Source organism: Sinohyriopsis cumingii, chromosome 18 (assembly GCF_028554795.1).
Source record: "Sinohyriopsis cumingii isolate HCF-2022 chromosome 18, ASM2855479v2, whole genome shotgun sequence".
Lineage (NCBI taxonomy): Eukaryota > Metazoa > Mollusca > Bivalvia > Unionida > Unionidae > Sinohyriopsis > Sinohyriopsis cumingii.
The window spans coordinates 85,241,047-85,301,994 of NC_142978.1; the positions used below are offsets into that span (position 1 = coordinate 85,241,047).

Here is a 60,948-nt window from a genome sequence, read left to right on the forward strand (position 1 = left end):
TCAGTAAAGTAATAAATAACGCCGTGGAAGAAAAACTAGAGTCGTTGGCGGCTCAGTCATCCACCAACGCGCCCATGAACGCAATAGCGGGAGAGTGGTCTTAAACAGAATTCAAAGAATTTACGACGAAAAAATCGCAATTGAAAACATCAACATGATAAATAATAAAATGTTTACGCGAACCGCTGATCCCGCGTTTGATATGGACGCCCCAGTGCGCAGGGATGATTCTGTCCGTGATTATCAATATTATTCTTATTATGCAGCGCAACCTGACCTACGATCGCGAATTGAACTTCAAGTCCAAGATACCAGTAAATACTTTCTGCCGTGTGAAGCGTTTATCGAAATTGAGGGAGAACTTGTGACAAATGCCGCCGATAATGCACCATACGCAGATGACGATCATGTTCGAGTTGGTTTCGTCAACAACGGTATCATGGCGTTATTTGAGAGCGCCAGATATCTTATTGACGGGCGAGAAATTGAATCAATAGAACGCGAGGTTGATGTTGCAACGACGATAATTGGGTTGGCGAGATACTCGGATGATTATACAAGATCGGCGGGCCCATCTATAATGTTCGCAAAGGACACCACTAATAACGCTGATCATTTTCAGTACATCAACGTGCTAATAAAAGAAAATACCACAATTGACCAGGATGAAGCAACCAATCCAGATCGCAGAACAAAACCAGGCACTAATTTCACTGTTATAAAAAGTCTTAACGATAATTACAATATGGGATTCGCAGCACGAATGTTGATGCTAAAAAGACCACGCCGACAGTTTTCATGCGCGATTCCACTCCATCACATATTTGGATTCTGCAGAAATGTTAGGAAGGTTATCTATGGGGCCAAGCATACAATCGCGCTGACGCGAAGGGGCGATGATAACAATGCAATATGGCATGCTGTTGGCGTCGCTGCCGGTAAGGTTGTTTTAACTAAAATGGCATTGTGGATGCCGGTGCTGACTCCATCAGTTACCACGGAGGCACGATTGTTAGCATTTATGGAACAGGGAGGGAAATCGTTGTTGAGTTGGCTAGCGGTAACAACTGATGCTAAAGAAGATAACGTCGCCGATACGTTTACATGGCACCTAGCATCAAAACAGGGTGTTTCAGCCCCGCGTCATATATTCATAGCGCTACAGAATAGGGAACGATTGGGCAGTCAAGAACACAGCCATATGATATTTGATCAATTAGGAGTCAGGGATGTTTCGCTGAGAATAAACGGACAACAGGAACCATCCGAGGATATACAGCTTAATTACGGCGACAACCATATCGCACGTGTATATCATCGATTGCTGTCGTATATGGGTCGTGATCAAAACGTCGACACTGGTTTGCAAATATCACAACTTGATTTTAAAAAACTGTATCCGATTTATTATTTTTCGCTGGAACATCTTGATTTAACGAGACAATCCGTCGTTGATATACACTTCCGAGCTCGTATAGCCCCAGCTGGTGTTAATTACAGAGCGGTCGCTGTCATTCTCAGCGATAAATCAATGCTGCTAGAAGGCGTTGGTGGACGAATGAGAATCGTTGATGCGCCAGTGGAAAACATGTAATTGAAAGCACAAAACGCGTTTACAATAAAATGTCGTATAGTGTCGTCAGTGTAGAGTTGACTGATGGTCAAGTCAAGAAATTACGATCAAAGTCGGCTAAACAATGCGGAACCACAATAACGCTGAAGCCGTCACAGATGGCAGGTGGTAATCATAAGATATCGTTGACGGCGCGTCAAATAAAACATTTCAATGATGCGATGAAGAATAAAAAGGGTGTTCAAATAGATTTTTCAGCCGCAGCAATTAAAAACATGGAAAAGACCGGTGGGATATTTCCGCTGTTAGCTGCGATTCCAGCGTTGATTGCCGCGGCCGCACCAGCAGTGGCTAAGGCGGCGGCGTTAGGAGCCGTTGGTACCGCGGCGGGAATGGCATTAAAGAAGGCAACCGGGAAAGGCTACAAAAAAAAACGACCCGTGGCCGGAAAGGGTCTAAGACTACCGGGAACCCCGTATTCATGGTACTCGGGAAAGGGTCTAAGACTACCGGGAACCGTTTATTAACTCGGGAGTCAATGACTCCTGAGTCTATGACTCCAATGTCTAATTTTGATTTAATAGACGCCGCAAACGCGCTAGCGATAAAAAACTTCAGAGGTGTTTTTATGAGGGATCAATTACCGGCGGCACCAAGGAATATTGAAACCGGTATAATTAACCTCGATGGGTCCTCCGGAGCGGGAACTCATTGGGTTGCATACGCGATTGATCCGCGTGCGATCGTCTATTTTGATTCATACGGGTTAGCTCCGCCGAAAGAGTTCATGCGGTATGTCCGGGCGTGTTCAGCCCGGGCGTGTTCAGCCCGGGTTTTTTATTCCACGCTGCCAACACAGCAATTAAGTGACCCACCGATATGTGGCCGCGAGGTATTGAACGTACTCGCGGCGATTTCATCATCGCGGAAACCACCTCATGTGGTTGTAAACGAATACACTAGTGGGGTCGTAGAAGCCCGGCGGGTTAATTAGAAACGCCGTTTTTTTCTACAATAACGATGATTGATATTTGGGGACGACCGGTTTCGGCGCTGAAAAAGCCCACGGAAACGCCCGCCACCGATGACATAAAAAAACTAATTGAGGATGAAATCGCTGATACGTTGAACTTAACCAGTGTTGACCCAGATGAAATAGTTGTATTTCAAGACCGCCAGGGTAAATTGAAATCCAGTAATGTGTCGCTGAATGACGTTTTAATACGACAGCGTGATGCCGCCGAGGACACTATCGCGTTGTATACCGGCGACGGACGACTCAAACCGGGTGAATCCATCTTGACAATAAATGGAAAAATAAGTACACTTGGCGACAATTATATAACCATGTCAAATTCGTTAAAGGGTTTACGTGGTGAATTTAACTTTCATGGAGAACAGTTCAGGTCGATGATAACGCACGTCAGCGAAATGCGAGACATTGTCAATAGTTTTTTTCGGGGACCCCCGACGGCAGACGAACCAAATCTTGTAATAATAAAAAATGCTATTTCGGATCTTATGGAGATGTCGGCCAATTTACCCCCGTTGCGAAAAAATGTTAACAGGATCGATGACAACTTTGATAAATTCTTTGGTAAAAAAAATACCAAGCCGGATGAGATTACAATAACTATAAATGATATCACTGCGTATGGACAGGAAATAAAAACAATCAAAACTGATGTTGCAACAAACAAAAGGAGTGTAGACGCGCATGAACGGGAAATAGAAATAATCGGCGCTAATGTTGCAACGATCATAAATAATGTAGACTCGCATGGACGGAAAATAGAAACAATCAAAACTGATGTTACAACGATCATAAATAATATGGACACGCATACACAAGAAATAGGAACAATCAAAACTGATATTGAAGCGAGCAAAAAGAGTGTGGACGCGCATACACAGGAAATAGGAACAATCAAACTTGATGTTGCAGCGAACAAAAAAAGTATAACCGAGAATACACGGGAAATAGAAACAATCAAAACTAATGTTGCAGCGAACAAGAATAATATAGACGCGAGTTGGCGGGGAGTAGGAATAGTTATAACTGATGTTGAAGCGATTAAAGAAAAACTACCGAGAATAACAGAGCAACTCGAAAAAATAAAAAACCCTCATGAGAACATCATCAACACAGTATACACAATTCGGCATGGATCATTCGATTGGACTCCTACACAGAATACAGTAAATATCACCGCAACTGTTAAGGGCATTTATCGACTGACACTGGTTTCAATGATGCAGTTTAATATATTATCGTCGAGTTCATCCGGGTTTAACAATACAATATCAACAATTATAGACAAGAACGCAACTGAACAGTTTACAATTTATGCCGTTGATGGAAATTTAACCAGGGCAAACATTACATGGTATGTGGAATTTGCAGCGAATCTAAGTAATTAAAAACACTAGCTCTTTTAAAATAAAAATGACCACCAAGGAAATTGAATCAGAGGTATCACCGACGTCACATCAATATCGATTCGATACCGCAAAAGAATTCTCCGCGAACTTAAAAACGCTTTCCGAACAATACCGTGCAAAAATAAAAAAATACCGCAGAAAAATAACCGCCATCGACGCGGTCGTGTACTCGGTATCGGGTATAGTAGCTGGCGCCGGTGTTATTTTATCCACGGTGACCACGATAACCCCGATCGCTGTTCCAATCGCTATCTCCGCGATGACAACAGTTGCTGGAGTTGCCAACGCAATCACTAGGAAGATATCATCGTGTTTTCAGAAAAAACTCAACGAGTATACAGTAAAACATCAAATAGTATCCGACGCATACTCGAAATTATCCGGGTTGATCTCGTTATCGATTGATAATTTGTTCGTATCCGATGTTGAATTCTCCACGATGGTCCAGTTGTATAGCTCCGCGATGTCAAAAATCGAGGATTTTCAACTGGAAGCCGAAACCACCTGGTTGTTAAAATTAGACACTAAAGACAACGAATAATAATAATGTCGCTGAACCCCGAAGGGTCTCAATTACTTCAGCGGATCGCGGAGAATACCACTCCGGTACAAACAAATATGATATCGATAACATCAACGAAACCCGAATTCAGTGTAAACTTTCCATCACCGGTTCCAGTAAAGGAAATAGCGCTGGCAAAATTGCGAGTATATCACAGTTGGCCTAATATCCGAGCGGACGCATTTAACGGACAACAACCTAATAACTCGCTGGTTTTTGCACGGAAAAATAAACCCGATGGGACCCCAGACTGGGAGGAGGTTACAATACCAACTGGGTCATACCAAATAGAGCAAATCAATAAAGAATTTCAACGCAGAATAAAATCGATCACAGGAAAGGAATCAAAAATCGCTATTACGGTTCATGAACCGACGTTATCGTCGACGATTGAAATAAGCACACCGGGGTATATGGTTGATATTTATAACAGTTCAATAAGAACCATACTAGGATGGCCTGAGAATCCACCCGCGGACACCCCCCCATCAACTATCCTCAGACACGATAACGGAGATGGTGGTAGGCATATTGCTCCATACAACGTAAATATCGCATCAGTGATAGCGATCAATCTAGTGTGTGATGTTATCGAAGGGAGTTATCAGGTGGATACCAAGCAATCAAATCAAGCTCAACAGGGGTATATCCTTTATTCGTTTTCACCAACAGCCCCTCCGGGATTTTTGATCATTGAGAGTCCGATTAATCCGGTCTATATGCGATGCCATGATCGGTTTTTAACGAGAATTAATTTCAGACTTACCGATCAGTCAAATAACCTAATTGATCTGCAAGAGGAGGAGTTAGTGATCACTCTGTTTGTAAGATCATAGCAGCAGAGGGGGCGATGACATCGACGCGGTCGTCGATATGTTTACCGGACGCTGACGACGCTGGGGATCGACGCGCAGAAGGTATTAATTAAACCAAATGACGACGCGACGATCCCCCAACGACGTCGTCGTTTTTTTTTTACCAGGCGCTGACGACACTAGATCGTTGAGTGCAGAAAGTAATAATTAAGCAAAATAACGATTGGACAAAATGTCCGATTCGCCCCCTCTGCTGCTAATGGCGCCTGGGGCGAATATGAAAGCCCAAAGGGGTTTTTGCACCCCAAGACCTCTCCTGTCCCTGGTTTTGGCGCCCCAAGATCTCTTGCGCCCGGGGCAGGTACCCTCCTTTGCTACGCTACTATCACCTTATGAGGTTATGGTCTCAGAATATGAAGATACAAATAAAGAAATTAAATAGAAAATAAATCTGACTAACTGAGCTCTCATAACAGCATAGTCCTGTCAAAAGACTACTCTCTTTTCTTCTTCTGTCCTGCTTACTTAACACAATCATTAATGCGTGCATACGTGCATGCATGTATCCATCCATCTATCAATCAATCAATAAATCAACCAATCAATCAATCAATCAACTCCCCCAATTCATCCATGCAACTTTCAAACCTCCTATGGAAGTGTGCGGGTGGATTGTCTACAGTTCTAGTTTCCCATGCTTCTCTACACGCCTGTATCCCTTCGTTGTGCGGTATGTTATTATACAAAGATGTGACGTCTAAGGAAACAAGAATATCTGGCTGTAATGGTTCGCTTGATTTGCTTTTTATTAGGTAATCTGTCATGTCCTGAAGAAATGATTGTAATTTGTGGTCTCATAAAATGATCCAAATATTCTATTTTTTTCTGTGGGATGCGCGTTACCAGATATTATAGGTAAGATATTTAGCATTCAGTATGTCGGAGAAACTGAAAAGCCACACAAAAGGATCAACGTTCATAGATACGATTGGATGAAAAAGAAGATGTACAGAAGCCCGGTTGCAGAACACTTCTTCTACCCTGGCCACACTTTCAGTAATATAACACTTATTGCAATCGCTCACAACCCCAAATGGAGTCCCCAAACCAGGTAAGAAAAGGAATCTTACTGGATACACCGCCTAAGAACATTGAAACCAAGCGGTTTAAACCATGAAGACGAGAAAAAGACAACCATGCACAAATAAATATAATTTGCGCTTACATAAATTTACATAAAATAACAGATGCCATTACGGCTCATCGATTTTTAGGTCAAAACAAATATTTTCCAGTATCAGCAACAATTTGAAATAAACTAATTGAAACATAATAAAGTTAATAGGTTGAATTCCTGTAGATGGAGCCATGTAAAGTTTCGCAAACATAACCGTTTTTCTGTTTTATTTGTTTGTCTTGTCTATGTTTTGTATTTGCTTTTGCAAAAGACTCATTAAAGCGTCGAAAGCGCTCAGGATAACTAGATACTAGTTTCGCACTGTTCGTTGTCAGTTTATTGCATTTATCTTAATTAATCCCAGACCCACGTGATCTCTTGCTGGATCCAGTGCACTTGAAAGGATTGTTATTAGCTATATGATTTTTATTCCATGCAGTTTGAAAATTCGCCATGTCCAAAACAATTTCCATATCCTTTACGGTACTAACTATTGTTGTTGATATAATGGGATTCCAGGTTGAGGTTTGCATCCACAAACAAACTATTATGACATAAAAATGGGATCATCTTGAATGTTCAGACTTCTCTGTGGTCATGATTCTATTTTCACATGTTTCTCTCAGGTACCCTATATGACAATAGGCCACATAATCTATTTGATATCGTATTGATGTCCACAGTATGCAAACACTGTTTGATGCAGGCATAGAATTTAAAAATAATTTTCGGACAGGTATTGAAAAATATCTACTTTTGGAATTTGTATATGGCGTAGAAATACATCGGTGCTGATAATAATGAGTATTATCTCCAACCGATGTTTAAAAAAATCATTTACATGTTTTAAGAATTACCATGCATATATAACTAAATCTAACTCTTGTATCACCAGAAAAATGAAATGAAAAAAAAAGTGTCTAAAAGGAGGCTAGGGCTACATTCGTGGGTATTGAACCGGAAGAAATAATTGTGACCCGAGTCCATGATGTGTAGAGATCGCATAAGTTGAGCAAGGGAAATAACTCTCAAATATATATAATTGTTTCCATAATTGTTATCTCCCATGGCTAATCCGATGGTTACATTGTAACAATATTTATCTTGCGTGAATATTTCAGATTATTTTGTGTTTTTGTATGCTCGAGTGATTGGTATAAAACAAAAATTGGTTAGATCCATTAAAATTTTCATATTTTATGCCACTTAATCTTTAATAAAGTTCATTACTCTTACCATTAAATAGGCATTTGTGGGTTAGCGTTTCTCGCTGGTCGTGGCCTTTCGTATAATCGAAATATTCTAGTGCATGTTCAACTCATTTCTAAATGCAGAAGCAAGTTAAGGCGATATTCGGTTCGTGATATAAATAATTCAAGAAAGACAAGGAAACAGTTTGTCCATTTTTCCTCGTTGAATATAATACCGTGCAGTTTTCATACAACCCTCATTTGCGTTTTGAAAATAAATCTCTTCGTGGTTTCCATATGTCCTTGGAATCTCTCAAGTCTCTCACAGAAAATCATCAGGACCTTTTAACGTTTATGCCATGACAAGAAGATATGTTAAACTTAAATTGTAATGAGACTAAACTTTTGAAAAAAAAAATATGCCTCAGACGAAAAGCTACCTACTTAAATAAGCTTTCTTTCTTTTTTGTTCACACTGGAAGAAAGTGAAAGTCTAATACTGGGTTTGCATTTTGAATTCCGTTCTCGTTAAAAATGTTTAGCAACCTACAAGTCTGGATGTTTGGTAATATGCTTTTGTGTGACTGCAATATTGTACATACCGTGAATTAGCATTGGCTCAAGGTCATTCTATAATACAACTGGCCCACATTTTCCGTATAGAATTCAGCCATCATATGTTTACAATAGGAACATCAGCCTTCATATGTTTACACTAGGAACATCAGCCTTCATATGTTTACACTAGGAACATTCTCAGCCAGACGCCATGTAGAACAGGTGCCCTTTGAAGAAACGAAAAGTCACATGACGATTGAAATGTAAAATCTGTGAATAGTGAGAAGACACTTCAATTTTAGTTCAGACGGTTTGTGTAACAGAGACATATTTAGCTGGGGGTTTTGTTAGTTGTTTCTTTGTTATTGTTCTTTTAAAAAAAAAATATTAATACAGTTTTTGCAGCATTATTATACTTTGTTAATTCTCAAAGGTATATTAAACTTTCCTCACAGCATTGAAGATCATACCTAAAACTCGCAAATGGCTTCGGATACGGACGCCTTCGTATCCCTTAGTGATCATTTGGAGTCAAACTCTTCTTGTCTTTAACCGGATTCAGTAGATAAACGTACTAATCCCAATAGGTCCGCATTCTCTGCCTATTTGAAATACAGTAAATGGAGTTGGTTCTAAGTCTAAGAGGGGTAACTCCACCAATTTGGTTCCTGAATCAGACTCGTCTGGCAGTGCGACTATTCCGTGCATTGAATCAGTCCTTATTCTTCTGTTAATTTTATTGACCAAGATAAACTTTCCAATGAATCTAGTTTGAAACATAAGGAAACACTGGGTGTGGTGATGACATCATACAATTTTAATGAAAATTATACCAACGGTGGATGCTATCACCATACGTGTGCATGAGTCTCTACAGATGCATTAAGTCAATACCATTGCAGGTTCTGGTGGTTTTCGCAAATCTGAAAACCACACTCTGGTTGATTTGGCCAAACATCTATGTGGAGTTTTATCTGGACAAGAAATTTATCTAAGTCACCTTGTTCAAATGTTAGATGAAAACTGGTTGTTGCCTAGACTCCAACCCCATCAAACTTGTGTGGGACAGTCGTCGGTCAATCTGATCAATACAGACAGATAATAGTGTCTCAGTGTACATGGCAGAAACCTCCGCGTATATGACAAATAATGCTATATTTATATAAGTGACAAATATCAGTATTTCTACAAACGAAATTCCACAAAAATATGACAAGATGGGACCCCCCAGAAGATTAGCATGAGATATGGGAAGAAACAAATAAAAGGGCTCATACAAAGGGCTCATAAAAAGGGCTCATACAAATAACCAACGGTTCAGAAATGAAGTGGCAACAAAAGCCATCAACTTTGCTGAATGAACAGTTAACAGGGAATCATGAATCGAAGAATCTTGCTTCAGATGCAATCACATAGCTGGATCAGGTACACTCTAACGTTTCTAGAGATTAAAAAGTGTGACACTGTTATTATTCTTAGATGAGACAATTGTGAATCTTATACTTTTGATAAAGGTCGGGGAACAAATAAATGACAAGGTTTGTATGGCACATACGAGTATTCGTTTCCATGGGGGACGAAATACTGAATTCAGTTTCTACTCGCAACAGTATTGCTTCTGTCCCCCCCCCCCCCCACACACACACCAGCTTGTGAGGTTTCAACCCCGGTCCTCAGGACAAAGAGCAAGTAGGTCGAAGTCAAATACTATTTTCCAAAGCAAATCCAAACTAAACCTAAGGCAAGTAGTAAACTCTTGTTTCGATTGCCTCTTCTTCTGAATGGACGCTTCAGATAGGGACTCTTGAATTCTTCACACAATGTACGGATTAAATAGAATTTAAAGTTACCCCTTTACAAACTTATATTCACAATGAAATTTCTTTCCCAGTCAAACATAAAAGCTAATTGTGGATTGTGAAATCATATGTTTATTTAGATATAGGTTATATTGTGCATTCACACTTTGAAATTAAACAATTTGTTTCAAGCATTTGATAGTTCCAAAACCATGCGGGATGATCAGAGCTGAAACAAATTATAAGGAATTTAATTAATTATTGTATTCTGGACATTTCAACATAGAGACTTATTATTTTACCTTGGATTTAATTTAGAAACTATTTATTTGTTTAGATCTGTCGAATGGATATTTAAGCGTACATGTCATTCTGACTATAATGATTATTTAAAATTTGCATTTCGGGATATTTTATTTTATTTTTTCTCCCATTTGGGTGTTGTCGTCACGAAGATTTTCATACAGATTAAAAACCAAGCTCACACATGATTCATGCATCGGGGACTCAGGACAACAAATAACATTTCTGCAGATTGTTCATCTTGGACGTTTTCAGATTCCATGTTCAAAATATTTATTTATAAAATGATATGCACTTTTCTGACCTAATATTGACTTTTTTAATCCAAGGTAAAATTTTCAGATAGACAAATTTATTAGCTGGATGCCCAAGCCAGACGTTGTTATATAGATCACTTTTTGCTTTGTCAGATTTAAAACCTTACATTTTCCCGTCTTTGAAACTTGTAGGTCAGGTTATCAACAAGATTATAGAGGATACATTTCATAAAGATATACTAACTGTTTCCCAATCACCTTTACAAGTCAGGTCTTCCCTTCTAATGCCACGTTTTATTTCCTTTCAAATTATATTTCCCAGACTCAAAAATATAGCAACCCTTCCACACAACAGGCAGTTGCATAATTTGGTGGAAAGTCTGAAACTAGCCGCGCTGCTCGTATCATGAAAGCCCTCCAGGGACAGAAGGAATAGGACAACAATCTGATTTTGCGTGGAAGAAGTGGACAATTTTAGTGGGGGTTTTTTGTGGAATACCAATCCCTGTGATACATCTGAAACTTCATTTACTTCATACATGATTTATCTGAACAACTTGGGCATAGGATGTCTCATGTGTTTGTATGTCTTCGTCTGCATCGTGTCCTTACAACCACGAATTTCAAGATGTTGTCCTTAAAGATGGAAGTTTTAATGGCCTAGAGCACACATTTTAAAGTCATGGAACCTAAACAATATGACTGTCATAAATAATATAATTGTTTCCACTGTTTCTAAATTGATAAAATACTCATAGTAGAAGCAATATTTCATTTTAGATATTTTATATGACAACCGTAAGAAACATTCTGCGAGGTATACATTAATGTCTTACGTCAGGAAGACAAAGGGCATTGGAAAAATGGGTCATGTGATAATGTCATTTTCTGCTTGCCATGCTTTCACATATATATTTTAGGCTAGAGACAGCGTTATGTTTATATGGTATTGATGTTTAAAACTCATTCTATTGGCGCTCTATACGAGTCTGATCCTCTTAATGACGATGTTCTATGCAAAATATTATAATAACACACGAACGGATTCCAGCGACAAATTTTAGGATATTTTACTTAAGAGAAGTTGAACTTCCATAGAAAGGTTTTACTGCTGTGGTCAAGAGTTTTGCCACCTGCGACTAGTCGATATAAAAACATGTACATTATGTCTTCAGGTGATTCATTTGAACAGTGTTTACCTGTTATGTTTATATAGTGATTGTGTTGTTCTTCTTTGAATATACTAATGTAAACATGGATCCCTCATCCATTTTGTTCGAGTTGAATGAGGGTCATCGTAAGAGCAAAGCCGGAGGCTAAGCGTATACACACTCTTTCTTGTTACTTGGTGTGGGTTGGGGTGTCCCCTTTGCATGGTGATTGTATACCATGAGTTCGAATTCGTCGAACCATGCGATGGCTAATTAATCATATATATAGTAACAAAATCAGTTTTTCTTCTTGTGCTTTAAAATCAGTTAGGTTTCTTTTCACTTTGAGCTAACTTTACTTTCAAGTGACTTTTTCTTTTATTCAAAGAATAGTCTATCTTACAAATTGTCCCGGTAACACTGCGAATGTACACGTGCTCAACTACCGTCTTACTCTAATAAAACTACTCATCCATCGCAAAACACTTACTTGAGAGGTTCGTTTTCCTGGTATTGTTTTCCCAATATTCTAATCTATTGCAGGTTGTCATTCACTTTTTAGTCTTTAAATAAACTCTGACAGAGTTTTCGCATTATATCAACCATTAAACCCATATGCAAATTTTTCCCTTCTCATCCTTCTCAGCTTCGTTTGTCCTAGCCTCATTTGTGCTTATCATTTGTTATGTGTCTGTGTCAGTGAAATTTTGATTGGTTCGTACAGACGATTTTCATCCTTTACAATTTCGACCGAACTGTTTCTTAATCTAGTAAAGGCAGATTCTAAATATTTTCTCCGCGTCTCTTTTCGCCCATTTCTCTTCCCGAATGGTTTATTGGTAACGTCTCCTATATATTTGTACCTCATCATCTTTTAAACAGAGGGTTCAGATCACAATCAAAAGTGAAGTCAATAGGATTAATATGACAGACAAGCTCACGCAGTCTGATTTGGGTGGTTTAATATTTTAGCGGCTTGTTTAGAACGTATTGTAGACTCGCACACACACACACACACAGATTGGGAGTAAAACTCCAAACTGTAATTGTTCCAAGATGATAGTGAGAACCTTACTTCAAAACGGCACGCGTCGGAACGGTATGAACAATGTTCCTGAGTTCTAATGACCCTGAAAGTGGTTCCAGTTGACAAGGAAAAAAAGAGGGCATTATTATTATTATTATTAGTAGTAGTATTTTTAATATTTTTGTTGTTGTTATTGTTATCGTTGATGTTATTACTATTATTGTTATTGTTGATATTACTATTATCATTATTATTATTATTGTTGTTTTTGTTGTCGTTGATGTTATTATTATTATTGTTATTGTTGATATTATTATTATTATTGTTATTGTTGTCGTTGATGTTATTATTATTGTTATTGTTGATATTATTATTATTGTTGTTGTTGTTATTATTATTATTATTATTATTGTCGTTGATGTTATTATTATTGTTATTGTTGATATTGTTATTATTATTTTTGTTGTTGGTTTTGTTGTCATTGATGTTATTATTATTGTTATTTTTGATATTATTATTATTATTATTATCATTATTATCATTATTATTATTATTTAAAGGACATCGAGAATGCTGATATGAATACACTTTGAAACGAGCATGTATACTGACAAACGATAACCAGAAACAAATAGTTTACTGAGGAGATCACATGGGAAAATGAACGCCTTACTGCTTCTTGTACAATGTTTTTAATTATTTCCAGAAAATTAATGTCAAGTGAAATAAAATAATGCAATGAAAGTGACAACGTTTCATAAAAATCCTGTGATTTAAAAAAAATAACTTTAAGAATGATAGCTTCTCTACAACTCACTCATAAGAGGAAAGAAAGAGATAAATATATATCTGTCCTGAAAATTTAAGTTTCCATTTGAAAGTTGTACTTCTGCAATCAGTTACTTAAAAAAAAGAAGAAATAAAAAGGCACAAGTGCAGAATTAGCAATGCAGGAGAGAATCATACATGAAGGGAATACATGCATTTTTGAACAGCTAGTAAAAACACCTTCATCTTTATGCATGTCTGCCCTGATTAATAACGTGTGAAAGATATTCTTGAAGTGTGAATGACAAAAATATAGTCTTAGATGATGGATTGTCGGTATCGCCAAATAATAGGTACATTGTGGCCTGGAGACACGGGCCAACACTAAGCATGCCAAATAAGCCTGTAAAATAACCAGAATAATAGGTGAGTAAAGTAGGAAAGTCATTCCAGCACTCAATGGAAGAGGTATCGTCACAAAAATTATCCCAACTGTCATAAAATTACATGTAAATACGCGTATCGTGCTATCACTGTCTGAGAAATACTTGAAAAGCATTAAGTAAGACCCTGTTAACCGGGCCAAAATTTTCAAGTTTAAACCCTCAGTCGGTGCACGTGTCTGCATCTGGTTGTAACTTGGTTACATCCCTTATAACAAACATGTGATCCAATATTCGGCATGGAGTTAATACATGTATTTTGCACGTATATCGTATATACCACTATCAACACTAAATGGATTATACCAGTCTTAAGCTATGCCATCATTTAACATTTTAAAAAATAAAATATAAATATTTATTTCTCTCCCCTTCCTGTCCGAATCGAGAAGAGCATATATATATCAAAGTAACTTTAAGGTAACGTTAAAGTCAGAAATACCCAAACTTGACATCACAGAATTCTGATGTGATACCTGTGACCCATACCAAAAATCATTCAGTGGTAGCAGGCATATCCACACGTTGGAAAAGCGTCAGCATTTTACTATCTTTAGCTAGATCATAAATACCTACATTTTAATTTGATTTACAATGCATCTGCAGGACATGCAAATAAATAATTAAAACGCAATTTAGATTTTTTCTCGCACTGAAATTAGTTTATAATTAAGATAATTTACGGAGAGCACGTGACTGTCCACTGACATCCTGGCAACATACATTACATCAATTGAAGCAGAAGGAAGAGGAGATGGATGGCTCAGAAGACAGGACTAAATTTTCACACACAGCAAACATATCAATCTTTTGTGTTTATAAAGATGGATAAAGAATCATGGACATGTTGTAATAAATAAACACTTTGTGAATAAATGCAGTTTATCAACACAAAAAAACAACACCTGGAAAATCGCCATAACGCTGCAAGGTTGAAAATATTTTGCAGCGAGCACGGAATAATTTGTAAAGTGCCATAATCATGAAGACAACCATAAAATTATAAGCAATAATTCCAAGTAGCATTTGCTGCAGTTGCTATCCTGTGCTCCAACTCCTACAGGTTGGGTCGTCATTCGTTGGTTTCACTAAATTAATTTGGACGTTTAGAACAAAACGTGAAGTGATTTTTGACATGTCGTGCCACCTGTATCTATCAGAGTATACCAACACACATGACACCAATTTTTCACTGATTTTAAATTATGGCCTAATTAGGATTCTGACGTAAAGTCGACGTATGACACTACCGCCATAATTGGAGATTAACAACTTGGAAACCAACCCACGTGTGACCAATATTGATTTGAATGAAAAATAGCTAATATATTTTTTTGAGGAGAAGATTAAAGAATATATTTAGTTATTGTTGGGACTTGAAAGTTTTGTTGATTGGCATGCTAGTGAGGATATCCACATTATAAACAATCAAAATGGCACGATTTGCAGTAAACAGAGAGAAACCACACACGATATCCGTGAAATATTAACATATATGTCATTAATGTACTCGGTATTTTGAAGATTATATCTGAGTGTAAATGAAACTTTACCCAGCAAATCGACTTACTTCTAAAGAACTATCTTTCCAGTCTAGATATGTGAAACGTTAGCCAGTAAATTGACTTACATGTTCTAAGGCATTATTTCAAGGGAGGTAAATTAAAGGCAAGCCAGTAGATTGGCTTAAAATGTGCAATTTTTAGAAATATATTTGGCAGTGTTTCAATTTGAACCACTTGAAAACGGTACAGTTTGTTTGGATTCGCGTGTATATCCAAACCCAGTAAAATCAATACATTCATATTTCAGTCCAATTTAAACATAAACTTAGGAAACGTTATACATACATACATACATACATATATATATATATATATATATATATATATATATATATATATATATATATATATATATATATATATATATATATATATGAATCACGTATTTTGATCCTTCATACACTTTACAAACCATATAATACACAAATAGGAGAAAGAAAAACTATAAATGTTTCAATCAACAAATTAATAAATCAATCGATTCATCGGTCTATCCATCCATCCATCAAACAATTGATCACAGTCCATATTACCCAGCCAGTCATCACTTAACTTATCTTACGAATGCAGTGGCATGGCACATTATAAAAAATAAATGTAAGACAGGAAGTAATAAGTACTTAGATGGGCTACGATAGGAACACCTCGTCTGGAAACACTGGTCAACAGTGAAATCATTACTGACTTGAAAAGGCCCTAATCTGTAGTATTTTGGTGTGCCGAACACGAATATAACCGTGAAAAATTTGTATTGGCTCTCGTTTTGAAGATATTCATATACCTCATTTTCTATGTTTCACTGTGTAAATTTCTCCAGTAGGACTGCAGCAACATCCGGAATAATGATGTAACATTGCATAATACCATCATGCTCACATCATCCACAGTTGATTGCATCATTTTCTGATGCAATGCAATACTAATGCCATGCGGCTGCTGAAGTAAGTTGACGTCAGCAGTGTACTATACATGTGTAGGCCTATTATACTAATGCCAGGCGGCTGCTGAAGCTGACGTAAGCAGTGTACTATATAAAGCCCAATCAGATAGGTTCAGCATTTAAAATATTTTAGACGTTGTGCGAGACAGTTCAAGCTACTGTTACATAAAACTTATTATTTTATCCATTTACGTACAATAAAGAACAGTAATGCCTCGAAAGTGTGTTAATACCGCGGACAATTTTTGCTATATTTGTGGGGTAGTGACATTTGCCAACCAGAAGAAAAGTATCAATTCTCAAGTGAAGAAGGCATATCATCTTTACTTCGGATGCAAGGTTGGTGACCAAGACAAGCCTTGGGCTCCGCATATATGCTGTGCTACATGTACAACACAGCTTTCACAGTCGTTGAATTGCAAAAGGTCATCAATGCCGTTTGCAGTCCCAATGGTGTGGAGAGAGCCAAGCAACCACCTAAATGACTGTTACTTCTGCTTGGTTCCTCCTCTTTCCGGCGGAATAACGAAGCGAAAGAAGTCGAGAATAGTCTACCCAAACATTCCGTCTGCATTGAGACCAGTTCCACATGGTGAGGGACTTCCTATTCCAGAACCTCCAGCAGAATATTCTCTTGATTCATCTGACGAAGACAAAGGTGAGTCGACCTGTTCTTCTCCTGGTCCATCAGCATGCAGTGATCCAGATTTTCACTGTGGTGCATCATCAACCCCACACAGAATAACACAGGAAGAACTAAATGACCTGATTCGTGATTTGGACTTATCAAAGAACAAGGCAGAATTGCTAGGATCAAGACTCCAACAATGGAATCTTCTAGAAGAAGATGTCACAATTACTGCATATCGAAAGCGCCACCAGCAATTGGAGCCTTTCTTCAGAAAGGAAAGTAATCTGATATTCTGTTCCGATATTGAGGGCCTCATGAATGCTTTAAAAATCACTCATGACCCACAAGAATGGAGACTATTTGTGGACTCTTCGAAACTGAGTCTCAAGGCTGTGCTTTTGCACAATGGAAACATTCTTCCATCTATTCCAGTAGCGTATGCTGTCCACATGAAAGAGACATACGATAACTTAAGGCAGCTACTGAATTCCATTGAGTATAACAAGTACAGCTGGCACCTCTGTGGTGATTTGAAGGTAGTTGCCCTTTTAATGGGACTGCAGCAAGGATATACAAAATACATGTGTTTCTTATGCGAGTGGGATAGCCGAGCAAGGGAAATGCACTACATGAGGAAGGAATGGACTCACAGGCAGAATGTAGCCATTGGAGAGAAGAATATCCAACACCCAGCTCTGGTTGAGGCTCAGAAAATCTTGCTACCACCCCTTCACATCAAACTAGGTTTGATGAAGAACTTCGTGAAAGCCATTGACCGGACTTTGCCAGCATTCCGATACCTGCATGAAAAATTCCCTCGACTCAGCGAAGCAAAGATTAAAGAGGGAGTTTTTGTGGGTCCTCAGATTCGAGAGCTTTTCAAAGATGACCGGTTCAACAACTTGCTGGAAGGTGACGCGAAACAAGCATGGAATGCTTTTCGCCTAGTTTCTACAAACTTCCTCGGAAATGTTAGGGCAGAAAACTATAAGGAACTAGTAGAAGACATGTTGATGAAGTATAAGAAACTTGGCTGCAATATGTCTCTAAAGATTCACTTCCTTCATTCCCATTTGGATTTCTTTCCTAGCAACTGTGGTATTGTTAGTGATGAACACGGCGAACGTTTTCATCAAGATATCGCAACAATGGAACAAAGATACCAGGGAAAATGGTCCACTACAATGCTGGCTGACTACTGCTGGACACTCCTCAGAGATGCTCCCGAACAGCTGTACAAGAGACAGGCGAAGAAATCTAAGATGTAGTCAATGACTTGATTTTTTATAGGTAGGCTATTACAGTTGACCTTTTACTATTGGAATGCATTTCGTTATGTAAACATTAATTTCTTGCAGATTACAAAAAAACTAGAGCCAATTTTGCAATTTGACTGTCATATTCGTGTTCAGCACATAAAAATTGATAAGAATTGACTAATTTTATTTCAGTAACATGACTTTTGTAAAAATTTGTTGTCCAGTGAAATTGATGCTTAAGTCGGTATTCATATACAAAGTGTGCAAACGTTTCCAAATGTTCGTCCTTCCTGTTCGAATATGTTTGTGACATAGTTCACTGATTTGGTTTATGTCAGGATTGGTATTAAACATCCCAGATACGCTAATCTGGGATGAGAAAATCTTTTTATATAATGGCTTTCTGTTCAGAAAATCAAGATCGCCAATGATTTCGACATTTTGTCTTGACAAATCATAAATATAAGGCGTGGCGAATTATAAATATACGGCGTGGCACATTATAAATATATGGCATGGTACATTATAAATATATAGCATGGTACATTATAAATATATGGCATGGTACATTATAAATATATGGCATGGTACATTATAAATATATGGCATGGTACATTATAAATACAAGGCGTGGCGAATTATAAATATACGGTATAGAATTTGGACATGAGATCTACCAATTTACATTTATATTTTATTGATACTTTGATAAATACATGCAATAAGAATACTTTCAATAAATTAAACGAGAACAAAAAGTCCACATTAATATGACATATTTGAATGTTGTACCATTGTTAGAAAATAAGAGACACATTTTAATATCGTATCATTGTTAGAAAATAATAAAGACAAATTGTAATGTCGTACCGTGGTTAGAAAAAAAAATAAAGACACATTTTAATGTCGTAGGCCTACCCATGTTAGAAAATAATAAAGACACATTTTAATGTCGTAGGCCTACCATTGTTAGAAAATAATAAAGACACATTTTAATGTCGTAGGCCTACCATTGTCAGAAAATAATAAAGACACATTTTAATGTCGTAGGCCTACCATTGTCAGAAAATAATAAAGACACATTTTAATGTCGTAGGCCTACCATTGTCAGAAAATAATAAAGACACATTTTAATGTCGTAGGCCTACCATTGTCAGAAAATAATAAAGACACATTTTAATGTCGTAGGCCTACCATTGTCAGAAAATAATGAAGACACATTTTAATGTCGTAGGCCTACCATTGTTAGAAAATAACAAAGCGCAAGAGTAAAAAATATAAAGAATATATACATTGTACTGAATTTATTTTCTTTGGTCAAGATTTTTTCGTTGGGGTGCGATCAATAATATCTTGAATCAATAGGCAACCAAAAATGTCTACAAAAACGAAATGTCATGCAAAAATTGTATTAGGATATGAATCGAGACTTACAAAAAAAGAAAACTTATCTATCCAGGACAAAATTGATATGTACATGTAGAGACGTCGAACACTGGTTTATTTAATTAGTTGTTAAATGAAATAATAGAATTGAATCCATATTTATTTATTGTAAATATATGCACAATCATACTTAATCATTCTACGATTAAGATAGCTATTTGGCGAGTTGTTTTTCGGTATTTTTCTTTGTAAGAAATTCTCACAGGATCTATCCAATACTAAATGATCATAGCCAAATTTCAGCATATTACACTGAAAGGAAATCACTGGCAAATTTCTTCTCTATCTGTTCCACATTTAAAAAAAAAAATACTTTGTCAACATAACCAGGGCAACGTAACCACGGCAACATAACCAGGGCAACGTAACCACGGACACAACGAAAGTACATACACAAGTAAACAGTAAAGCTTATACTTGTGGTTAGCTTGTGGTTTACTGTGTCATGCGAAATAAAACTTTATTAATTGTATGAATGATAGATAGATGTTTTCAACAATTTTGACACATACTGGGGAGATTTTAAGAGCATACTCTATTGACTTGCTGAAATTTAGGGAAGACGAAGCCGACTGTATTTTCTATTATATGTCATATTCTTAATTTAACAGATCAATGACATATCACCTTTGTCCGCGCAGGTTCTTGCCTCGGGGTCGGCCGGCTTTCCGTGGGTCTGTGGTTCTTCTCGGGGGTTGGGGTGGTGGTGGTGGTGGTTGGTTGGTTCCCGAACTCTTCCTCCAGGAAATAAACTGACTATCATGCATATCATATCATGTGCTAAAAAAATGTCGTTAAAAACATAACATCCAACCAACCAAGCTGTTAGGTTCATTAGGTCAGCTACATCGGAGGTTCATCAATCAGACCTTCCGTACCTGGCACTATCCAAAGTAGCCTACGTGCACAGTTTGTATACCGCTAACAAATGCTTTTCGTGTAACTCCAAATTTCGCTCGAACAGTTTTCATTTCATTGGAATGTATTCAGTGTCTTCTGAGTAAAAGGAAGTTCTACTGTATAGTGTGTGGTCGTCTCATTTGTCTATTTATTCACAAACATTTTACCCATGACGTATTTCGCTGGAATAAACAAGTGTTAGCATGCGATATACAACATGAATACTGCATCGATTAAATATATTCGTGAAGTAAATGTCAAGATGCAAATACACAACTGATATTGCTTCCAAAGGTTTAACTTAAAGATATTCGCGGACATCATTTTATAAACGGAAATGCTGAAATCACTCAATGCAGTTTCGCTTACTGTGTGAAATTAGTTGAAGCGTTCAAGTCTGCATTTATTACTTATCCAATTTGATAGACAATACCAACAACAAAAATATCTTGATACTTTTTGAAAGAAACGTTCTGTACCAGATTACTGTACGTGTGATGATAGGGTGGGCATGTACACATAGACACACTAACACACACCAAACTTAACTATCCTTTGTATTCCATTACAGTTATTTTAACACAGTACTGAACCTGATTGACATGTCAGCACCCTCTCTCTCTCTCTAGCTAATGTGAGTTCAGAGATGGAAGGATAACGAATACAATTTAGCTGTGTTGGAAAATCGTTTATTTCTTTTCACTCTGGTGTCTGTGTGTGTGTGTGTGTGATTTGGATTTTTAACGTAGCTTTAAAAATAAATCAGTCATATCGCTACGATGTATGCATTGTGGTATAGTGTTGTCTAGAACTAGGGCATCATGCCGCATACATGTTGCATCAGGTCCCACCCAGTTACATTATCCTAACACCAGGCCAACCAGTCCTAATACTAACGTATTAATGCTGAGCGCCTAGCGAGGCATCTGTTAGTACCATTTGTATAAGTCTTTGGTATGACTCGGTCGGGGATCAATCCCACGACCTCCCGCATCCGATGCGGACGCTCTTACCGCTAGGCCACCGGAGCGGTTGTGTTCACTCTGTATACCATTCTGCTATTATCAAGTAATCTAACATCGTCCCCACGTTGATGGGAAAAGAAAGATTCTTTACTAAATATATAGGTTCTTATCTGAACAAAATGGTTTACAGATGTGATAATAATTATAATATTTCTTTAAATAGACGCGGTGAAGTCACTAAGTGCTAAAACTGTCTGTATAATCTTTCCGAGTATCTCAGCAACTCATGGGAAAATACATATAAAATCACTTGGTACTCAATAAATTATTTGCTAAATTAGTCCCCACGATTTTACTGGTCTTTTAAAATGTATTACATTGGCGATATCACCTATGGAACTACTTTCTTTACCTTCTTAAGAAATACATTTGATCTTACGTATGTTTTTCCAACCTCTCTCTCAGGATGAATGTATCTTAAAATGTAAGAAGACAGTAGACAATCTAGAATACATTTATGTAATTAATGAGGATGCGGCATCAAGAAATGACTAAAAGCGAACTCCGAACAACAAATAACGTAGCTTCAAGTATTAACTTTGTCATAATTAGTTCCACACGCAACACGCAAATTGTCCGTGACTGAACTAACATGTCCTATTTCTATTCGTCTGTGTGGTATACTCGTTACACTACGATAAACAGTACAAATTTTTAGGGAAAACAAACTCTTGGTTCACTATAGTAACAAGATTGTTTAAGTAGTGACTTTAACTCTCAACACCGTCATGCCATGTTTTGAAAAGAAAAACGACGGAACAATTGGATATTACTGTGTGATGGTTGCAAACTAAAATTAAGTGACAACTGAAATTCGGTGTAGCTTCTGTTACTTAACTAAACTTGCTAAGGCCAAGCAAAAGGTCACGTTTTAATGAAGAAATTCACCAAACTAAGAACCAAAGTCCTTACAAGTAAACTCACAGTCATTGAAATATTTCTTTAATGATGTTACGCTCTGAAGCCTGTCAGATACCATCACTGTAATATTTCTACAGGGACCTCACGCCAAGCGAGTTCACTGCATCAATCAGCGAAAGAAATCTGCTAACGAAAATAAAAACCTCTTCATTTTCGTATGAAAACAAAAATTAATTTGACAAAACACATAATCTGAAGCATTATATGTACCATCTAAATTTGTAAAACGTTCGCGTTCAACATTTTTTGAAAACTTTCGGAACTTCTTGATATCAATGGTTTATTGCAACCTTTAATATCACTGGCGCAGAATGCAGAAACAAATTAATGCAAATCAAGGGCTTTTGCCTTAAAATATATAATAAAAAGAAAAGAAAATATTTTTTTTAGTGATTTGCAAGATATTTCACGAGTGAAGAGAAAATATTTTGCATTGTCAATTCACTAAGACTATCTTACTTATATCATGTACTAAGCGGGACAGTATATATCAACTGGCCATCACAAGCTGGACAGTTTATATCAAATGGTCATCACAAGCTGGAAAGCATATATCAAATGATCATCACAAGCTGGACAGTATATATCAAATGACCATCACAAGCTGGACAATATATATGAAATAATCATCACAAGCTGGACAGTATATATCAAATGATCATCACACACTGGACAGTATATATCAAATGATCATCACAAACTGGACAGTGTATATCAAATGATCATCACTAGCTGGAGAGTATATATCAAATGACCATCACATGCTGGACAGTATATATCAAATAATCATCACAAGCTGGACAGTATATATCATCACTAGCTAGACAGTATATATCAAATGATCATCACAAGCTGGACAGTATATATCAAATGATCATCACAAGCTGGACAGCGTATATTAAATGATCATCACAAGCTGGACAGTATATATGAAATGACCATCACAAGCTGGACAGTATATATCAAATAATCATCACAAGCTGGACAGTATATATCAAATGATCATCACAAGCTGGACAGTATATATCAAATGATCATCACAAGCTGGAAAGTATATATCAAATGATCATCACTAGCTGGACAATATGAAATGATCATCAAAAGCTGGACAGTATCTATCAAATGATCATCACAAGCTGGACAGTGTATATCAAATGATCATCACAAGCTGGACAGTATATATCAAATGGTCATCACAAGCTGGACAGCGTATATTAAATGATCATCACTAGCTGGACAGTATATATGAAATGACCATCACAAGCTGGACAGTATATATCAAATAATCATCACAAGCTGGACAGTATATATCAAATGATCATCACAAGCTGGAAAGTATATATCAAATGATCATCACAAGCTGGAAAGTATATATCAAATGATCATCACTAGCTGGACAATATGAAATGATCATCAAAAGCTGGACAGTATATATCAAATGATCATCACAAGCTGGACAGTGTATATCAAATGATCATCACTAGCTGGACAGTATATATCAAATGATCATCACTAGCTGAACAGTATATATCAAATGACCATCACAAACTGGACAGTATACATCAAATGATCATCACAAGCTGGACAGTATATATCAAATGATCATCACAAGCTGGACAGTATATATCAAATGACCATCACAAGCTGGATAGTATATATCAAATGATCATCACAAGCTGGACAGTGTATATTAAATGATCATCACTAGCTGGACAGTATATATCAAATGACCATCACAAGCTGGACAGTATATATCAAATGACCATCACAAGCTGGACAATATATATGAAATGATCATCAAAAGCTGGACAGTATATATCAAATGATCATCACTAGCTAGACAGTATATATCAAATAATCATCAGAAGCTGGACAGTATATATCAATTAATCGTCATAGGTTATTCTGCATTCTTTAAATATATTTGCCTTTGAATGAAATTATTGGATATTCCTGTGCACTGACCTTTACTGAACAGGCCGAATTACACCGGTTTGCTTTCGTCATTCTACACAAAAGTCAAGAGGCTGAGCTCAATAAACTTTTTATTTTGTATTTAGGGTTTAACGCTGCTTTCTATTTGATGCAAATAACATTCTTCACAGGTTAGCAAGTCCTCAAAAAAGATCAGCGAAAAGATATTAATGATTTTCTTTGGGACTAATTACTGCTACGTGGCCTAATTAATTTTATTATGACTTTATAAAGATAACCGAACTAAACTCGTGGGATGAAATAAAAATATTATAGGATGCAATGCATGTTATGGTCAACTTAATATGCTAAAAATCCTTGCTCTTTTATCTCGAGTGAATAAAGTAATATGGGACTGTAATTATGTATAATAAACAGCAGACATTGAAAAACAAAAAATTATTAGCTCTTTCAAACGTTATAAAATATAATCTACACAAATATATAAACGTGAAGGATTTCTCTTTTGGAGTGATTCAAACTCATAAGTACAGATATTACAGACAATCTCATCCATTATATATATAATCCATTACAAAGTACTTAAGCAATAAGGTAATATTACCTGAGAATCAGGTACAATCAATTCTACTTGACGTAAAAGTAAAGGTACTAGTGCCAGGACGTAAAAGTAAAGGAACTCGTACTAAGACGTAAATATAAATTTACTCGTACTTAGGGGTCATTCATTAGCACAGTATCGCAAAGTACAAATGTGAAAAAAATGAAGAAAGCGTTTCTAGAGTTGCGTACAAATAAAAATATGAAAATATGACACATCTCATACCAGGAGCAATGTATATATGCTATTTTATGTATCCAAAGAACATATTAAACTAACCAGGAGCAATGTATATATGCTATTTTATGTATTCAAAGAACATTTTAAACTATTCTTCACTCGGCACGTTAAAAATCCCGATTGCTCTACAAGAAAACCAAGTTAAAGCTGATCGGTCTTTCTATATTAATTCTGATTTTGCCTTTTGCATATTTCTTAGCACATTGCTGAGATAAGAATAATTTATGACAAATGCTTCATTTTCATTCAGGGAAGGGGTACGTTGTTGTCCTGCGCTTCTTGCCTGTTTTGATCCATAAGTCCTTTTCAATTGCAAGTGTGCGTTTGTGTCCTCTATGTGCTTTTGGTGTATTTCCAGGTTAAAGTTACTGAAGATGCATATACCGTATTAGGCGCATTTGAATATTGAGCTTCCATCATGCCTTCCATCGTGTTGTCTCGGGCCAGTTTAGAGATTTCAAACATTTACCACAACATTGCATGTGAGCATTGCCTATCTGCCAAATGAGTGTAAAAAGAAAAATAAGCAAGCGACACAATCACACGGAATGACATTTCTGATATTTGCATTATGTGGGGGATTTAAAAATCGTCTACAGAGAACAAAGTTGCAATATAGAATGTCAGCAATTTCTAAAAAGCAGCAGTAACTTCTGATTTTTCGTCAGAGTTTGTTTTTAAAGTCAAATGTCGTACTATAATATTTTTAAGAGATGATGACTCCATGCATATTCCGCATTGTGGTCGACAATGACAGGTTAGCGCGTTAGTGCGTGACGTAAGAAACCGAAATGTACCTTTTGGACAGGGAATCGTGACATTCTTACTAAAGGCGATGTTGGGGAGATAGTATAGACACATTCGTTTCAAATAAATCAATCAAAGCTTTCGCGGCGCCAAATCAAATGTGTCAAGACAGCAAAATACTTTCCCATTTCAAAATTAATTTAAGTAAACATATGAAGCAAATCGAAACTTCCTGATCATTCTGGATGCGTCTTTTCTTTCGTTTTAAAAATCCTACGTATTAACGTTTTTACGTTGCACTGACTATCGCAACTTTCGCATAATATCTTCATAAATCTTACGAATTCTGGAGAAACTGTATTCGATAAATACATGTCTAACTCTGATTTCCTCCTCACTTTGCACGAATGTTATGATATTAGGATAGTCATAGTGAATTGCTGTCCCCCAATAGAGCCCCACTCGTGTGCATAAATCAAGATATATATCACTGCGCACCGAACGACTGGACTAATTTAAGAGACTTCTCAATATATCTTTGTCGTTTGTTTACTTGAGGTGATTCAAAAGCTGATCGTCGTTACCGTTCACCGTCACGGATTTATTATTTCGCGGTAAGTAGCACGATTTACTTTTCGTTTTGTGTCCCGATTTTACCATACATAATCGAAACGGAATATTTGTCTGTGGTTGGTGAGGAGCGGAGTATACCAAATTGAAGACTACAATCTTGAATTTTATTTCAAACTGGGATTCATGAAGAGGGAAATATTATCTTTGTTTAAAGAATTATAATTATATTTGAAACTAGAAACACCACATTTAAATTAAAATCAGTCAATCATCCCCTTGTAAATAAATATAAATTTGTTTCAAGCATACTAAAGCATGTTCAGAAATCATTAATATTTTCGTCCGTTTGTGTAATTTTGTAATGAAGGCGGTAAGTTTAAAAGATCAATGTTTACTATTTGCTTGTTATTTTGTTTTTTGTTGTTATTTTTGTTGTGGTGTCTGTGTCTTTAGTTTGTTTCTATTTTTGCTTGAATTTGATATAAGAGTCAATGGTTATTTCAGAAAATGGCGTTCAAGGTGCAAGCACCACACAAATCCTACCCATCCGATAGCAGTCTATATTTATCTGAATGACATTGCCCATGTACAACCTTTGCTGAGGAATATAATAAGAATAGCGCCTTGGAGAGACTAAAGATGAAGTGTTAACATTTGTAAAAAAATAAAAGTATAGTCTCTCTCTGTTCTTCTTTGACATCGAATCGCTGGTGGGTGGAGTGTCGCAATTGTAACGAATCTTAATTAATAACATATACTACTTTATTTATCGCAGGCATGACTCAAAGTTTCATAAATGTTGGGACGCCATTTTCTGTCTTTTTAAAGAATTGTTGACACTTTCATAAAGTCTAATTTAACATATGCACAACATGATTAACATGTTAAGCATCAAGACGACACGAGGCTCGTACATACGAATGACATAAATAAAATGCTTATTCATTATGTTCCATGTGAAAATAACTAATTGTTCCTTGATTCGTCTTGTCCACTTTGCCTGCACTGTCATAGGTCATTTATCTAGTTTTTTTTCTTCTAACCAGTAGGAAAAGAAAGGAAGAGAATTTAACAAATCCTCTCAGACTAGATGCTAATAAAGGGCAGTATTGCTGAAATTACACACAATACAATCGTTAAAGTTACACAGAGAGTAATAGGTGCGTGTTTTTGAACAATGTTTATTTATATACAATTAACAGATATACGCTTATTTGGAAAATCCTATCTGTCACACTCCCAGTCAGAGAATGATGATATAAAGTACAGATAACAGGAGAACCTTCTTACTTTTCGAAGTTTCTCGGCAAAGAGACTAAAAAGACACACAAAAGTGTTATGGTAATGGGCAAATAACGGGGCAAAGTGGCTGTGTGTTTGTTTTGCCTATTCTTTGACGAAGTTCTTATGTACTTTCTGTGTCCTGATTTCGCAAATCGTTGTTTTCTTTCTTATTTCCGGATCACAGTGTTCTACGATTGATTTATTTTCTTCATGTCGAAAAAGAATTAACTTCTATAACGCGAAATTGATAGGAGTATAAATTTTCGTGACGCCTATGAAAAGGAATCGGAAAGCTTTTTGCGCTTTCTTGTTGCGAAACAACTTAAAATGGAGCATGGCATTCAATTTCATGAAATTCTGTATCTGAAGTAGATAATAAAATGTGCGAAATCATAGTTGTACACAAAGGGACGAGATCCTCTTAAACCATATCATCATGTTTTGTATATTTCCTGATCCTCTTAAGATATGTCATCATTTCTTGTATACCAATAGATCCTCTTAAGCTATGTCATGTGTTGTATACCAATAGATCCTCTTAAGCCATGTCATGTGTTGTATATCGATAGATCCTCTTAAGCCAATCAATAAATCCTCTTAAGCCATGTCATGTGTTGTATACCAATAGATCCTTTTAAGCCATGTCATGTGTTGTATACCAATAGATCCTCTTAAGCCATGTCATGTGTTGTATATCGATAGATCCTCTTAAGCCAATCAATAAATCCTCTTAAGCCATGTCATGTGTTGTATACCAATAGATCCTCTTAAGCTATGTCATGTGTTGTATACCAATAGATCCTCTTAAGCCATGTCATGTGTTGTATATCGATAGATCCTCTTAAGCCAATCAATAAATCCTCTTAAGCCATGTCATGTGTTGTATACCAATAGATCCTCTTAGGCCATGTTATAATTTCTTGTATACCTCAAGATCGACTGGCCATTCAGAATGTTTTATATCTTAAAAGTGTCTTCTGATTGAAAACGTCCCGTTATATGTCAATCAACGAATGAATTAATTCATCGATCATTAGTTTCGAAGCACTTTGATGATATATTTGAAATTTATATTTGAGCAAAAACTTCTTCAAATTAAATGAATTAACTGAGTGTGCCAGTCAAATAAAAAATCATACTGTTCATCAGATAATTAAGTGATCAAATTATTCGTTCTCTCAGTCGAACAATACTTCCAATTGTAAAATCACTCAGAGAAACGATAGTAAAAACACTAAATGTGTCAATATCATAAAGGCATTTCAAACACACATTCTTTGTAACCTGGCCTATGTTATTCTTTTAAACACAAGCTGTGTTACATGGTTTAAGTTATGCTTTCAAACACAAGCTGTGTTACATGATTTATGTTATGCTTTCAAACACAAGCTGTGTTACATGGTTTATGTTATGGTTTCAAACATAATCTGTGTTATATTGTTTAAGTTATTCTTTCAAACACTAGCTGTTTTACATGGTTTAAGTTATGCAGAGAATAATTTTTATTTCGACGTAAAATGGGTTACTTTCATCCCTATTTAGTTGGATCAAACTTTCTGTCAAAGGCACATTTTAACCTGCTAGATAGACAACCACGAATTAGCTGTTCCATGTCGTCAACAACTCCATTTTGGATGACTTACGTATTATAAATAATTTAATGTGTTTGTTCTAATTTAATATAGTGTTGCAAAACGGTGGTTGTTTCGTACCGGAAATGAGAGAAAATGGACCGCAACGTAGCAATAAGTGTCGTTCATAATACAATCAGTGAATGTTAAATATCTGCTAAAACAACATGTGCCTTTATAAGCTAAGTGACATCGAATTACTTTGCATGAAACAGCACCAAATCGTGATCTTCCTAATTTATTTAAGACTTGTGGTGATTCATAATTGTCAAGGTATTATTAGGGAAGGTGAAATTATTTATTCATACTGTCTGGTAGAAGTGAGTTATATATGTATCGTGGAATGTCCATAAGTTAGTCTTTACAATTATGGCCTAGACGGAATGTATCGTGGAATGTCCATAAGTTAGTCTTTACAATTACGGTCAGGACAGATTGTATCTTGGAATGTCCACAAGTTGGTCTTTGCAATTATTACCAAGACGGAAAACAATATATGTTGACGACTACCTTATTCAAAAGAACACCCATTATTTCACGGTTTTTATTTTACTTTATGTAATTAGTGGCATCAGCAGATGGAAACACGGCGAAATTAAGAGATAAATGGCCAGATTATGCTAACCGATGCAAAACAATTATTCATCTATAGTCATTGTTTTTACGTAAAAATCTGCACACTTAGTGAAAGTTTCTGTACAAAATGATTGGGTCCGGTCATAAAAAGAGATTATCTGCACACGTCCCTTTATTATCCTCATATGCTTTACAAAGTTTCATTCTTATCTATAAACCGAACTTTTAATTACAGAAGCAACTAATCTATAGGTGCAAAATTAACTTACTTTTCTAACTCTTGGTAAGAGTTCTGTAGTATTAGACAAACGCCAGTTTCAAATGAACTTGTAAATAAGTAATGTTTACTAGCGAGTGTTGCAAGTAAAATTAATTATATTAATTAAATTGATTCTGGATAAAATTTGGAGCAGCAAAAATAGTATATTTTCGTCCTCGATATTGCTAAACCTTCTGGTTATATTAGTCAGCGAGGAAATATGACCCATATTGTCTTGACCCACTGGACTATCGGGTTCATCTATCAATTTGATCAAAGACAAGAGTTATTTTTACACTCACATGCTACTCTTTATCTCAGTATCATATCCTAGTCTGTTTCCAGTATGCTTTACGTGTATATTTTTGACCGCGATCTGTTTCGAACATGCTTTACCTGTGTATTTTTGACCTTAATCTGTTTCTAATGTTTTACGTGTGTATTGTTGGCCGTAGCTCTCTTTTTATATACCTGTGCTTTTAAGCTTCTACTTGACGATTTTATCGATGGTATGACCAATGACCCACATAAATATGTCAAACAATATGGAATACGATGTCAGTGTCATGGATACTAATGAAAGTTGTCATCTTGTCACCACGACGTATCTGCCCTTCCTGTATTTTATCTTTCCGCTGTCTGTGTCTCCTTTGCCATCAAATTTCATCACATTTAGGTTACAATATGCTAACGGGTACTGGATGAGGTGGATCGCTGTAATATTTACTGGTTGTTTTTAAATCTGGTAGATAAAACATTTAGATCTCTCTGAAAGAAATGTTTTTCATGCATCTGACAGCGTGTCTTTGATGAATTTCGTTAATTTTTAAGTGTCAACTTATTACCGAATAAAGACAGTATTCTACGTTTAAAAATTATATATTATAAAAAGCATACTTGATCACTTTAAGTGAGTTCTTTAATATATTAATGTCAAATTACTGGTTATAGTTAGCAAGTAAATAAAACTGTCCTCTGATGATTCTGATTTAACACGTAAACTTAAAATTGGTTTTATTACTATTTCTAGCTTAATTTTGCATATATTCTCGTATCAAAACTAAGGAAACAAACACTTTGTCCTTCTCTGTATTTTTCTTTCTCTTTCATTTTCCTGACTTACCACAAAGCATATAACCATGCTGCAGTAAAACGTCAATTATCCTGACGTCAATTATCCAAATTATTTACTCCTACAGACTGCTACCGTGTGCCACAAAATTGTACTTTTTATAACGTACAGGCATCTGTCAATTAAACTAATTTGCAAATCGCGAATCTAAGAAATAAAGAGTAACATAAATCTCGTTATGAATAATTAAATTATCATTTTAAAATGGAAATAATTGAAAATAGGAGAGATAGAGGGAGAACTTATTTATTCTTACACCTAACTGTCACTAAGCAATTGCTGCTACGACAATATGTAATGTATCATACATAAAACTAAGCTAATTAACCGTCATTAAGTACTGATCAAAGACATTATGTAGTCGAAGAAAACGTCGTTAAATGAGGATCAACGATCAGTGGTGACAAGTCGGGATACAAGTCAACCTCCTTCCGGCGCTGGTGTGAATGTAATCCATGTCAACGAGTTTGCTTTGATCAAAGTCCTTTGACACTTGTGTTCGCAAGATAACACACATAAAATGACCATCTATCACATCTGTCTCATAATTCTCACACTGATATTCCGAGTAGATCTTCGACTGGTGTGAAATAGTTTTCTTTTTTGTAGACATTATTATGATTTGTCAGTCAAAGATCTAATCAACTGTTGCCGTGAGATGACTCGAGTATACCAATATGCTTCAAAATGTCTACCAATATAATTCAAATATCTACCAATATACTTCAAATGTCTTCCAATATGCAAAGAAATGTTTACCAATATACATCAAACTATCTTCCAATATCCTTCAAAATGTCTACCACTATCCCACTATCCTTCCAAATGTCTAGCAGTATACCTCAATGTTTACCAACAAAATTTTTACCAATATCCTTCAAAATGTCAACCAGAATTCTTCAAAATGTCTACCAATATACTTCAAAATGTCTATAAATATACTACAAAATGTCTACCAATATACTTCAAAATTTCTAAAAAAATACTACAAAATGTCTAGCAGTATACCTCAATGTCTACCAATATCTTTCAAAATGTTTACCAATATCTTTCAAAATGTCTACCAGAATCCTTCCAAATGTCTCCAAGTATACTTCAATGTCTACCAATATGCAACAAAATGTTTACCAATATCCTTCAAAATATCTACCAGTATCCTTCAAAAAGTCTACCAGTTTTCTTCAAAATGTCTACCAATATACTTCAAAATATCTACAAATATTCTTCAAAATTTCTATCAAAATACTACAAAACGTACATCACTATACTTCAAAATGTCTACCAATATACTACAAAATGTCTACCAATATACTTCAAAATTTAAAGCGACCATCAGAAATCGCCTAAAGTGGGCTTTATGATGTAACTACTCACCTCATTCCACAAGAAAGCCATCTTCACCTACACTATTGCTTCTTCCTTCGAGATTTTTGCAATTTTAAACACATCGCTCTATAAATATTTAATCACAGTTTCTCCTTTCATCTTTTTCTCTCATTATTTCCATGGTTTAATAACTCCTTCGTTGTTTATATTTATGCTTTATATTTCCTTGATTAAATTTAATTTTCAATTAGAAAATTCTTGATTCTGATTTTTCAACAACTTCAAACTTTTGTCATCAAAATCATCTGCCCAGCTTTCATGTAATCATATATATATTTGTTTAATATCTTCCAAAAGAGGACCATCAAAAGAAAACTTTCTTTTATTCATCTCCTTTACCTTCGATGTGTTTTATCCTGATAAATTTGTTCAAAATTTGTAAAATATAAATATGTCAAATGAAAGGTGATAATTTTTCCGATTTTCCTCATTGTTTGTTAGTGAATATTCATGTCTATATCCAGCTGTGGAGTGTCGAAGATTAGCACGTGATTTATTTTCCAACAAAGAAAACAGAAGACAAGCTATAGAACGTGCACAATGTGGCAGTTCATGGTCTGTGATCGTTTTTAGATGCAGAAGATTCTTTGAATATAAATTTTAGATGATCCAACAGCCATGGGATTTGTCATCATAAGCATAAAACTTTCATCTACTTAACCTTTTAATATAACAACGGAAATATCAACGATTATCATCCCTATCATACCATATAGTAATTGTCAAATAAATGGGAATCACACATCTCTCTCAGATAGACTAACCTAGTAAAAAAAAACACGGTTTCAGTCTATCGCCCGTGCACCTGCAGGGACATGGCAATCGTTTACTACTCGAATGTATGTTTTGAACGTGATACACAATCGACTTGTCTTCTGAAATGTATGTGCTGTGACGCGTAAAAAGTCGAGGCAACGGCAAAATTATTTATTGCATTTAATTTTGATTCCTCTTTTCTAAAATATATGTAGAAAGGAACAAGTTTAAATCATTTTCTATGGAACAAAAACACTGGTATGGACATGTTCTGAATCGACAGAAAGTGATGGGAGTTTCAATATTAGAGCACGATATATTTTGTTTAGATGGGTCGTTATGCTCACTTTTATTATGTAACACAGAAGGGCCAAAGATCAAACTCTACAGTGTCGTTTGTTTCGTCTTAACGTACTTACACATGCGGAACACACTGAGCTTTTCTGCTCACAGGATAACTCCAAACTGGTTCCAATATGTCATTATTAAAAACACCACTATCAACGCGAGCTGTTTAACACTGGGGTGAGTATCGTTTTGATTTGCCGTCAGGGTCTTTTTACAAAAACATATAAAAACAATGCGCAAGGCATAGCTGGGCATTTCTGACCGATGCTTTTAGAGAAATTCATAGGTACTGTTTCCAAATTTTTATATATATATATATATATATATATATATATATATATGTGTGTGTGTGTGTGTGTGTGTGTGTGATATCGTGCAAAAGCAAGTAGGTAAAGTGCCTGGTCCAAGGATATACCATGCTAACCGAACAAAGCTGATCCTCACTTCGGAATCGAAAACCGGAGTTCATTGCATTAATCACGGAAACCACCGCGGCATCCATGCTTCCTAGAGGTCGATATGAACTAAACATCCTATTTCTAATTATCTGAACGTCTGAACCAATCGTACTGTTGCGTAGATTTCTGCATTTTCTTCCAGTCTGGTACTTCAATAATCGTGTATTTGTTTTCTCCGTAGAAGAAGAATTGTTATCAATATAGACAATGGTAAAGTTCTTTAATTTTTATCTAGTGAAGAAACTACTATTTGACAGCAGTCATTTCTTTGCTAGCAACGAATGATCTTTATGCTTTTGTTTTGCGGTTTTTTGTGTGGTTTTCTTGCATTTTTGTGTGTGGTGTGTTTGTTGTTTTCAAATTACTGCATAAAGAATTAATTGTTTTTTTTACAAATCCATTTTCGCCAACAGTAAGAATACTAAGCACTTTAATTACAACAAAAATATTTGTTCGGAGCAATTTCGTCAAATTTTGGCGTCGGAAGGAGTTCCAGTACCTGCATTTTATATAAAGTTCATGCAACTATGACAATTAAATCATAGGAATAGTTTGCAGTGACTTTTGAGATTTGTGACTAGAAGGAGTTAACGCTTACAACTAGGTCAGAGATGGACCTAATAAATGACAAAAACAAATGTTAATTGTTTACCGACTTTCTGATCAATTTTGCATCATTATGCAATGTGTTGTTAGCCTCAGTAATGTCTTTGTCTTGTAAACATGTCACATGGATAGGACTATTGTACGTGTTGGCACGTATCATGCTATTGCCTTGTGGTCTTATGTGACAGAGAGTTACAATAACAAAAACGTTGTACGGCAGATGCTTGCATCATATAATATTCCTTCAAATTTCATTAATAATTAATTATACCAAACTTAAATTACGATCTGTGAAACCTTTCCGTCCCATTTATATTTTTGACAGAACTGATTAAATGCTTTCTAAACAATAAAAGTCAATTTCTATCTGAACCAACCAATGCCAAACATAGTACACCGATGCAATTACCAATCACATTTGAATTAGAGCAATCTTTTTCTATGTAGTAGGCCTAATGTCAAGAGTAGATACCTACCTACCTACCTTTATTTTTGTCTCCCTATGTGAATGATAAACGAGATACGTAACATACAACAAGATGTGGAATGGATCGTGCAATGGAGTCTCTTCGATAAATATGTCATGTACCGCAGATCATTAAATAGGTCAATGATTCCAATTGATTTATCTCAGAAGTTAATGTTGTTAATTCCGCGACCTATTTACATTTGAGTTATCTCAACGGTTACAGGATTGTTTGACGCAAGATTTGCAAAGTTATTCAACTTGTTTACGTTCTTTGCATTTCAAATGATTATTAAATGTTAAAAGTTGTATTATTATAGCACGTCAGCTTATTTGTATACCGCATTCATTATACAGCTTAGAAATATAGGATGACATTTTGCGGGACAACGTAATAAATGTAAATTTGCACAGACAGACAGACAGAAATTAGGATGAACATTACATGTTGATGGTATATAAAGAATTAAGTGCCTATTTTTTCTGCAAATATTATAGCTCAGTAATTTATCATATGACAAATTTTATTGCTTAACGCGTTAAAAGTCGCTGAGGATCAACACTGAGACGCTTATGGTAAGATTTCAATTACAAAAATTTATTCTGTACAACCTTTGTTGTGCAATAAATAGGTAGCCTGAGAAATACAGACTTCAAGATTGATTGAATGATTCATTGATTGATTTTCTACAGATGTAAATATAGTACCAGGTTTTAATGTTGATTGATTCTACAATACTCTCTTTGCTTTATCTCGCGAGTCCACTGATCAGGAAACACAAATGTCGGGATAATTAAACCACAGTAATAATTAGTCAGTGTCATATTATCAGTAGGATGGCCCCTCAGTGTCACAATAATATGTCGGCATAGTAAGTTTTGTAAATACATGTACTTTTTAAAACTTCTCATATCAAAACACAAGATAGCTTTGAAACAGAATTTAATAGATGAACGATGTAAATATTGTGCACAGATCTTTCGTATTTATTTCTCAGCTGTCATATAATGCACTTTGCTAGAAAAAATATTTCCTTCTGTTTTAATGCTTGTATGTATGTATGTATGTATGTATATATGTGTGTGTGTGTGTGTGTGTGTGTGTGTATGCGTGCATGCCTATATGTATGTATGTATGTATGTATGTATGTATGTGTGTGTGTGTGTGTGTGTGTGTATGCGTGCATGCCTATATGTATGTATGTATGTATGTATGTATGTATGTATGTATATATGTGTGTGTGTGTGTGTGTGTGTGTGTGTGTGTGTGTGTAGAATGATAGTAATTTGGAAAGGTCGGGGAGAATTTAAGGCAGATACTGTTTGGCTCTATTAAAAAAGAAGTTTTTCACATTTGTTTTTATGAAAATGTTTGTTCATATAAGCAGCATGTGAATAGTATGTTTTAAGAGAGAAATAAATTAGGTTACAACAGGAACCAAATATAACAAATTCATAGCAAGAATCATTGTGACCCATATCGTTGACTTACTTGATAACGGTTTTTATTCCTCGTTTGATCTACCTTTGTCAAGCTTAGATATAATTCTATTTATTTCTTTATTTGGTCGATTAGTTGGAGAGTTATTGAATCTATTTGTCATTTTGTTAATTTGTTGGTTTTCTGCTCGGTTGTATCATATCATCATATTGTAGTAAATTTAGAGTATGTGCACTTGGTTGTAGTGCCCCGTTTTAAGTAATTCTTAGATTTGTGTGATTACTTGTTTGATTATTGGAATTCGGCGCCATGGAAATATTCCTGGCCCGAACTAATGAGCTAATTAATAGGAGCAAACGTCACGGAGTGAAGTGTTAGTGTGTTTCCATGATGTCCTGGTTCACTAGTAGTGAATTCCGACCAAAACCGAATGAATGTCCCTGTCGTAAAATAGTACATATTAAAATCTAGTGGTATACATTGGTAGCGTGACTGCAAGGACAGTACTTACGGTATTAAACAGGTAAATTACACAAGGGCATAAATAAAAAGGGACTTGACAGACACCGTTTATGTCGCCATGTGGGCGAATATGGTGCAGTTATATCGGCGAAATGTGCCTGGAAAGCATACATTGACTGGCCTATGGTGGCGGAGTTAAAATAGTTCCCATTGTTAGGGAGTACTCATATATGTTCTAAGGCGTGAACGGTTGGTGTTACGGAAACATAATGAAGCCAAAACACGCAGATGTACGGTTGATAGATAGTTGGTAGTTTGGTTTATCTGTGGTCTTGCATTAATTAGAGGAAAATTTAGGTATAGAATGGACACGTCGGGCTTTATGATTTACAACTGAGGTTGTATGGAAGTTTTTGGAAAGTCGGGGTAAACTTATGACTTCTAGCGAGAATCGCGCCAGGGTTTGACAACCGCTCGGTCAAGTAAATACCCGTGTGCGTGTAACAAGAAAATTTCTGGTGGCAGCGGTGGGATATGTGAATAGTTATGTGATATGTTGAAAGTGATTAGTTTTTTTACTATGTATAGAACAGACTATTCCTTCGCAATTTGGAAAAGAAAGACGTGTCCTATAAAATTAAAAAAAAAATAATAATAATAAATATTAAAAATAGATATAAATGATACAACACTTTTAAAAATTATTTTCATTCTTTCGCAATATTTAGTCTGCGAAAGTAGTTAGATTTATTTGCTCTTAAGAAATTTGTTTAATTTGAGTACATATGTCCAGTCGAGACGGAATATTTTATCTAGGACGTAATGTCAGCAGTGATGCAGACAAGCAAGTGAAACTGGAGATGGCTCTTGGATAAACGAACGCGGGTCAGTCACAAGCATCGTGTCACATTGCAGAGACGTGGATATAGAATTGGGCAAAACGACTGATTATTCCCGAGATAACTAAGCTGAAATGGTCTAACGATATCATAATTTATTTGGCCATGAAATTCTGTGCTTTCCATATTCATGAATTTGGCTGTATAATTATTAAATAATAAGAGAAGACCCGTGCGTAAGATCGCGTGTTTGATAATCCCCCCCCCACCCCGAAATAGCATAAACACAGATTGGACCAAAATAATCGTCCATCTCGCTCTATTTTCGTATTAGTAAGACCTCATTTATTTCTGTTTTGACAGACCTGCTACTTTCTCAGTGAATTGAAAAGTACACACACTGGTCTGCGTACTTGTGACTAGCGACCATTAATTGGTTTAAAAAAAAAAAAAAAAAAAAAAAAAAAAAAAGTTATTTGACACCTCTCCCCTTGCCGTATTTGTGTTAAGTCGATGACTTTAATATTGAATTTATTAACATTTCGTAACGGATTTGGTTTATCTGTGGTCTTGCATTAATTAGAGGAAAATTTAGGTATAGAATGGACACGTCGGGCTTTCTGATTTACAACTGAGGGTGTATGGAAGTCTTTGGAAAGTCGGGGTAAACTTATGACTTCTAGCGAGAATCGCGCCAGGGTTTGACAACCGCTCGGTCAAGTAAATACCCGTGTGCGTGTAACAATATTTTGCTGATATTTTCATGTTCGTTGGCCGATTTGTTTTTTGACGACTGATGCGCAGATGGATGGGTGGGGGGCACATAAAATGATAACTATATATTTGGTTTCGTCGCTTGTACTGCACATATGGATATATAACAACATGTTGGCATAACATATATTGGTATTATAACTAAGTGTATCGAATATTAGATTTCTGCATAATCGAGACCAATTATGCCCTACGACCATGAAATGTCATCATACTATAGAATAATGAGACTAAATTTTTCGTCTGTTGATAAAAGCTTCAATCAATAAAACAGTCATGGGTTTTGGGAGTGGGGGTGGGTAATGTTGTATAAATAGCTAATGCTTTGACTTACACCAAAGAGTAATAATTCGCTCAGCCGGCAGCAATTCATGTTCTTCATATGTTCCATGTTAATTTAAAAAAAAAAACTTTGTGACAAGTACTTGATGCATCGCCCGTCATTCTAGATTTGGGGAAGACAATATCTACGTCATTAGAGGTGAGACATTATGCTTTTAATTAAATACCTAATCTATCGAGATACGCGGCAACTTCATTAGTCACATGACACGTTTCCCATTATTCTTTTGCCGGACAAAAAGACAAATGACATCGGGATCATAGTAGAAGTAATGAGATATGTTGTTTCGTTCATCATTGACGGCTCCATGAAACGAACCTGACGAAGTTTATGTCACATTGCACACTGGTGGGGTCAAAGGTCAAAAGCATGAAAAACATTTAATTCAACATCTTCCAAAATGAGTTAGAGTTCCCACAGGCGATTTTATTTTCATAGGTAAGTTAATTTTTAAAATTTAAATAAAAAAGATCGTGCAAACTAAAATAAAACATGGATTCTAAAATATAAGCCCAACCACTGTGTGTAAAATCAAAAGGAGGTGATGTTGATGCGTGCATGGCTGAACCTACAGAAGGAGTAATGCTGTTATGCATGAATTAATTAATATTTATACAATGACTTGATTGAATCATGGCCATTTTCCACTCCCGTTTTGATTAGGAAAACATACCAATAAATTTCATGACTATTTGTCTCATCGTATTATTCGATATACGAATCACACTCTTATGTATTAAATATGCCTATAAGTTTAGTATTCATACCAAAACATGGTATGGTATTGAAAATTGAAGATACAGTTCTACATTTGATCAACTTGAAATTCGAAATAAGACTTGAGCGCAAGCTTGCTCCAAGTATGAATTTCGACAGATTGAGTATTTCTCACGTAAAATTACTTTTCTCATGGTAACATGCTGGAGCAAGATTGTGCTGATCACAAAAATCTAAATAATTTTCGAATTTTACTGTCTAGGTAGCATTGACGTTTTCACCTTACACAGTCGCTAGCAATGAATCACTGCGCGTTAACAATTAGAACATAATAGAAGCAATTTGAAACTTAGTTGCTTGCAGGCTTATTTTTAGAAAACCGATAAAAGATAAAATCCTCTGATCATTTAAGTTCACAAACAAATTAGCTAAGAATAATCGAAGTGGATAGGGTAGAATGATACATACATACATACATACATACATACATCCCTACATACATACATACATACATCTTATTTCTGAAGCACATGTACTTTTCGACACTACATATACATTAAGTCACGAATTTTATTCTCCTTTTTCAGGTACTTGACAAGATGATATTGCAAACTTTGGTACTTGTTTTGTTTTATGTATGTACAAGTTTGGGACAACCAGATTCCATGAATGGTAGGTTATTCTCTCTCTCTCTCTCTCTCTCTCTCATACGATTGACAACAAATTGCTTCTTATCAGCGAACTAAAGTCATTATGTGTAAAGAAAGTATGGTTAAAGGTTTCATAAATGCAAACTGTCTTCAAAGTTTACACGATCTAGAAATCAAACTGTTTTACATAGGCGAAGAAAAACATATAGCTGGAAAACCTTTCAGTTCAGGAATCATCTAAACAATTTTGCAAAGCTTGTTTTTCACATTATTTCTTGAAGGGACTTCACCTTTGTAAAATCAACGCAAACTACGCAACTCGAAATAAGCGATCCTTGCATTATGACGTCATCGATACAATGTTATCGTAGCGCTACGAACTCTGGGAGTTAATGGACGTAATATAAAGTTGTTGAAAAATCAATAAAAGCCTGGTGAAAAAAGAGATAAAGTTAGCCATATTTGTACGAGACCTTTGGAACCCTTTACCGAGTTACCACCTTTCGTAAATCGGTCGCACTGGCTTTGTTGAGCGGAAAACCGATGTGATTTCGATGATAGTGACGTAATATAAACGTCATTCATCTACATACACTTTTCATTGTGTATTGATAAGATAATTCTATGATCTTCGGTGTAACGATTCTTTCTGGGGAATATATTTTCAACGAAGAGCAATAAGAGGAAATGCCCATCAACCCAAATATTTCATATTTTTAATTGCTTGGACCTTTAGGTGTGCAACATTTTAACAACACAATTAAAAAATTAAACTTAAAAAATTCAAACATAAAAAATTCGTCCTTAAATTGGAATGTGTAAAATAAAAATAGTTGAATGCTTTTAAATCGAAAGGTTAAAGCTTGTTATTGCATCCATCCATCCATCCATCCATTAATACATACATACATACATACATACTTACATACATACATACATACATACATACATACATACATACATACATACATACATAACAATAATGAATCTTAGAATAGACAATAAAGATTTATATCCATGTACTTATGACCGTATCCATATGGTAAATCAATATTATGAAAACACCTCACACTTCATGTTTTCTTTTAGTTGGCTGTGCCTTGCAGGCGGTTCCATCAAATGACAAACTGTACAGAGTGTATATACCCATCAGGGGCTACCTGACTTTCCACTGCCCACCTAACACAAGGTTCAATAACCACACCTGTGTTTGTGACTGGATGGAGAATCCCGAACTGCGTAAGTAATATTATTTTTCTGGTCGATTTAAATTTTCTCCCCCAGTGGACTTAGTACCAATTTGGCTTGAGTATTTATCGGACGTTGCCTCTTCTAGATGTTCCAGAGTTTATGTGGTTTCGATTATGGTCGAGTGGCGTTATAGCCAAGATATTTCCATGACTCAAAAGAAGATAGATGGCTAAAAGAAAAAGGCGTCATCTGTAGGCATAGTATAAGGATTATAAGAAGCTGCCAGTTTTGTTCCTCTTTCTCTCTTTTTCTCACGTGGCCAATGTAACTTTTACTTTTGATTGACTTTAAGTTGGAACATTCACTTTTGGTCAAAGAATCACCACCATCTACCATCCCACCACCGGTTAAATATTTGCAAACTACCTATGGACGTCGCCTCGTACAAAAAAAAAAGGCCATCGCGAGACTGCGAGATCTACGGCAAAGACTAAATAGACAAGACTCTCGGACGACAATACGCTGGGTGAGTATATCTGAGCGACGTACGAATCTGTAGTGTGTGCATAATGATAGTTCTAAATCATTTTGAAATGACTTGACGTTGCTGTGTTTAGTCTGAATTCTTTGGAAATGACGTTGCGGTGTTTAATCTGAATCGGTTCGAAATGACTTGACGTTGAGACTGTTAGAACAAACTTAAAGACCTTATAATGTTTCCTACCTTAAATATTTTCAGCATGTTTATTATGTTTTCTATTTTCACGGTGTTTGCTTTTTATCATCATATCATTATATATGTTTTATATGTTATAGGTGTTGTCTAATGTTGTAAAGCGCTTAGAGCTTCTAAAGATTAGGCGCTATACAATGTCCTCCTCATTATTGTTATTATTATTATTATTATTATTATTATTATTATTATTTAGTATGAATCAGTTCGAAATCAATCGACGTTACGGTATTTAATTGCAAGTATTATAATGACTCACCCCATTTTGTCTTCAACAAATGTTAATTTAATGACTCGCTACCAAACCGTGCGTACAGCAAGAACAATATGTACTCAGCTCTAAAAATGACTGGAACTAACATAGTTTCGCAAATTTTAAAAATTGTAGACCAATCATATATAGCACTCAGTGGGAAGATGGTTAAAAGTCTACCCGAGTTTCACCTACCTGTTTTTTTTTAAATGACATACTGTGCATCTTCACAATTAACACCTTATGAAAATCATGATTATTGTTTGGGACATAATAAACGGACGAAACGTACTTTTACATAGTAATTAAAGATATATCCAAGTAAATACGAGATTAAAAATGGAAGCAGAGAGAATATAATTTTAAAAATGATATCCTGGATTTGTACATTACTTAATATTTTGATAAAACCAACGTAAAAACCTTATGCAGATACACAAGAGAGAAATACAGCGCCTGTTATGTATATTTGATTTAATTATATCTGATTTAATATATATTTATTTCAATTTAATTGTTTGTCAGTTTTACATTTTTTTTTTCTTTACATGCTATTGTAATGTAAATTTATATTCACTGGAGATGATACCTTTTCCAGAAATAGTTTGACCTTGGCTGTTCGTTTTATAAACAACTATGTGTTGATCTAGACCCTGATCTTGATTCACAATTAGTACCAACCACGTAAATAAGTTCTATTTTTATTTTAAAACGATTGGTTGTTGTCGAGGTCTGATGGGACTACGTGTTTAAGATGTAAACAGTTTTTTAAAATAATATTTCTTAGAGTAAAATGATTGGTTTAATAAGTACCTAATTTTTACGAGCTTCTGTAACATGATCACGTGACCCCCTTTTTACAATTTAGAAGACGATATAACCTTTGTTTTGGAGAGATTTTCTCAGTTAGCTGGACTTTTTCTTACACTGGAAGTTGTATGTTGTGCTGTTTGGAGTTATTTTAAAGTACTTGGATTGGAGTTATTTCAAATTACTTGGATTCAAAATGATTAATTCTTTTTTTCTGGAAAATACGTGTGTTCATGTCAAATTGTTGAACAAGGACAGTTTTTATAAACAAATATTCAGATTTCCAAAACCGGAGTGATAATTCTTGTTTTTACAAGGAACTATAGACTTCAACACTACAGATTACAGCATACGTTATCTTCTTCCATCTTGGCTTCTTCGTCTGGACTCGAACTTGAAATTATTAGAACATTTTGTTTTTAGGACTACTAAAATTTTATTCTTGGATTATTCTTGGATATTTTTGGAATTGATTCTATAAACCGTAAATCTATATTTTTTCTTCTTCATTTTTACATAATTTTTCCAGGGAAATAAATTATTCAGTTTTTTTCAAAGCTTGTTGTTTTCATTCTTTTTTGTGTTACTGTTTTATTCGAGACTAAACACGTGACATAGGACGCCTTAAATATAGACTGCCTGGTATCTTCAGGCATAGGTAATTATATCAGTGCACACGTACTGGGTTTTTTATTACATGGGCACCAGACAGGCAAGCATGTTGAACGGTACTCTAGGAAAGGTAAACTGTTAGCATGATTAGATGGGTTAGTGACCTACTGTGCAACATAATTTTATGGACAGTGAGTCTTTGTTTAACAAGACCGGATGGAACAGTTAGCTACTGTTCAACATGACTGGATGTGGCTTTCAGTCTTTGTTTAACAAGACTGATTGGGACAGTTAGCTACTGTTTAACAAGACTGATTGGGACAGTTAGCTACTGTTTAACAAGACTGATTTGGACAGTTAGTTTCTGTTTAACAAGACTGATTGGGACAGTTAGTTTCTGTTTTACAAGACTGATTGGGACAGTTAGTTTTTGTTTAACAAGACTAGACGTGACAGTTAGCTACTGTTTAACAAGACTAGACGTGACAGTTAGCTACTGTTTAACAAGACTAGACGTGACAGTTAGCTATCGTTTAACAAGACCAGATCAAACAGCTAATATTTAACACAAGATTTTAGCTACTGTTAAATAAGATTTTATGTTGCAGTTAGCAACTGTTTAACAAGAATAGATGGGACAGTTGTTGTTTAACAAGAATGGATGGGACAGTTGCTGTTTAACAATAATAGATGGGACAGTTGCTGTTTAACACAATATTTTATTGGACAGTTAGCTGATGTTCTAAGTTGCTAATCAAGGCCGAGCTTTTCTATAAAATACCATTTGTCGAACAGCGGAGAAAGTGATTTAGACACCACACACACACACACACACACATACACACACATATATATAATATGCTTAAGGATGCTGTCACGACTGGAGGGATAAAACTAGGTAACAGAACGAAGCAAAATCGACAAGTTTAGCAAACTCAACAAATCATTTATTTCTCTAATTAAATAGTGAAAATTTAAGAGACACGTACAAAATGACGAATTAAATCCCAAATAATCCTAAGTTGTCTTATCTTAAGTCCAACAGTATAGCATGATCCGAATGAATTTCAATAGTCTTAAATGTCCTGATGTACCACAATGATACGATCCAGACTGCATTTGAAATAGTTTTCAATAATCTCAAAGTTATGTTTAAGTCCCCCCAAAAATGAGAGCTTTGGAATTCCAATGAATAATTTAAATAAATAAGTCTCGAATTATATCTGAACACAACTGTAAATGATTCCAAAAACTGATCATAAATAATCATTTACCAAGTCTCCTATATACACTTCACCACTTAACGTAAGTCGCAATAGAACGCTAGGAAAGACTAATCATTTCCATGCAAATTCCACTTACTCTTGAATTCAGATTCTAGTAAACATCTTATCTATTACTTAAAATATGACAAAAGTCAGGTAGGCAAAACTCAATAAAAAAATATCATCGATCATGGCCAAAACTCAAGCACACAGTATAAATTAAATCTACATATGATATACAATACTACGTAGAGTGTGCCACAACCGTGTTTCTCTTCAAACGAATACAATACCTGCCAGTACAACTCATCACCAAAGGTGCAGGGTACTCTATCGGTGCAAAACACATTGTTTATTTGCAACCCATTTTTATGTCTATGCCTTGCCCCAGTAGACAATACATATCATAACCTTTAGAATTGTTTTCTATCTGTTTTAGTTTTGGACCATTTCTAGCGACCATTAGAAACATTGTTAACCTACTGCTTGGAAGATAATTTGTTTTGAAACTTCTTGTTGGCAAACAACACAAAATCCTCAACTTTAAGAATGCCAACATGGAAGTTTATGACTGTATTCTTTCTGCTCTCTCCAAACCATTCCTTTCTGAATAAATAGGTGCATAAACATTATTTATATGTCTGCAATTTTTCGAACTCCTCCAAGTGTTGGATAATGTTTTGGGTAAAATTTCATTATATTTGTTAATACTTTGACAACCAAATACCCTGTCCCTCTGTGTGTTCTTGTGTCGCCTTTGGTAAGACACACACACACACACACACCTACACCCGCACACACACGCACACACAACAGTCTGTAACTATAAGTAGTCATTTTTTTAGTATTTATCAACCAGAAGCTTGCACCTTATCTTTTAATGTAGTAAAATGGTAAAATTTGTTAAATAGTTATCTTCTCATATTATTTATATTGAAACAAATACCAGCAACGTCTTGCGTTATGTCGAAGTCAGTAAAAGGTTCGAGCGTATCACTTTATGCTCCATCAGTGTAATTTTCATTATCGATGTCTATTACAAATTGCCATCATAGCTTTTTCAAACAGTATGTGTTTTAAAAGGTTGCTATACCTAGTTTTTCAAACAGTATGTGTTTTGAAAGGTTGCTATAAATAGTTTGTTTTTAAACAACATCTGTTTTAAAAGGTTGCTCTACCTGGTTTTTCAAACAGTATGTGTTTTAAAAGATTTCTATACCTATTTTTTAAAACAGTAACCAAATACTTAGCTAGATAACCTGCGTTTCTTTAATACCATATTTTTTAAATTTTGATTGTCTCCACCTCCGTTTAAATCTCGTATTTTGTATTATTATTATTATTATTATTCTTGCTTCATGAAAACATGTATTGGAAACCTGGATAGTAAACCCCTTCCATCTGAGCGCTGTCTATTATAACACAAATCTTGATGTTGCTTTGTATTCCAATGTAATGGTACCTTCCATCTTTGAAGTCATTTGACCACCGTGTTGAAATCTGACTGATATGTCAACACCTATATCTCTCTTTTTTCTTTCATTCTCTCTGTCTCTCTCTGTCTGTCTGTCTCTCTCTCTCTCTCTCAATCAACGGTTTGCTGTAGTTTCCATAAGTTGTACCTTTTTTCCATGTTCTCTCGGACACGTCTGCTCTCTTCTCTTTCCAGTGGTGCACACACATTTGCTAATATTTCAAATTCCTTTTCAACTTTCCAAATGTTATTTATTTACCCAGACATCTATTAAACATATCTTGCATCTATCCTGACTGTGTGTTGATGACTCATCTACATGATCACTTTGTACATCATAAAATAAATATCTGTCATCAGTTTTTTCACATTGGTAAAGACATCCATTTAGGCAAATCTGTGTACGAGTACCCTCTTAGCGGTTGAGACATAACTTAGTACAATGTCGAATCGTGTTCAATATCCATGTTGTATTTTCGCATATTTACTTGCAAAGTTTGATGTATAAAATGTGGAATAAGACTTTAATTGCATTCTCCATGTCACCTCTGTTCGTTGCGCGATTAGGTTTTCTGGTAATTATTACTGTACCTACCTTTACCTACCTTCTTTTTCTGTCGTTTCATAGGTTTGTTAAGTCTAATTGAGCTTTTACACAACCAACTTTTACAGTTTTCTTAGTGATGGTCGTGACCTATTATAACTGCATATAGTAGATTAGCAGTTATTATTATTGATAAGTACATCAACCGAATATCATTCAAAAATAGGGGCCCCGAGTGGCCCAGTGGTCTAAAGCGCTCACCGTTCCGGATCACTGCCATCTCACCTCTGCGTGGGTTCGAGTCCAAGGCTCGGCTAGCGTGGGTACGTGGGAAAGTCTGCCAGTAGCTTCTCGTGGGTCGGTGGTTCTTCCCTAGGTTTTCCAGGGTTCTTCCTCCACCAGTTATACTGGCAGCCATGTATAGCCTATCTTGTGCTGAAAAATGGCGTTAAACCCTAGAACAACAACAACAACAACAACAACTAAAAAATACAACGATTTTATATATTCTTTTCGTACTGATTCTGTTTATATGTACTATGACTGACATTAAACAGTGTAAGTTGAATCATTTTCTAGTTTGCACAGAGGTTGCAGTGTGTACACTACTAGAGTCTCTTTCCATAAAGCTATGTGCGATATTTGTCTTTGGGCCTGTATAATAATAAGGTCTGAGTGACCTTGCCACCGTCACATAATAATGTTACCGAGCAAGAAATAGCGCAGTCAAAGACTCCCGTGACATTTTCAAGGATTTGAGAGCTTCCGCTTTTTCTGAGACAATTTTGTTTGCTTGCGATTGTTGCTGTTGCTTCTAGTAATAATATTTTTTTTTGTTGCTGTTAGAGCTTGAATATGTGTCCAAAAAAAATGCCGAGAAATAATAGGACAAACAAAAGTGAGGGCAATTTCAGTATATTTTCATTATTTGCACAAATATCGCAGACTTACTTCATAACAAAGAACCAGTTCTCATTATGACATACTAATCAATGGATTTGGGGAAGGTCTGATATCACAAACTCCGAATCAAAGTCAGTTAGTACTATCACTAAACAACACCACAGGCGTGTCGGCGATTTATGAATAGTTTAGGATTTGGAAGAAATCAATCAAGGCATACAACATCGTATGAAGGAAGAGGCGAGTTCAATAACAAAAATGAAACAGTATCGAAAGTGGATGAAGATACAATACATCGCTTACCCAAATTGACTTTGAAAATAGATCCACCAAAAAAAAAAAAAAAAAAAACCAAAAAACAAAAAAAAAAAACTATTAAAATCCTATTCTCAAACAGCTTTAGAAAAATGAACAAGGGAAAATAGACGCAGCAGCTTTGGTTTTGAGCGAACCACCAAAGTAGATGATTCTAGTACTGTTGTGACAGATCTAGGCCATCCTACATGCGGTCAAATAACTTTAAATACAGAAAATAGTTAAAGGGAACAAAATCTCTGAATAAAATAGGCTACTGAATGATCAAGAACTCACAATGCCATATATTGCAAGCGGTGCTTGAGACGGAATAGTATCTAATTATCCTACTGAATCTGCCAGTCTACACCAGGTTCCAAATCTGACTACATTTACGTGGATGAATAAAGAGCCATATATCATGAATTAACACCCTCCACATCCCCACCCCCAATGGGTGATATAATCAACTTAAGCATGATATTGTTCCTTTATGTGGCACGTGCCGCCTCAGCGGCATTTGAATCCTCAACATAGACATACACTTCGTACAGAATGGAGTGGAAGATAGCTACGACAAATCTTAGACAAATTAAGCACCAGATACATATTCAGTATTATTGTATACAAGACTTTGATATACATGCGTACACTGCTTGCGATAAATACACTACTGCCAGAGAAAACATATGGTTAACAGGATTTTGTTTCGAAGCTAGTTTCTCTAATTGTACCAATAGCTTGACGTTTTCGGTCCTGCCTAAAATGATTTCATTTAAAAAATCAAACACATGCAGAGAAAATTTGAAAAAAGTTGACACGTTTGGAGTTTTAGAAAAATTTGTAATTATTTCAAGCTAAAATATATTTTGATAAATTTAAATATTTAATGTTGCTAAGGAATAGAGACACAAGATGTTGAACTCTAAAAAAGAAAAGAAGACGTTGGTTTGAAAATCTTTAGAAACAAAATTAGAGTTAAGAAATTTAACAATTGCTTGACAATGAAATCATCCTAACATTTGCAATGCCTTATAAAATCTCTTCTGTCGCGTGTACATCATCCGAACCAACTTTATGTGATGTTTCTGATATTTAACGCATTTAGGATAACTTTCAGTGGAATGGAAACCCTGAGAGAAACGCAATGCAAGACAATGAAGTTTTGATCTTGTAATCGTCGAATATTTTATATTTAACACGATGTCAAAGGGTCAAATGTTACCATAATACGGCCTTTCACATCAAATGGAAATAGTCATGCTATATACACTGCAACCGTCGCCGCCTACATAGAACGTTTCAAAACATTGAAATAAATTGTTAGACATATAAATATATATATATATATATATATATATATATATATATATATATATATATATATATATATATATATATATATAAAGAGAGAGAGAGAATTACAAATATACACGAAAAAGAAAGAAAAGTGCTATCCCTGAATTTTGCAGGATAATGCTTGATAATACTACTGCTGACATGGGTTCGAATCTCCGTAGGGTACGAATAAAAAAATTATCTAAGCTGTATTATTTATTTTTTTTGCATGTATGTTTGTGTTCCGACATTGAACGCATTAAATGCATTCTACCTACATCTGCAAGCTTTTGAAATGGAATGTAGGGTACAAAGACGACATTAAATTGGAGAAAAGGAATTATTTTTGCCGTAGTAAGGCAGATCACACTTTCACGCTTAATCCAAATTATGAGTGCTGGAACAATTAAGGAATATTTTTTATATTTTCTTTTCCGTTGTAATATAACAACTAATATGAAAAAAAGATGTGAGTTATATTTTTAACCCAAAACACTGAAAATAGAACGAGGGAAGTTTTTCGGACCTGAACGAAATTTATTCGTAAATATCATCGAACAAACCACATTTAACGATTGCTAAAAGGGTTGAATCTGTAACGTATAAAGATCAAGGTAAAGAGAAAATTCACTTGCATAACACGGATGACACAATTCAGTTTCAAAACAACTTCATCAACCTAAGACAGAAATGGCATTTGCACTAATTAACTTGTATTCAAAACGATTACATAATTAAAATATGATACCAAAAATAAATGTAAATGTCTCTTGATATCAATTCACGTCAACGTAACATCAATATTAATAAACAGCGAACAGTTTCTAATTTTGAATGTTGGGGGATGTCATGACTGATGTATTCCATCTCATCAGATACATCAAGTTAAACGGTTAAAATGATTAATGACCAGCCCTTTGCCCTGCGTCTTCCTCTTTTACTTGGTCACCCTACACTGCTTTACTGACAGCCTATGAGTCGTTTTTGTTCTTTTTCAAATAAATGTTAATATACATCCTTACGTGGAAATTCCGTAATTGAAATTTACAGTATTGACTGTTATGTGATGTTATTGATTACATCTAAAACAACATTATGTACAAAGTAATTTTCATACTTCTATTGAACAGATTCAAGATAGATGCATACATATAGTAAAGTAACCACAGAGATTTGTGAAGATAAGTTGTATGATTTATGTGCAAATATGATGCAGTCATGCCTTGTTTTATGTTCATTTAATAAAATCTCCTACAATATTTTATGCCTTTACAATTTTACGATTGACAAAGCTTGCTTAGAGTCATATTTATAGTGTCTTTAAAGTAAATTATATGCATCTATAAGTAGTGTTTTTTTTCCTTTCATTATATAACTCAGTTTAAAAGGCATGCAATCCAAAAACTTAAATCGCGACAGCGAACTCTTCCCAAATCAGCAACTCTGACAATTAACCAATTACTTTCTGTTTGGTCTTGTTGGCCCTGTCTCCATGGTAAATAGTTAGTTTCAAAGCAGGTCAAAACCAACATTTACGAGAGTCAAGAAATGTGAGCATGTAATAACCTCACCACAACTAATTGTGATGTGCCATGTGAGGACCTGATGTATAAAAATGGGAATATGTCAGATTAACGTTTGTCATATGCCATGTGAGGACCTGAGGTCTATAAAAGAGGAATATGTCAGATTAATGAGGACCCGATGAATAAAAAAGAGAATATGTCAGGTTAACGAGGACCCGATGAATTAAAAAGGGGAATGTGTCAGATTAATAGTGTTTTATGTTTCATTACAGCCTCCCCTACGACCCCCAACCCGTTTGGTTCAGGTGGAAGCTTTACTGATGGTATGACAGGTCGCACAACTCAACCGCCAAAACCCACAACTAAACCACGTAAGTATAAAGTGAAGTCTTCTGTGGTGAATTGTTTCTGATTCATGCAATGTCTAAATTCCCTCTCTTATAACTTTCATAGCATAACGTCCTGACGAAGTTAGCTACCTTTATTGTTATCAGTGCTCAAATAATTACATATACAGCCAATATTTTTCTTTAGTGACACTTGTTTTAAATTTAATATCCACGGTTCTAAGAACATCACCCACTACTTTCTAATTTTAATTTCGTCGAACATGCCTGGTGTGATGAATTGATACTAATTTGAAATGCAGTGTGATAAATATGGATCTGTTTCTGTCTCGTCGATGTGTAACATTACACATACCGGCCATAATCGCTTATAAGATTAGTCAAACTGCAAACAACTGAGACCATGATCTGTCGTAGCATAAGGGCCTACAGATAAGGTTCTATTTTGTTTGTTCTACTGATTACTCTTAAACAAACTGCATATACATAGATCTGCCGGCGGATTATGCGACGGCAGATTTGGTCTGTGTATTTTGCAGCTAGCATCTTCTCTTAAGCGATAATATACGGTACAAAGTAACTTAGGAACACTTCCTATGACTTTGACTTTTTTGTGGAAGAAATTAATGTAAAACATGAGCATCACGTGTATTTTTAGCATTAGGTTCTTTGAAGGACGTTCCAAATACTTGACAAACGTTGCATTGCATATAGCAATTAATGGTATACGATTCACTATCACTTAAGAAGGTGACTTCTAAAACGATAGACTTCCGGTTTAAAGTATGATTTTATAGGATTTATCTCCCTTTCATGAAGGAAACAAAGCTTGAAGACGACGTTTTTTTTCTTTCCAGCATGCAATCTGCGTCCTGCCAGAGACCGTCATTACTATGAGGAATACATATACGGCTTTGATTGGCAGGAACGACAGTGTCCAATAGGAACGCTATACAACCACGACAGGTGCGCATGTCACGACATCGACACGGTCCTGGAAGCAAGTAAGGATATTATGTTTTTGCTACTCTTGGACTGCTCATAAATTTTAAACGTGCAAACAGTAGACAATAAATAAATAAATAATGAAGTTCATCCCATTGGGCATGTACAATTTGACAATTTACATTTTCATCATCGTTATATCCATCTTACATACACGAGGAGCAGCCAGTAACTGGGATTCAACAGTCTAAGGGATATTGGTAATACACAATTCAGCACAGGTGGGTCGGGGATGGTACTCTGATTGTAACAAAATAGCTAAATATTATGCTAATATTGATGTCCTATTTCTTAAGTTATGTATCATACAGCAACACTATTGAGCAGTGTGTGTGAAAAAATACCTTATAATAAAAAAGAACTCCATACCTTTCTCTCCAGTCTGTATGTGGCGAAAATGAAATGCCACACTGACACTTATGGGTAATCCATTTAGTGCCAAGAAGTGGATTTTGAATAAAACTTGTAGAAACTGAAAATGAGTTGTTTTTATGCACATACTGTTTGCAAATAAAATGGATTCTAGTCAGTCCTGAACAAACCTAATATTAGTTCCTAAAGAAAGGTAAGAAAAACTGTATTGGCCAAAAGCATCATTTTATGATAAAGACAATAACACATAGTCTGTGTATTTTGTTATTAATAATAATAATAATAATAATAATAATAACATATTGCTAGTCCCAAGCATTATGATTTTCCCCAAAATGTAGTCTGAAATATTCATATTCTCTGCTTATGTGTTATTTTGTACATGCTTATGTGTTATTTTGTACATGCTGAAAGTTCTGTTGTAATATGACTTTGCAAATGATTCCACTGTGCAACGATAAAATTAATTCATCCAGTGTTCAGATGTCATTCACAAACTAACACGAATAACTAGGTATCACAAACACAGAAAAATGTAACTAAAACAACACTAACATGTACATAACTAATTTTGTAATTAATTCTCAACTCTTTCTCAATACGTGGCCAATTCTACCCCGTATAATCTAATGTCGAAATGCACATACATACATACATACATACATACATACATACATACATACATACATACATACACGCACGCATGCATGCATGCATACATACATATATACATACATACATACATGTATGTAGACTTATTTCTTTACTAACCTAACTCCACAGCATGTAGACTTATTTCCTTACTACTCTGATTCTACAGTATGTAGTTTTATTTCCTTAAAACCCTGTTTCAAGCATGTAGACCTTTTTCCACAATACCCTGATTCCACAGTATGTAGTTTTATTTCCTTAAAACCCTGTTTCAAGCATGTAGACCTTTTTCCACAATACCCTGATTCCACAGTATGTAGTTTTATTTCCTTAAAACCCTGTTTCAAGCATGTAGACCTTTTTCCACAATACCCTGATTCCACAGTATGTAGTTTTATTTCCTTACTACCCTTTTTCCAGTTCGCAGACTTATTTCCACAATACCATGATTCCAGTATGTGAAATCATATCCTCACTACCCTGTTTCTAGTATGTAGTCTCATTTCCTTACTATCCTGATTCCACAATATGTTGACTTATTTCAACACTAGCCTGATTCTAGTATGTGAAATTATTTCCTTACTACTATGTTTCCATTGTGTAGACTTATTTCCTTACAACCTTAATTACGTATGTAGACTTATTTCGTAATTACCATGATTCCAGTATGTAGACCCGAGCTCTGGTTGAATTTTGACGAGAAGATAATCAAAGACGAAGCTGGAAGCAACATACCTATAGGAAACAACGGAAACGTCATCAGTGCTAGCAATGCTGGTAGATTTGACGGTACTGGAACACTGACAATATGGCGTTATGCTAACGTCGACATGGGGATAACGTTAACCATCAATTTGAGATTCTATGACTTTCCCGGTGGCGTGTCGGACGAGCAAGTCCTCGTGTCAAACTGCTACGGAAGGAGACTTGGTTCTGTGGAAATTGCCATAAACACCTTCGATAAAGAAGTTATCTTCAGGGCTGACACTTCTATGTCAGGTCCTCAGGAAATCCGAATCCCGTACCAGGTATACTATTCTACTAGTCACCAGTATAGCTTGCTGTAAAATTCACGTCAAAGATGTTTTTTGAAATTATATTTTTACCTACTCTCTGAACATCATATTACTCGTGTAATGAACCAACTGCTCATACTACTACTGCTGTTGCTAATGATGATGATGATGATGATGATGATGATAATGATGATGATGATGATAAATAACTTTCACTACTGTTACTACAAATATGACGAAGAAAGTGACGGGGTCGATAATTATAGGTAAGGAAATTGAGAGAAAGCTACAACTGCCATCAACTGTACTCCTATTGTAGTTGCTACAACATCAACTGTACTCCTGTTGCAGTTGCTACAACATCAACTGTATTTCTGTTGCAGTTGCAACAACATCAACTGTACTCCTGTTGTAGTTGCTACAACATCAACTGTACTGTTGTAGTTGCTACAACATCAACTGTACAGCTGTTGTTGCTACAACGACTATTTCTAGAACTTCTTTTCAATTTTTTCAGAACATTTTTCAAAATGTTGTTGTTTGAGCTTTACGTTCTTTTTTTGGGGGGGGGGACGAGGAGGACTGCTTGGCTGATTTTAACGGTATTTTCAACATATTAATGGCTTTGTCGTGCAAAGGAAGTCGGACTAATTGACTTTCCGAAATGCACGTAAAAGCAGACGGTCCTGGCTGGCCGGTGCGTGTATTGAACACCGGACCCTTGGATTATGAGTCTAACGTCTCGCAACTGAGTTGCCACTACTTCCTTAATTTGAAGGAACAACAAAATTTACATCATCGACAAAGAAATCTCTCACTCCCTCTCTCTCTCTCTCTCTCTCTCTCTCTCTCTCTCTATATATATATATATATATATATATATATATATGTGTGTGTGTGTGTGTGTGTGTGTGATATATAATGTTGTTATTTTGTGTAATAATTCATTTGATTGCATAGCGATTGTGAAACATTTTTAGGTGTTTTATATTGTCTGTGTGAAAACTGTACTTGTCTCTTTTTATTAAGTTGATGTTGTAAAGCGCTTTTACCCTTTGGAAAGATTAACCGCACTATTAAGTAGTCATTATTATTATTATTATTATTATTATTATTATTATTATTAAAGTCATCATCATTATGGTTGTCATCATCATCATCAAACAAAAAACAAGTGACCATGAAAAATGTCTATAAAATCCCATGTACTGTATTCAATATTTGCGACTTAGTGTGATTGTCTTCCTTGCAACCATCATTTTTGTAGTTTATTTTTCCGTTTCATTCATTTCGCAGGAGAAAACGTGGAAAAACGTAACATTTATATATGACGGCAAAAGTTTGAGCGGAAAAGTAGATGACCAAACGCAGTCTATGCCAATGAAAGGTATTACATTATTTTGTATCATCTACTACTAGATACGATTGTACTGGGCTTTAGTAGTTTGTCTTTGTAAATGTCAGGTAAAGGGTTCGTTACGGCATAAACGTTGTTACCTTACTTAACACTCATCTAATAATGTTGATAACCGAGCCGCAACAGGCTAACGAGACTTATAATTTTTCTCCCCTACCGGCTATTTAATTTTATTTCTTTCTTTACGAAAGTCCCACTTAACGTGATAATACGACAATAATGCTCCAAGCAGTATTTCTTTGTTATAATTGCTTGATTGACATACTATTTCAGCATTTTATTTGGAACAATAACATATTGGTGTCGACTTATAAGTTTATTCCGTCTCAATTAATTTCTTTATCTAAAGTTATGCAGCGTAATTTAGCTAATTCTGCTGCTACACAGCATGCTGTAGTTAATCCTGTGGCTTCACAACATAATGTTGCTGATCCTGAAGCCGAACAGCATGTTGTAGCTGATCCTGTTGCTACACAACAGGATGTTGCTGATCCTGAAGCCGAACAGCATGTTGTAGCTGATCCTGTTGCTACACAACATGCTAAAGCTAATTATATAGCTGATGCTGCGCATTTTGTGACGTGTAAGTTTCCATGACAAATTGCAAACAGAACTATCACGCAAAAGTAACGACTCCTGCACATATATTTAAAAAAAAAAACAACATAGATTTGAATAAAACGCCATAGAACTGGCATTTTAGTTTAAGTTATTCATATCGTGTATGTTGTTATTGATTCTTTAAAGCCAAAATGGGCGTAATTAGGTATTAGCATATTAATATGTTTGTGATTATTACTATTTTCGTATATTTTCCATACTGATGGGCATGCATTAGTTCCTTTTGTGTTAAAATGCCGTGTTTATATTACAGGTAACTTGGGAACACGCTTCAATGGGTTCTTGCTTGGAAGCTGTAATGGCCGAGGTTTTGTTGGTTACCTAGACGACGTGAGTACCGTTCCTGGCATATATCGTGTGCATTTGTAAAACATTTCATTACCTCATTGTGAACATTTAACCTGTCAGTAGTTGTTATCGGTCAACTGGTGTATAAAGTATTGTTTGGTATTAATTATATCATGTCTTTTAACTATGTAGGAAGGTTTTTCATTCTAATCCAGGCAGGATACATATCGAAGAGATTTTTTGATGTTCCAAGTTTCTGTACAGAAGTCAAAGAAGCTCATACCATAAAGCTTCATGACTATTTAATATGATGAAAATGTTACCTTTCATTATAATTATTATTATTATTATTATTATTATTATTAGGTTCGCCTGTACCGGTGCATGCCTACCAGGAACGCTGGCGTTGTAAGCAGTGCTGCTGGCTTAGGGATGGAGAACACTCTGACAAATGGCGGCTTGGTCTAAACTTCTGGCAAGAGCATTAATTCCGTGGGAGCTAAAAAGAAAGTACTTAAATGGACCCCAACACCAATATTGTCATCACGATGGGATATCTTTCTATATTTTGTTTTATATTACATGATTTCGCATGAATTATGCTGTAGTGTAGATGTTTCATCTTTGTCTAGTTTGGCAGATGTTGAAATTCTTGAGAGTGTTGTTTATCGGGGTGTCTTGAGCCGAAGGGAGGACGGATGGAGTTGAAGAAGGTTAAACTATTCCGTACACCCCGGTTAACTAAACTATAATGAAATTATTATCTCATAAACCTAGCTCTTTTGGTTCAATTTAATCTTTAGTGTGCGTTGCTAATTTCATAGCTGCTGTACAGGCGATTGTGAACCACGATAGTTGTAGCAGTTAGTCCCCTTGAGCCTAATTCTGCCGAACAATTGACAAATCAACTTAATTTAACCAAAATCTTACATTATTTGAGGGAATAATTATCATTAATTTATTTATAAATATAATACATTCATTTAATTAATTTTTGATCGCAAATGAAGCTGAGGTTGTCCGTCAATCTTGTTTTACCAAGTCGTGTATTTCAGTCGTCATCTTACACGACGCTTGTAAGTCACGTGACTACTTTGTTATACTAGCATCCTCCTCGCACCAAGCTAGAATATTTGTAACAGAAGTACTGAATTTTATTTGTTCTTAATCCACTGAATACATTCTCAGAAGCTTGTTTATGAGGTGTTAAAAGTGGTAAAGTGATTTAAGTCCGTGCGTTCATCAAATGTAAGCTATAGTCTGCACGCTCGTCATATTTAAGGCCTATCCAGACTGTGGCAGACAAAACTCCGTATCTTAATGGCTTAAATTAATTTAGGTCCAAAATGTAGCAATGAGAATGGCGATGAAGAGCAAAAGGTACTAATTTTTCATTACTTTCTTTATCATTAGGTGCTTTGCGCAACTACTGAAAATAAGTTGCTGTGCTCTTCGTACCTTAATAAGGATGAGCGCATTTCATACAATCTTATCTTTCAATCTTTTGACGTTGTGTTTCCTTATATTTAGCTGTTTATTTTATATTCACGGGATTTGTGGATTCCGTAGTAGTCAACTCGGCTGAAGATCGGTTCTTGTTCTTCATCATAATGGATAATATTTTCCTACAATAGAAAGGGAAGCTAATTCAATGAAAACACCTTTCGAACGGTCTAACGGTAAAGAATCCAACATACAAAGGATGACGTTTATAGGTGAAATTAACCTTGCAATTATAGTGCTGCATGATGCTATTTACCTCTTTTTCTTTCATGTGCTGATTTAAAACGAACTTCGTGTGGAAAAATATTTTGGTAGCATTTGAATATGAGAGAGAATCTTACATGTAATATGGGGTTAGACAGTTTCGAAAGTAGGTGTAATGAGTGAAACAGCTTCCTGAAATAAGCACTAAATGTAATTCACAATCATCATTTAGACACCCGTAATAGTCGTTTTAATCGATACACACATTATTTGATGCGCTTATATATATATATATATATATATATATATATATATATATATATATATATATATATATATATATATATATATATGTATATATATATATATATGTATATATATATGTATATATATATATATATATATATATATATATATATATATATATATATATATATATATATATATATATATATATATCGAACACCGAAGATACGAAGTAAGCATATCTGTATAGTTTGGAATCAAAATATGTTCACGTTGTTTAATTAAGGCTACAAACTGACAGAAGAAGGAAAAAAGACTTTTTACTATAAATTAGTCATAAACGCATTTTGGACTGATCACCAAATACATAAAAGGTTTTGTTTTTCAATTTGATTTGCCAGATTGTTACCTTTTTAAGTTTTGCTTATAATCAGCATGTTTAGTAATAAGTTTGTATGCTGTTTGGTTTTTCACCAACGACCAGATTAGTCTTTATATATATATATATATATATATATATATATATATATATATATATATATATATATATATATATATATATATATATATATGATTACATCGCTTTTAAAAACTTTCTTTTTTAATGATGAATTTCATAATATATTTATTATGTTCCTACGCGCAAATGTAATTGTTGCCAGTTGCCAACATTAGTCGTGGTATCTACTGGATGTTGTAATGATAGCGTTTGTGGCGGTTCAAGCAAATATGGTCAACAACGTAACACTCAAATTATGCTATCTTTAAATGACTTTTTGTGAATTCTGCAACACATTTTACAATAAAGCATCCAGCTATTTGTTTTGCGTTTGTTATTTCTGCGAAGACATTAAAAAAAGAAGCAAACAAAAACTGATACCATTGTATATTCGATACGAATCTCATCTGAAGAAGATTCCAGAAGCTTCGCTATTCTAGCTTATAAACTGGGAGGACATAACCTGGAGCGCTACAGAAGAGAGAAAGGATTAAAGCTCACAAAGGATCTATGGGTAGATGTTTATAAATAAATTATAATGTATTCAGTTTTGATGAAGTAATGAGAAAGTATGTATTCTCAATGATGACAAGAATGTCTAATAATAAAAACTGTATTTTGAAATCTCTTTGGAACTGTGACATTCATTTAAATTTTCCTTATTAGCAGATGGAAGAAATTACTCTTTAAATGTGCCACTTAATTTCATTCTTAACAATACAAGGCGCAGTTAATTGTTGTAGATGTATCTGTATAGTTGTATGTATGATATATATGTTCTGTTATGTTTACAATGTTTTTACTTATATTTATATATAAATTTAGAGGCATGGACTTAGAAGTCTGAAATAAAGAATTCT

General features: G+C 35.2%; 1 protein-coding gene across 1 annotated transcript; it reads left to right on the forward strand.

Annotated features, from left to right (window-relative positions):
• The first annotated feature begins 34,373 nt into the window (after window positions 1–34,373).
• Window positions 34,374–60,409, forward strand: LOC149777205 (asparagine-rich protein-like). The gene is made up of 9 exons (XM_089941915.1): window positions 34,374–34,397; window positions 40,914–40,998; window positions 42,066–42,215; window positions 52,192–52,290; window positions 53,124–53,270; window positions 54,961–55,322; window positions 56,607–56,697; window positions 57,602–57,678; window positions 58,003–60,409. The coding sequence occupies exons 2-9, from the start codon at window positions 40,926–40,928 to the stop codon at window positions 58,102–58,104; spliced, it is 1,101 nt and encodes a 366-aa protein (XP_089798041.1). The 5' UTR covers window positions 34,374–34,397; window positions 40,914–40,925; the 3' UTR covers window positions 58,105–60,409.
• The last annotated feature ends 539 nt before the right edge of the window (window positions 60,410–60,948 follow it).

Bases quoted from the DNA above. Each gene is read 5' to 3' on its own strand.
- LOC149777205 (XM_089941915.1), top strand. From the start codon at position 40,926: ATGATATTGCAAACTTTGGTACTTGTTTTGTTTTATGTATGTACAAGT. The intron at 40,999-42,065 runs GTAGGTTATTCT...GTTTTCTTTTAG, and splicing joins ACAACCAGATTCCATGAATG to TTGGCTGTGCCTTGCAGGCG. The intron at 52,291-53,123 runs GTAAGTATAAAG...TTTTCTTTCCAG, and splicing joins AAAACCCACAACTAAACCAC to CATGCAATCTGCGTCCTGCC.